General features: G+C 37.7%; 6 protein-coding genes across 10 annotated transcripts; all 6 read left to right on the forward strand.

Moving 5' to 3' along the window:
- The first annotated feature begins 2,219 nt into the window (after positions 1–2,219).
- On the forward strand, positions 2,220–13,813 carry LOC121909497 (GTPase IMAP family member 9-like). Of its 3 annotated transcripts, none has more exons than XM_042430065.1 (6): positions 2,220–3,791; positions 5,697–5,765; positions 7,925–7,987; positions 8,214–8,276; positions 10,839–10,901; positions 12,392–13,813. In XM_042430065.1, the coding sequence occupies exons 2-6, from the start codon at positions 5,705–5,707 to the stop codon at positions 13,300–13,302; spliced, it is 1,161 nt and encodes a 386-aa protein (XP_042285999.1). In that variant the 5' UTR covers positions 2,220–3,791; positions 5,697–5,704; the 3' UTR covers positions 13,303–13,813. The 3 variants fall into 3 exon arrangements, with proteins under 3 accessions (XP_042285999.1, XP_042285998.1, XP_042286001.1); XM_042430064.1 differs by lacking the exon at positions 2,220–3,791 and adding an exon at positions 5,266–5,479; XM_042430067.1 differs by lacking the exon at positions 2,220–3,791 and adding an exon at positions 5,491–5,552.
- A 20,107-nt stretch (positions 13,814–33,920) lies between these two features.
- Positions 33,921–39,643, forward strand: LOC121908357 (GTPase IMAP family member 9-like). The gene is made up of 4 exons (XM_042428291.1): positions 33,921–33,969; positions 36,855–36,921; positions 37,683–37,744; positions 38,643–39,643. The coding sequence occupies exons 2-4, from the start codon at positions 36,863–36,865 to the stop codon at positions 39,641–39,643; spliced, it is 1,122 nt and encodes a 373-aa protein (XP_042284225.1). The 5' UTR covers positions 33,921–33,969; positions 36,855–36,862.
- A 2,336-nt stretch (positions 39,644–41,979) lies between these two features.
- Positions 41,980–48,057, forward strand: LOC121909494 (GTPase IMAP family member 8-like). Of its 2 annotated transcripts, none has more exons than XM_042430060.1 (4): positions 41,980–42,114; positions 43,458–43,556; positions 44,212–44,504; positions 45,515–48,057. In XM_042430060.1, the coding sequence occupies exons 3-4, from the start codon at positions 44,225–44,227 to the stop codon at positions 47,224–47,226; spliced, it is 1,992 nt and encodes a 663-aa protein (XP_042285994.1). In that variant the 5' UTR covers positions 41,980–42,114; positions 43,458–43,556; positions 44,212–44,224; the 3' UTR covers positions 47,227–48,057. The 2 variants fall into 2 exon arrangements, with proteins under 2 accessions (XP_042285994.1, XP_042285995.1); XM_042430061.1 differs by having other exon boundaries at positions 44,215–44,504.
- A 1,071-nt stretch (positions 48,058–49,128) lies between these two features.
- On the forward strand, positions 49,129–51,483 carry LOC121909495 (tripartite motif-containing protein 16-like). The gene has a single exon (XM_042430062.1). The coding sequence runs from the start codon at positions 49,275–49,277 to the stop codon at positions 50,934–50,936; it is 1,662 nt and encodes a 553-aa protein (XP_042285996.1). The 5' UTR covers positions 49,129–49,274; the 3' UTR covers positions 50,937–51,483.
- Positions 51,484–53,521: 2,038 nt separating this feature from the next.
- On the forward strand, positions 53,522–57,612 carry LOC121909501 (GTPase IMAP family member 9-like). The gene is made up of 2 exons (XM_042430070.1): positions 53,522–53,557; positions 55,920–57,612. Exons 1-2 carry the CDS (start codon positions 53,533–53,535, stop codon positions 56,855–56,857), a joined length of 963 nt encoding a protein of 320 aa, XP_042286004.1. The 5' UTR covers positions 53,522–53,532; the 3' UTR covers positions 56,858–57,612.
- Positions 57,613–60,194: 2,582 nt separating this feature from the next.
- znf622 (zinc finger protein 622) lies at positions 60,195–68,536 on the forward strand. Of its 2 annotated transcripts, none has more exons than XM_042429963.1 (7): positions 60,195–60,325; positions 61,197–61,779; positions 62,725–63,012; positions 63,329–63,491; positions 63,666–63,781; positions 65,128–65,268; positions 67,873–68,536. In XM_042429963.1, exons 2-7 carry the CDS (start codon positions 61,203–61,205, stop codon positions 68,004–68,006), a joined length of 1,419 nt encoding a protein of 472 aa, XP_042285897.1. In that variant the 5' UTR covers positions 60,195–60,325; positions 61,197–61,202; the 3' UTR covers positions 68,007–68,536. The 2 variants fall into 2 exon arrangements, with proteins under 2 accessions (XP_042285897.1, XP_042285898.1); XM_042429964.1 differs by having other exon boundaries at positions 62,728–63,012.
- The last annotated feature ends 2,848 nt before the right edge of the window (positions 68,537–71,384 follow it).

Consider the following 71,384-nt stretch of genomic DNA (forward strand, 5'->3'; position numbering starts at 1 on the left):
TCACCTGTGTTTCATTTGCAATCACTCCCTGTGTATTTATAGTCCAGTTTTCAGTTCAGTCTTTGTTGAGTTGTCTGCCTCTGTTCGATGTTCCTGTGTCGCCTGTGTTCTGGTTCGTTCCCATGACTTTTTGCTTTTTCCACCTGCTCCACTCACCCACCCTGACAACTTGGGGGTTGAAGCCTCTCTCGCCTTTTTTCATGGCCTTAGACATTTTTGTAGAGGATCACATCTGCTACAACATCTAGCTGATGATCTGATAAGTTGTCCAGACTTCCATCCATCTCCTCATCTCCACTGTCCTCTTAAACTGATGTTACCAATTCAATCACCTCCTGAACAGTGAATCTTTTTCCAGAATTAACTATATCTCATTTACATCACCTCTTCCCCTGAGCCTGCCTGCAAGACTGACAGTGGCCAACTGCAACAAACCAAATATGTGAATAAAAGTACACCTGCACCTGCATTTCAAAGACCAAAGATGTTTGTAAACTAGCATCTGGCTTTGGGATTTATTCTCTCCCTCCACCATAAACCTCATAGAAATGGATGGAAACTCGTCATTGAGCTACATTTCTCACCATTTCTCCTTAAAAGCACATTGAAAAATCTTTTTCATAATTAATTCTTACTTTATCTGGTCATTAGGTGCATACATTCTTTTGAACATGTAATCATAGGAACCTGTATTTCCACAGTGTTTTTGTGAAACATGATAAAATGAGAACCCCATGTGACTAATGACAACATATAGTATGATACACTAATGGCTGTATCTCAAAAACTACAAGGAGTTATATCAGATGTTTGGTACCATTCGATTCAAAATTACTTCAATTTCAATAATATGTGCTTCAGTCCAGTGTAAATCTATTATTTAGCATGTCAAATGAATGATAAACTTACAGTGTTTGTGTGTTTTTAAAAGAAAATCAACTTTTTTCTACCAATAAGGCATGATAACTATGTGAAATCAAAAATTTTGATTTGACATGTGTAGCCATATGTCTTGACAGTTTCTACAGCAAATTTTGTGTTTCCACCACAAACAGAAAAAAATGTGTGGGGCTTTTCCTTAACATACAAAATATAGTCGTTAGTCATTAATGGGTTAAATAAAGGTTGAATGAATTAATAATTTCTGAAAAAGAATTTACAGGATATTGACCTGAAATATTCAAATGTTCACAGTATAAACAGTATATGTAATGTGCAAATGTAATAATACAAAGAATATAAATAATTGTGTTAATGTAACACTACATGTTAGATGTGATGAGTTCACAGATTATAAAGATTATAAAGATTATAAGATTTTATGTTAATATAAGGTGTGATGGCCCTATAGGTAAACTCAGTCATTACGATGGTAGGTGAAGTACTCAAAACTTTAAATTATTAATACCACACTAAACATAGTCTGTTGAAAAGTCCTGCATTCAAAAATGTACTTAGCTAAAAGTGAATAAGTATTATAACTCTCATTTTAGCTGTTTTATATACTGCTGGATATGGTTTCCATCATGTTGGTTTTTGGTTGTGTTTAGTTTCATTTAACTCTTTAGTTATACACAATAAATTCATTTTAGTTACAGCTCATGTGTGGTCTCCCCTCCTTTATCCAGCCTTGAGCTGGGTTGTGACACCTACATTGACAACATCTTTTAAAAAGTCCTTTGGGAGCCTTTTGTAAGTAATTTTAGGGTTTTAGGGTTTATGAGTTAAAATAGTGACATAATTTTATGTTTCTTAATGGAAAAATGCAATATGTATACTTACAATATGTTATACTTATTCTGATACTTTGCTACTTACACTTATACTTTGGTGATGTTCTGTGATCTTGTGTATGGTGAAAACTACTTTGCAGAGATAACAGGAGCCAGCAGCTCCTGTCTGTTGAGAGAACAATAGTGAACAGTGTGTGTAGAGACTGAAGAGGAAGTCAACTGTACCTATCTGTTGAGATTGACTGTTCAGATCTGTATCTGTTGTTGGTACTGTACCCACTTTCAAGTGTGATATTAAACCCAGACAGACATTCTCTGGTTTGGTGAGTCTTTTATTACAGAAACTGCCACCACAGTTTCATAAATATCATAATAAATCTATGGCTGTTTGGGGCCTTTATTAGTAAGGGTCACCAGGCATTTGTCTACTTCGCCTAATGGTAAAGTCCACCCCTGGGTCTTTGGCCTTGTTGATGAGGCCGGCTGCACCCTATATGTACACATTGGCAATTAAAATAACGTGTGCCATTTCTTGTAAATGCAGATGGGGGAAGTGAACAGGGTGGATTGTTTATCTGAGTGAGCTCTGAACATCCAGGAGAACTGGATATTCAAGCTGTGCTAAAGATAAAATGATAAAATCATGTGTGTGAATCAGACTGTGCCATTTAAGGGTTGAAAAAGGAAAATAATTGGATATAATAATGGGAAAAGAAATTTGTAAAGTTAACCAGTTAAGAGGAGAGTGTCAGCTCAAATACAGTAGGGCAAAATGCTCTAAAACACTAAAAAGTGGAAAATCTCAAGCCATCATATCACAAGTCATGAAGGCAAACGACTGCATCAACCCTTCACCCATTACCACATACTACAAATACTCTGCAATTGATGCTGCCATACTGGGACTATTATATGATGACACATAGCTTCAACTTGTCATTTTGACAAAGGTTATAATTATCCAAAAAACAATTGAATTTGAACATTTACACACTCACTGTTTAGGAATCTATGAACACAGATTTCTGAATCATTTTTTGGTCGACCATGTACTTCAGAATACAGCATTGCAGTATATTAATATTCTTGAGGTAAAAGTAAAAAGGTACACTTTGACCCAATTGTATATACAATTGTATATACTGCTATTTTTATTTTGTTTAGAATTCACAAATGTTAAAATATTGATACTACATACTACAGGTAAAAAAATACTTACAATACCAAAATAGATGGATAATATACTGTAATTTCAATATTTTTAAGTGCACCTGAAGTAATCTTTGCACCATGAGTACTACTCAAGTGGTTTTACAATACATCAGTATTCTACCTCTGAATACAGCAAATGGTAGAATTAACTTGGGTGACCGTTTGTGACTCTGGCTTTTAGATCTGATCTATAAACAAACATATATATATATACACACACCTAGATCTCACTGTGCTAGTTGTCAACAGTATGATGTGGGTATGGTTTAGTAAATTTCCATCTGTGTTCACTGCTGAATGCCTCTTTGTTGAGTGTGATTGAATTCCTTTTAGATTATTTCAGTTTCACAGAGCCGATAGTCTGACTCACAGCCACACAGATAATTCAAGGAAATATAGTTACCGCTGTGCAAAATTTAAACATGGTATTTTAAGTACCAATCACTACTTCCACATTATAATTCCTCCCCTCACTCCACCTTTACCAGTCTAAAAAATATTTGAACCATGTACAACGAAGTTCAAATGCATCATTTTCCATTGTCATTTGTGGGTGTTTGTGATCGCAAAAAACAATTAAAACATTTATGTAACATTTAAACAAGTCTGAAACACACATCATATCATGGTGGTTATAGTGGGACATTATTATTCCTCTTGTTTCATTTATAAAGGAAGAATGACTGTACTTTGGTGTCAACAGTGTTTTATGGGTGTGGTTTGCTGCATGAAGTGATATAAAGCTGCGTAGTGGCAGATAGACTGAAGTTTACCACTGCTCTTGCTCTTGACCTGATCTGCTCTTCTCTCTTTTAAACAAAAATAAGCAGCAACATATTAAACAAGGTAAGTGAATACATAACTGTTTTCATAATATTAATTTGTCTAGTGGACTAAAACTCATTATATTTTGACTGATATCGGAGATGCTATTTTAAATTGAGAATGTATAGAAATCAGTGAAAAAGTTAAAGCTGCAAGCAGCGTTGAACTGGCCCTCACGCCTCCACGCACGTCAGGCTGCAGCGCAATCGAAGGGATTCTGTCAGGGGCATGTAGATGTCTTCAGACCCAAGCTGTTTTCAGACAAGGCAAGAAGGAGATGTCATCACTTCCTTTGTCCACTATTTTGCCTGCTGCTGGGGCTGCTTTGCTGAAATTTCATAGGGGGCGCTATTCAGCCAGTTTGCATCACTAATGGAATATTGTCATGTACACCTGTTCAGGCCGGGACTCTTATCAAACATGCAGAGTTTGGTGCAGACTGGAGCATGTACAATAAAGTTATAGCAACTTCCTCTGTCATGGTGAGTCCCGGCCTGAACAGGTTACATTATGTAATCAAAATTGTTGCAGTGGTAATGACTTGTCAATCACAACGTAGTCACGCCTTAAAGTATACCCTGCTTTATCGTCTATTTTACTCTAAATGCAGCCATAATTTACAAAATGAACATCATGCTGTATTGAAGAAGACTTGATACTAAACTCATTAAGAAAGTGTTTACTGAGGTCAAGTGAGAAGTAGGGTCATTTTCTCCATTAGAGGCCATTAGAGAGAACGCAGGTTTAAGGCACTTCTGCATTAGCTTCACTTTTCAGATTGGGAGCTACCTGCTTGGAATGAACGGGGCCCCGCCTCCGATTCTATACCCAACTCTCTTTATACATCTATGATTCTTGCAGCTTCTATGCACTATCCACAGTCTTACAGAGCCACCTACTGGTGAGGGAGCGTAGTGTCTATGACAGTCCGAAGTATCAGAGTCAATCTCAGTTGCATATGTCTCTGTAAACACAACACACTGACTGCATCACATTTACCGACAACTGTAGCACTGTACTAACTGAACCATAACTGATGTCACTAAACACATGATCCCTACCGCAACCTGGTGTTATTTGACCAATCTATGCCTTTTTTTGAGTCACAATATAAAAAATCCTTCAGTGTTTCTTTGATATACAGAGTTATTTCCATGTAATGGGTCCTTGTTTACCTGCCAGCACAATGCCAGTGCTGGGCGAAACACAGTCTTTATGCAATGTTCTTCAGGCACAAGTCTATTTTTTGTGCGTCTGTGCCTGTTGGGAGATTTCCGGGCACCAAAGGTACGCACTTGTGCCGGCATAAGAGAAGAGGGCCAGCTGAGGTTGTTGCTGTGTTTACAGATACATAAACAACACATATGGACTCTGATACTTTGGACTGTCATTGATAGTACAGTCCCTAACCAGTAGGTGGCTCTGTAAAACTGTGGATAGTGCATAGAAACTGCCGTGAGAACAAGTAGAGCGGGAGCCGGATAGGATGGCGAAGTCATGACCCATCCTACTCTGCCTCTGACTGGCTTACCCTGATATTCTTACCCTAATCCTCACCAATCTCATTCGTTATGCCTAAACCTAACCAACCCAACCAACGAGTACTAGGGTTATGATTTCACCATCCTAGGAAACAAAATGGGCGAGACGGAGAGTCTGGTACGCAAAGGCATGTATGCTAGTGATGTTAGCTGTTGTTGAGAGTTCACGTAAGTTGATCAACAGTTTGTTCATCTCCTGTGATTCACTAACCAACACAATAGTTGTGTTTATGCAAATTAGGTGCACAGTGCAATTTTGGTGCTCATTTTGGAATGAAACTGTGTTTGTGATAAAAAACCTAGGGGGCGACTGGCTCAGAGCGGGTCGTCCACTAATCAGAAGGTTTGGCAGTTTGTCTCTGACATGTTTGTGTTCATGTTTCAGGGTTAACCATGGAGACCCTTCTGCTTTTCATCTTCACCATCTTCATCTTTACGGCTCCACACTCTCAAGGTAAAACTCTGGTTTTCTATCGATTTGAACGGGCACTTTTCATTAAACTTATAACAACTGTCAACTGTAAGCCTGCTTGAGGATCTGAGGCTGCAAATCAGTGACATCTTTTAAAACACTTCTCAAGTCTTACCTGTGTTATTATTATTGGATTTTTGAAATTGTTTTCATCTTATATTATTGATGGGTATTTTATTTAATTTCTCCATTTTGTATAATTGTAATTGTCTGATTTTATTGCAGTCCTGAAGATGCAACCATGTAAAGCACATAATTATTATTGTTATTATCACCATTATTATTATTTTTATTAGTATTGTTATTGTTATCATTGTTGTTAACATTAGTAGTAGTAGTAGTAGTATTTTAAAATTATTATTAAAATTATTTTTCCGCAAGAGGCACAATTTTATGTTTACAGAAAGAGGTTTTGGGTTTTTCCCATTCACTTCAATACATTCACAGTTTGCTTTTGGCCTCTAGTGGCCGTCAGAGGAACTGCAGCTGAAGACGGCAGGTGATAATGTTGGTAAATGTTAATAGGCTATTAATTGTTTGCACAAAATAGGCGGCAGCACACATGAGAACATATCAGCTTTATTTTCATTCTAACATTGTCACCATATTTTGGACTGATGTATATTAATGTTTGGGTTGTCCTGAATTTGTATTTTAGAAATTCAGGTGTTTGACAGAGGTTAACTCTTTTCTGTCTTTCACCTGTTTCACCATTTGATAGGTTTAAAGGGGATAAGAGGAGCCCATGTGATTGGTCATTACTGAAGCTCCACCTGCTGACTCTGTGTACCTCCCACTAATAATGTCTTTCTTTCACCCTGTGCCTGGCTGTGCAAAATCAGGGATATAGAGCCAAAAGACGTTTTTTTGTTCTATGTACTTTAACCTATTGAGTCCATTGCACAGCTGAAGGCTATTGATTCAATCCTTGCATGGGTTATGGATTTTTATTGTTTTCATAAAAAAGAAATGTCATTTATAAAATATAATACTTAATGTTTCATTTTCAGGGCTGTTTTAACATAAAGGTGAACACAGGTTTTTACAAATGTCTTAATACACATTTCACATCTTACAGTACAACAGTCATTATGTTAAAACAGCCAGTTTGCAGTTGTGAACCACAATTTAGCCATATTTAGACATCAAAGATCAAGTCAAAATATTAAAATATTACAAATAATCTACTATGGTTCTTAGAATTCTCCTTAAACAATAACTTTGGGCCATTTTTACAAGACAGAAACCATATAATTAAAAATGAAGATGAGATAAAGAATTAAGAATCTTCAGCAACTAAGGGATGAAACACTCATGTACAGGCCCAGACTGGCAATCGGGGGCACCGGGAGTTTTCCCAGTGGCCTGGCCTGCTAAATGGCTCAGCAGGCCCACCACAAGCCGCAGATGTTTTGTTTTGTTTGTTTTTTTTACTCTGAACGCAATGCTGCCCTGTGCGCTGTGCCAGCCAGGCATGGTACAAGTAGAGAGAGAGAAACATCACTCTGTCGAATAAACAAATGATTACACATTTTAAGGACTAAAAATTTCAAACACAGGAAATTTTAGCTTAGCTATGAATGAACTAAAAGACAAAGCAAAAAGGGCTTTCTATGCCATCAAGAGATTAATAAACACTGAACTACCAATTAGAACTTGGCTCAAAATATTCAAATCAATCATATATATATATATATATATAGGGAAAGAAAGAAAAAAAGAAAGGCAAATAAACATGCTAGCTAGCTAACATTTGCTAGCTAGCTAACGTGGCTAATGTTACCGCTGCATCATCTGCCAAGAACCTGGACGATCAATAATAAAATAATAAAATCTTAGTCAGTGGGTTCATACTTTGAGCTCGTAATTTAAAATTATTCAGACAACACAACATCATCTGTCACATTATTCAGGCTACTGTAATTTGTTGAAACTTAAAAATCTGTTATTTAATGTTTGTGTTGGTTAAAGAGCTATTTTAACCTTTGATAGGTTGCTGTTAGTGTATATCAGTAAACTGAGGAGGGTATTGTGCTCTTGCTCAGTTCTTTGAATGGGTGGAGAGAGTTGTTAACTGTATTATAATGGTACGTTAAAAGATATGGTGTGCTGTGCTATTGGTTTTTTTTTTCTTTTTGAAGGTGAAGAGTGTAACATTGGTGCCACAGTGGTACAGAAGCCCACGACTTCAGAGCAACCTGCAGGTACAAAACATGTTAGAAAAATCAAATGTATACAGTTTAGGGTAATTTTATGGAAACAATAGTTTTAAACAGGCATACTCAAACTTCTGATGGGTGCATATCAGTAAACTGAGTAGGGTATTGTGCTCTTGCTCTGTTCTTTGACTAGGTGGAGAGAGTTGTTAACTGTATTATGATGGTACTGTATTATGATTATGGTGTGCTGTTGCTTTTTTTCTTTTTGAAGGTGGAGAGTGTAGCATTGGTGCCACAGTAGTACAGAAGCCCACTACCTTAGAACAACCCGCAGGTACAAGACATTTTCTATTTTGTTAGTATATTAGTTGTTTTAGTTATTAGTTTATTTAGTTATTTATTATTTAATAAATATTGGTTAAAAGTTAGTCTTTGTGTCATCTCCCTCCATAATGATATGCACCTTTGGTTTTATTTGAGGTTCATGACAGTACATTGTACTAAGCAGTTGTTGGCTCATTAGTTTGTTATTCATATGCACTAAAATTCACCAGAATGCAGATAATCAAGTAAAATGTTCCTAGAGGGAGACCTCCAGACCCTCTGAGACAATATGTTAAATGTTATTTAATGTTTGTTATGGTTAAAGGGCTATTTTAACCTTTGATGGGTAATAATAATAATAATAATAATAATAATAATAATAATAATAATAATACGTTATTTAGTATAGCACTTTTCACAGAAATGAAATTCACAAAGTGCTTCACAAGAATAAGAGTTGAAAATAAGACCATAAAAACATACATATAATAAGAACATATGCCACAAGTTAAAATTTAAAAAAAAAGGTACCACAAGTAGAAACACATGGACAAGTGGTCATTACACATCACACACACCAATCAGACAACTCAAGAAGACACAAAAGCCAATTTAAAAAGATGGGTCTTCAATAGTTTTTTAAAAACTTCTATAGAGACTGCTGACCGTATTTGTACAGGAAGAGAGTTCCATAGGCACGATCACCTTTAGTTTTCAGCTGTGAGCAAGGGACAGCCAGTAGGTCCTGGTTGGATGACTTAAATGACTTACTGGCGACTTAGGGATGGATAAGGTCCATGATGTACTCAGGAGCCTGTCCATGCAGGGCTCTATATGTAATAGCAAGAACCTTAAAATGAATGGAAAAAACATGTACGGGTCAATGATTTAACATGTTGATCAAAATGCATAGCCTGGTCAAATATGACACCAAGATTTCTTAAGTTTGACCTAACAGCTGATGAAAGGGACCCAATACTCTTAGCTACCTTGGGAGCTATACTGTCAGAAGCATTAATGAGAACCTCTGTCTTGTCAGTATTAAGCTGTAGAAAGTTGTTTGACATCCAGTCCTTAATAGCAGTCAGACAGTTGTGCAGCACAGACAGTTTATCGGGGTTATCAGGCTTAAAAGATACATAGAGCTGAATATCGTCAGCGTAACAATGATAGGAAACATCACTAAATTTGCTGATAACCTGACCTAGGGGGAGCATATATAAAGCAAAGAGAATAGGACCCAAAACGGAACTTTGCGGCACACTACAGGAAAGAGAAGCACTTTTGGATGTGTAAAGACCAAGAGACACAGAAAAACTCCTAACTGCGAGTTAGAAGGAGAACCAGTCCAGAGCAGAGGTGGGTAAAATGTCAACAGGGAAGGAGGAGGATCTCATACCACTCACCAGATCGGGGAGTTCTTGCATGGAAATAGGAGAGAAGCTGTCCAAAATTGATGGCCGAAAAGCATGAGTGGAGAGGGGAAGAGATGAGGGGATAATGCTAGCTTTGACATCTCTAATTTTATCAACAAAGAAGGAAAGAAAATTGCTGCAGTCCTTATTTGACCAGACAGGCACATCCGGAGGTGCCGGAGTGACGATGTTGTTAATAGTATCAAACAGGACTTTTGGGTTCGCTTACTGGTGGAGATAAGGTTGGAAAAATAAGAAGCCCTCACATCTTTAATCAAGTTGTTTAGCTCGGTTAAAAGATCTTTGAAGTGAAGAAGGTGAGCATTGAGCTTAGTGGATTTTCACTGTCGCTCTGCCCTCCGACATCTACGCCAGAAGCAACGAATGGTGTCATTTAACCAGGGAGATGAATTTATGGATGGAACAGGTCGCCATTTATAAAGAGCCACTTTGTCCAAGATCGTGGAGCAATGAGAGTTAAAAGATTAGACTAGACAATCTGTGTCTGCTTGAGGAAACAATACTGCTCTTGGGTTAAAAGCTGCAGAAAACTGTCCAACAGTGAGGTGATTTAAGATGCGAGAGCATTTCAAACTTTTACTGGGCAGAGAATCTAGTTTAAAAGACAGGTTGAACAAAACACAACTATGGTCGGTAATAGGCAGCACCTCAGAACAATCAGTAGATAAACCATGTGTAAAAACAAGGTCCAGGGTATGCCCATTAATGTGTGTGGGCCCAGACACATGTTGAATAAAATTGAAAGACTCAGTGACGTTAAGGAAATCAGCAGCAAAGCTACAAGTGACATCATCCACATGAATATTAAAATCACCAACCATAAGAACTTTGTCCAACATTATGATGGAGGATAAAAAATCACTGAATTCAGTTATAAAAGAACTGTTAAAACCAGGGGGTCGGTAAATTAAAATACAATGAAACGGATTAGAAAGACCAACATTGTTTAACTGCAGTTCAAAAGAGGTGAAGATTGCAGTCTTCACCGATCGACTCTGAAAGCATTTATTAGTGTATGTAGGGTATTGTGCTCTTACTTTGTTCTTTGAATGGGTGGAGAGAGTTGTCAACTGTATTATAATGGTACGTTAAAAGATATGGTGTGCTGTGATATTGTTTTTTTTTTCTTTTTGAAGGTGGAGAGTGTAACATTGGTGCCACAGTAGTACAGAAGCCCACTACTTCAGAGCAACCTGCAGGTACAAGACACATTAGAAAAATCAAATGTATACAGTTTAGGGTAATTTTATGGAAAAAATAGTTTTAAACAGGCATACTCAAACTTCTGATGGATGCATGTCAGTAAACTGAGTAGGGTATTGTGCTCTTGCTCTGTCTTTTGACTTGTTAACTGTATTATAATGGTACACAGAATGGCCTCATTCAAAAATGACCGTCTCAGAGAGAGGAGGGGGATCGTTTAATACAGAGCACAAACATGCAAAAGATTACAAATAAAAGGATTACAATGTGAAAGATTATTATTGTGTACATCAACATATTTTAAAAAATACATGTCATAATGCTTGGTCATAATATTTATCAGAATTAACTAATCACAGTAACGACAGATGAAATTGTCTAATTATTTGACCAAATCGTGGCAATACACTGACGTATTTAAACAGACGGACAACAACGGCTCAGACACAGATCGATTTTCCTGCTGCACCAATACATGATGACATGAGGAACACATGAGGAAATAAATAAGGTGAAAACAGTGATTAAACTAACGAAAGAAAGACCTCTGGACAGCTTCTAGCTGCTGCCAGCAGCAGGATCAGAACCTTGGAGAGCTGATCAAGTCCTGATAACTGTGTTGATGATTCTTTACATGATTAAAATTACTGACTAACAATATTTGACAAATATTCTTTAACATTTTTGAGATTACAATAATCAGGTTTCCATACTTTCAGCAAATAAAACCCCACTGATTTAACCTGTTACTCCACTGAACAAAACGATTTTAAGGAAACCAAAGCTATGATTAAAAAAAATAAACCTTTTCAAAAAACAAACGAAAAGAAATTTGCAACAAATTAATGAACTGGATCTTAAACTGGTGGTCTGGGGCTGACCACTGGAGGGTTCAGAAGCAGCAGGGGCCAGTGTGCTTGTAATGGATCATGCGCTTTCACTTTGCGCACGAGCAGATCCGTTTCCTCTCAAGAGAGGCGTTCCTTCTTACTACTTGGCAAATGCACCATTATAATAGCAATCCGCCAAGGTGCAAGCGCACCTGGCTTTTAAAGGGAATTGGAGATGGCACTCTGATTGGTTTATTGCATGTTATGCCAAAAACACACCCATCATTAATTAGGGGACTATGGACAACCCCTTTGAACCATGCGCCTGGTGCTTTGACCATTTTTTCTGCCATTAAACTAGGAAAAGTGGATTTGGACACATCCTAAATGCACTTGCCCCATGCACTTTAGAACGTTAAAATAGGGCCCAAGTGCTACAATTATTGCTCTGCATGTCAGATTAAGTGGATTATTAAATTATTTTGACAGTAATTGTTTACACCCCTACAACAAGCTAAAGTAAAAGATAAACATGTACTGGATTTTCCATCTTAAGCTCAGACCCACAACTGCCCACTGTCAGCGCTGCCCATATTGTAGTTGTACTATGTTGAATACCTAGTGTTAAATATTTCTTCATTTTTTCATTCCAACAGAACCTGTCAGATACGATGATGAAATGCTCAGGATTGTGATGGTGGGGAAGACCGGAGTTGGGAAGAGCGCCACAGGAAACACCATTCTGGGAAAACAGTCCTTTCAATCACATTTATCCCCTAAATCTTTGACAGTAAAGGTTGCTAAGGCCTTTGGTGAGGTGGATGGACAAATGGTTGCTGTTATTGACACTCCGGGCCTGTTTGACACCAGGAACACTGAAGAGAAAACAGTTAAAGATGTTGTCCAGTGCATTTCTTATGCTTCTCCTGGACCTCATATCTTCTTGATCATCATCAAACTGGACAGATACACAGAGGAAGAAAAGCAGACGGTGGAGAAGATTCAGAAAATCTTTGGTGAGGAAGCCAATAAATACAGCATGGTTCTCTTTACCGGTGGTGACCGACTCAAAGGGGAACCTATTGAGGAGTTCTTGAACGACAGCGAAGAACTAAAGGAACTTATTGCCAAATGTAATGGCCAGTACCATGTGTTCAATAATGAGGTGAAGGATCATTCTCAGGTCAGTGAGCTGCTCAAGAAGATCAAAATTATAACAGAGAAAAATGGAGGAAATCATTACACCTCTGAAATGTTCCAGGCCGCGGAGAGAGCGATTGAAGAGGAGAAACAAAGAATCCTTAAAGAGAAAGAAGAGCAAATGCGCAAAGAGCAGGAGGAACTGAGGAAGGAAATAGAGGAAAGGTATGAGCTACAGATGAGGGAGCAGAAAGCTGACACAGAGAGGCAGAATAAGCTTAGGGATGATCGTGAAAGAGAAATGGCTCAGAAAATGAAACAACTGGAAGAAACATACAAGAAGCGAGCCAGACAGACAGCTGAGGGTAATTTTTCAATATTAAACTGGATAAAGAAAAAGCTGGCCTCATTATTTGGGATGACATAAAAACTGATCTGGTTTGAGTACGAACTTCTGACTTACTGATACTGGACTGCAGCAGACTGTTGTGACTGCTTTGAAATATTCAGTCACAGTTTATAATCATGACATTTAGCTCATGAGTGTTTATAACTGTGCAAGATAACCAAAACATATTCAGCAGTGTCACAGACAAGAACAAAGATGTTACTGTACCAAATTGATATGAATATTAATGTCATGATTGTGTATTAAAATCCGATAGTGAATCCTTTTCTGAGGTAATTCAGATGTTGAATCTGTATATGGACAACCGTTATTGTTCAATAAAGGATGTAAAGGATAGTTTCTGATTTTTTCATGTATAGCTTAACACAATACTCACATGCCATATACTGTACACACTGAGTCATATGTTATGAGCCATATAAACAAGCCATATAGCCATATATATATAAATAATACTGTGCAAAAGTTTTAGGCACTTTAGGTGTTTAGATTCTTATATATCATGTGATACCATCAGGGAGGTGTCTGATCGGTCCTAAATTTATTCTGCAGGATGACAACAACCCCAAACATTCAGCCAGAGTCATAAAGAACTATCTTCAGCAACAAGAAGAACAAGGAGTCCTGCAACAGATGGTTTTGCCCCCACAGAGCCCTGATCTCAACATCATGGAGTCAGTCTGGGATTACATGAAGAGGCAGAGGCAGCTGAGACGCCGAAATCCACAGAAGAACTGTGGCAACTTCTCCAAGATGCTTGAAACAACTGTCCTGCCAAGTACCCGGAAAAACTGTCCACAGGTGTACTGAGGAGAAGTGGTGCTGTTTTAAAGGCAAAGTGCTCTTTGTATGAAGTAAATTGATAAATAAAAACTATTATTGGTATTATTTTTGAAAACAGTCTCCTGTATATATATATATATATATATATGTGTGTGTGTGTGTGTGTGTGTGTGTGTGTGTGTGATTTATTTATTTATTGACTGGGACAGAGTGCAGTTTGAAACATTAAAGATGCACTGCACCAGAGTTAGCTTGAAGCTAATTTGCATTTGAAGTCCCCGACAAAAAACATACAACAGCACAACAACAAACAGTAAAAAGCAAAAAAAAAAAAAAAAAAAAAAAAAAAAACACACAGAACACACCATACAAAATACAAAGCTACATACAGCACATCACATACACCCACAATCTCAATTTGAAATTATGTAAACTTAACTCAGCTGTGTGACTCAATGGTCACACAGCTGATTGGTCTTTAGTAGATTTTTTTAATTTGGCCTTGAATGTATTAAGTGAACTATAGCTCTTCATACCATTAGGTGAGTTGTGGCTTTCACAGAGAAAGCTGATTGCCCAAATGCAGTGTGATGAAATGGTATGGCACAATCATGTATGGAGGATATTCTGGAGGATCTAATAGAACTTACTAAGTAAGTGTACACAAAGTTACAAAGTGAAGGAGGGGCCAAACCATGTAAAATTTTATAAACCAGGCACAAATCTGAAGAAAAGAGGTTTATTACAAAGGTTTGCACATACAAGGAAATTTGTCTCTGTGTTGTGGTGCATAACAATCAAAAATTAGAAGGTAAGAGGAAATGCACGTATCTATACTAAGTGAGAAAAGTACAACTACCACAAAATACTGGTGAGTACAATTCTAGTCACCAGAAGTGCCCCAAAATAGATGGATAATATACTGTAATTTCAATATTTCTAAGTATGCCTAAAGTAATCTTTGTACCATAAGTACTACTCAAGTGGTTTTACAGTACTTTAGTATTCTCTCTGAATACAGTAAATGGTAGAATTAACTTGGCTGCCCTTTTGTGACTTAAGCTTCTAGACCTGATCTATAAATGAACTACACACACCTAGAATTCACTGTGCTAGTTGTCAACAGTGTGATGTGGGTGTGAAAGGAATCCTGAAAATGCAGAAGGACTGGATTCTTACGCCATCTAGATTATAAAGATAAAATGAATCACAGAGAATCATTTAAGGGTTGAAATAAAACATTTGAGAACTTACTGGAAAAAGAAATAGAAAAGTTAACCAATGTTAAATGTAATAATTAACTTTGAATTAGTCTTTACGGAGATGTCAGTGTGTGAAAATGCATAATTTTTCCATTGTCATTTTTGGGTGTTTGTGATTGCAAAAAACAATTAAAACTTTTATGTAGCAAATAAACATAGCATTTAAACAAGTCTGTGAAACACACATCATATCCAAGAAAAATATTCATCTTGTTTTATTTATAAAGGAAGACTGACATGGTACTTTGGTGTCAACTGTGTTTTATGGGTGTGGTTTGTTGCATGAAGTTATATAAAGAGGCATCGTGACAGATAGACTGAAGTTTACCTCTTCACTTCAGCAGCAGATATGCTCTTCTCTCTTTAAAACAAAAATAAGAAGCAACATATTAAAACAAGGTAAGTCACTACATAACTTTATTCATAATATTAATTTATCTAGTGGACTAAAACTTATGTTTTGACTGGTAACTGGAATAAATCAATGGTGGCACGATGCTCTTAAATTGAGAATGTATAAAACTAAGTGAAAAAATTATCATCTCTTTCAGTTTTATGCCCAGAGGCTAGATGTATAAATGGCTACGTTTACACGGACCCAAGTATTTTACTAATAATTGGAATAATAGCCTAATTAGAATAAAATGCCTAATGTAACCACCTCACTTATAAAGAGACTGGCCTGATCTAGCCCAATCAGAAGGAATTTTCAATCAGGTTGAGAGGGGTGGTGTAAAGCTTTGATAATTAATTCAGTAGGAGAATATTAGCGCCTAATAACCATGTAAATGCTTAATCCAATCATTTCTCCCCAATTAGAATAAATATATTCTTTCTGCGCATGTTTGCCCTGCGCAAGGGTAACATTAGGTGACATGACGGTAGAGAGAGAGAGAACAAGCGAGCGTATGGCAAGCCGTTTTAACATTTAATTTAACCACACTACCATCTGTATTTACATTTCACTAGTCAGAATGGTAATTAAAGATATCTAAGATAATATTCTCGCTAGTAGAAATTGTATTTCAAGATATCTACAACTTTGATTGTACTAGTCCAAAATAAGGAAATGTGGAAATACCAATATAAAAGATCATATTAAGATGGCCAAACATAAGCGGTGGTTCTCCTGAGAGCTAAACTAAGAAGAAAGACCACAAAGCATAAAGTACCCAGCAATCTTCTTAAAGGTAATTTTCTTTAAAGGCTCTTTCTCAGTTTTTTGTTATTAACAAGAAGCAATTGTGATTTAATGTTTTGACATTTTAATCTTTGTAAACTCCCGACCAGCTTGTGGCATAGTGTTGTGAAGATGTAAGTTATTTTTGTTGTAGCCTATAAAGCTATTTATAGGCCACTATAAACTGCTTAAAGTAACTAACGACATTCTTATTAGTGCAGATGAAGGTGAATATACCATTTTAGTTTTACTTGACTTGGCTGCCTTTGACACCACTGATCATGCCATTAATTGATAGACACCTGAACTGGTTGGTGTCTCTGGTACTGCACTCAAATGTCTTTCCTCATACTTGTCTGACAGACATTTCAATGTTCACATGGACAATTACATGTCTTCCTCCGCTCCTCTCTTATGTGGGTTCCCACAAGCCTCTGGGCCATGTGCTTAACTCCTCTGTGGTATCTCTTATCATTGCTATGCTGATGACATGCAGCTTTACTTCTTGGTTAAACATAATAACCTCAATAACCTTATCACCCTTCACGACTGCCTAGCTTCTGTTACAAAGTGGATGTCTCAAAATTTCCTCGATCTCAATTCTGACGAAACTGAGATCCTTGTGATCGGCCCTGATTGTTTTACTAAGGAGGTCAGTCACTACATTGGCCCCCACGCTAGCAACATCAAGACCACCTCTAAGAAGTTTGGTATCCTTTTTGACCAATATTTGAACTTTGAACCTCATATTACTAAGCTCATTCAGTCTTTCAGAGAAATATTGCAAAAATCAAATCTATACTATCAGCCAATATATGGAACTTCTAGTGCATACCTTATACTTTCCTCGCTTAGACTACTGTAACTCCCTCTGCTTGCATTACTCAGTCTTCTCTAGCCCATCTTCAGTTGGTGCAAAATGCAGCTGCAAGGCCGTTAACAAATACTATTCATCGGTGCTACATCACCCCAAGTCTTGCCTCCCTTCATTGGCTTCCAGTAAAACATAGAATTGACTTTTTTTCTGATTACGTACAAGGCCTTGCATGGCCTGGCCCCTACATACAGTATATGGCAGAGTTGTTGAGCCCCTATTCTAGCTGTCGGCTACTCCGATCATCTGATCTTGGTCTTTTATCTGACCCCCATTCCTGTTTTAAATCCAGAGGTGATCATGCTTTTAGGGTTGTTGCTCCTTAACTTTGGAACAGTCTCCCTCATTCCATCAGATCTGCTGAATCTGTGGTTTGTTTTAAGCAGCTGCTGAAAAATCATTTCTATAGGTTAGCTTTTTTATAATTACTCTCTGTTTTCCTTTAGTTTTGATTATCTTGGTCATGTGCCTATTTCTTGTCTATGTATCAGACATATGTATATGTATGTATGTATGTATGTATATTTGTATTTGTGTGTATTGTATCCTATATGTGAAGCACTTCATAACTGTGTGTTTAAAAAAGTGCAGTTGATATCTATCTACTGAGGGAAGGAATCTCTGTCTGTGTGTCTGTATGTGTATATATATATCTATCTATATGTATATGCCACACACAGGCCTGGGCCTTATTTTCCATAGTGGAGTACTCCACAGTGCAGCTGTGTCAGGACAGCTCCCAACCAGTAGTCTGAGGCATCTGTAGTGATGAAGGTATGTAGCTAAGGGTCATAGATGGCAAGAGCAGGACTTTTCAGAAGTATAGTTTTAAGTTTAGTGATGCTCTTGTCTGCGGCATTGTCCCACTGAGTGTTGCTATTTTGGCAGAAACTTGCCGAACCAGGAAGTTAAGCCCAGGAAGGAGTGTAGTACTGCCATGTCTTTTGGTGCAGACCAGTCAGTGCAGACATGTACCAGAAACTGGAATGTTTGTTTGTCCGAAAGAACTTTTGCCAAAGTTGATCTGAAGGCTGGCATCTTATTATGTCATCCAAGTAGTTCTGTACTCCAGGCAGATCCTTCAGGATTGTCTGCATCATTTTCTTGAAAGCAGATGGTGCTGATGCCAGACCAAAGGGGACTCGTGTGAAGGAGGACAGAGGACGGAAGACGTCATCATGGGTTATGAAAGTAGTTAGATTGTGGCTCTCAGGGTACAGAGGTAGTTGGTGGTAAGATGAACTTAAGTTGATCTGGCTGTAGTGTGTAACACCAGCTAGATCTGCAAACAAGTCCACCATATGAGGGACAGGGTAACGGTCTATGACCACACTCTTATTGGGTTCATGAGGGTCAACACACAGCTGCAGCCCTCCTCTATGTTTTCAAGCCACCACTAGGGGACTCATGCATTCAGATGCATCCACACGTTCTATGATGCCTGCTTGGAGTAAGCGGTTGAGCTCTGCTGACACCGCCTTACGTATGTTCAGTAATAAGCGTCTCAACCTTTGACTTACAGGCTGCACTGTGCTATATACCTGTAGGCTACCTTGTGAATGAAACCTTTCACACATCCAAGCTGATGGGGTGGAGCAGAATTGACATTGTACACTATGGATTTTTGTCTGACAGCAGGGGGTCCATTTGCATTGTCCTCCTTGATGTAGTTCACCTTCCCTCCAATGATGCTGACACTGAGCGCTTTAATCAGGTCCAGGCCTAGTAAAGGTGATTCAGCTTTAACAATATAGAAGGAGCCTGGAACTTTGTCGCCTTGATCTGCTATTACAGCTGCTGCTGGTAGACAGCCAGTAACAGATAACTCACATCTAGCATGAGTGACCAGTTTGAGTTTAGGTTTCTGAGTGAGCAGTTTGCAAAAGTAGCTAAACGGCCTGTAAAGAGAAACTGTGTATACTGAGGGGCTGCATAAAGGGCCAGTATAAGATAAATAAGGACTTTTTTGAGCTGGGAATCATGCAAAGCTACTCCAGTGGAGTAATAAAACTAGAGAGCTGAAATGAGCATAATAGGACCTCTTTAACATCGGTAGTGTACATGGCCTTTCCTCCTCCAGCTCTCTCTCTACTTCTTCTCTACTTATGTACATTCTTACAGCAGTTTCTATGCATTATCCACAGTCTTACAGAGCTACGTACTGGAGAGGGAGGGTAGTGTCTATGATAATCAAAAGTATCAGAGTCCATCTCAGCTGCATGTGTGTCTGTAAAAGCAACACAGTGACTGCATCACTTTTATAGACAACTGTAGCACACTGTACTAGCTGAACCATAACTGATGTCACTAACCATGTGATCCCTACCATTACTTGGTATTATTAGTCCAATTTATCCCTTTTTTAAATCACAATATAAAATGATGCAAAAACTTGTATTTTTTAATGCTTCTTTTACTTACTGGACTATTTCCGCATAATAGGGCCCTGTTTACATGCAGGCACAACTCTAGTGCTGGGAAAACGCGGTGTCTGTACTTGTTTGGAAATTTGTGGGCAGCAAAGGTGCACACTTGCACCAACGTGGGAGGAGAGGTGTAGCTCAGGCTGTTATGTTTACAGACACATAATCAACACATATGGACTGTAATAGACACTACACTCCCTCACTAGAAGGTGGCTCTGTAATATTGTGGATAGTAGATTAGATTAGATTAATACATAGAAACTACTGTAAGAATCATGGAGAGAACAAATAGAATGGGAGCCAGAGATTAGATTAGTACATAGAAACTGCCCTAAGAATCATGGAGAGAACAAACAGAGTGGGAGCAAAAAGATGGTGAAGTCATGACCCGCCCTACTCTGCCTCTGATTGGCTTACCCTGATATTCTTACCCTAACCCTAACCAATCTCACTCCTCATGCCTAAACCTAACCAACCAAACCAACGAAGGTAACGAGTACTAGTCAATCACAGGCAGCGTAGGGTGGGTCATGACTTTGCAATCCTAGGAGAAAAAAAATTTGGCAAGCTGGAGTCTGGTATGGTAAGCCATGTATGCTAGTCCTGTTAGCTGTTGCTGAGAGTTCAGTAAAGTTGCAGATGTGAACAGTTTGTTCATCTCTACTGTGATTCACTCACCAAATTGATGTGTTTCTGCAGATTAGGTGGAGCTGTGCAATTTTGGTGCTCATTTTGGATTATTTTTATTTTGTGATAAAAACCTTGGGGGCAACTGTGGCTCAGAGTGGGTCGTCCACTAATCAGGAGGTTTGGCTATTTGACTCTGACATGTTTGTGTTCATGTTTCAGGGTTAACCATGGAGACCCTTCTGTTTTACATCTATACCATCTTCATCTTTACAGCTCTACATTCAGGGTAAGACTTTGGTTTTCAATTGATTTAAACAGAAACTTTTCATTAAAGTAATATAATAAAAACTCTAAACTGCGAACCTGCTCAAGGATCTGATCTGGATCAGTGACATCTTTTAAATCACTTTCAAGTCTTATCTGTTTTATTATTATTGTTGTTTTAATCTTATATTGTTGTTAAGTATTTTATTCAATTTCTCCATTTTGAATCATTTGTAATTGTCTGATTTTTTAAATCAGAATCAGAAGTTTTAATATTTGTTCAACCATGTAAAGCACATTATTATTGTTGTTGTTATTATTATTATTATCATCACCATCATTATTTTTTATTATTATTATTGATATTGTTGTTATTATTATTATTATGTAAATACAGTAATCAAACAAAATAATGTCATCTAAAAATTGTAATTAGCCATTAAGAGCCGAACCTCTTGTGGAAATTACTTTCACGCTTTTATATTTAAAATTTTGGATTATTCCCATTCACTTCAATATAGTCACAGTATGCTTTCAGCCTCTAGCGGCCGTCAGATGAACTGCAGCTGAAGATGGCAGCAGATAATGTTGGTTAACTTTGATCTTTGGTACTGAAAACCAACCAGGTGATCAGGAACAAAGTCAGTTTAACACTGAAAAGATACAGAGTGGATGTTTGAGGTGATCAAGGCTCAAATTAAACTTCACATCCTTGAAAATCAAATCTAATTTGAGTCATGAATCCTTAAAAATTGAGTCTTTAATCTGCCTTCAGTTTTTCAACGAGACTGTTTTGTTCTTCACATATTGACGTATTAATCAGTAAAACTTCACTGTTTCCTCCCCGCAGGTGTCTGTTGAGGAGTGCAACTGTTGCATCAACTGTGTTCATAATGATCACAACATTTATTTGTAAGTATTGTGATGTGAATGAGCTGTGGGACTCACTAATCAGTGATGTGATAAGCATGGACTCACTGACTGACTGCACTGAATACAGGTGTGACTGACTGTGAGTGCAGGAGAGACAGACAAAAGACTGGGCAGACACCACAATTGGGTTAAGCATATTGCTGCTGCGGCTCAGCACTCTTTTGAGACAGAGGATATTGTAGTAATAATAATAATAATAATAATAATAATAATAAATTAGATTTATATAGCGCCTTTCAAAACACCCAAGGATGCTTTACAGAGAGGGAAAAGGGAAAACTATGCTGAGGTTAAAAATAAGCAGCTGAGAAATTAAGTGGTTAACTGTGGGCCAAAAGCCTGGGCAAACAGGTAGGTTTTGAGGGCTGATTTGAAAGAGTCCAGGGTAGGAGTGTTTCGTATCTTGGAAAGGAGAGAGTTCTAGAGGGTGGGGACTGCCATGCTGAAGGCGCTGTCTCCAAAAATGCGTCGGCTAGTGCAGGGGACGGAGAGCAGCCACAAGTCCAGGCTTCGGGAAGGTGTGTGTTGGTGGAGGAGGTCTGAAAGGTACTGGGGGGCCGGGGAGTGGAGGGATTTGTAGGTGAGGAGGAGGACTTTGTAGGAGATATGGTATTTCACAGGGAGCTAGTGTAGGTAAATGAGAGTGGTGGTGATGTGCTGCCAGGGTTTGGTGTGGGTAAGAACCCTCGCAGCTGAGTTCTAGACATATTGGAGCCTGTCCAGGGTTTTATTGGGTACCCCAAACAGGACTCCATTGCAGTAGTCCAGACGATTTGATATGAAGCCATGGATCATGGTCTCTGCAATGGTGTTGGAGAGAGATGGCCAGAGTCGGGCGATGTTCTTAAGGTGGAAAAAGGCAGCTTTGGTGACAGATTTGATGTGTGACTGGAAGGAGAGGGTAGAGTCCAGGATGACGCCCAGGTTGCAGACTTCAGGGGATGGGGAGATGGAGCAACCATCGACCTCAAGGATGAAATCCCCAACCTTCTGGAGCAGCGCCTTAGGTACCACAACCATGAGCTCTGTTTTCTTGCTGTTTAGTTTGAGTAGATTGGACGACATCCATGATTTTATTTCCTGTAGGCAGTTGATTAGGGACCGGGGGGGAGCTGTGTAGATGGTGTGCTACTGAGATAGAGCTGAGTGTCGTCGGTGTAGCAGTGGAAATGAAGTCCATGATGGCGAATGATCTGACCAAGGGGGAGCATGTAGATGGTGAAGAGGATGGGCCCGAGGACGGAGCCTTGAGGCACGCCTGGTTGACTGGGGCAGGGGGAGAGCGAGAGCCGCTAATGGAGACAAACTGTGCTCTGTTGGTGAGATATGATTGAAACCAGGCGAGAACAGTACTAGTGAGGCCTAAATCAGAAAGACGGTTGAGGAGAATGGAGTGGGAGATCGTGTCAAAAGCAGCTGAGAGGTCGAGGAGGATGAGTAGGCTGATATGGCCGGAGTCAGCAGCGATGAGGAGGTCGTTTGTGATCTTGATGAGGGCGGTCTCTGTGCTGTGATGTTTCCTGTAGGCAGATTGTAGGGTCTCATAGAGCTTATTGTTGGACATGTGCTGATGATGTTGGTTGGCGACCGCTCTTTCCTGGAGCTTACTGAAGAAAGGAGTAATCTAGGAATACAGGTGATAAAGACAGAGTAGGGGGCTAGCTGTTCCTCTGTTAGGAAGGGAGGTCTGCTGTCTCCTGTAGAAAGTCAAGGCTGGGACTGTAGAAGTGTGCAGTAGCCGCCACCCCCCCGGTGTGCTACTTCCTGCCATCTGGTGTGGCACTGACAGCCAGCTGAATTCTGTCCACGCCGTCCAGCAAAGCCGTGTCCCGGGGAACTGGACGGTGTCTAAAGCTCAGACCCCAGGGAAGGGTCACGCCGAGTGTGTGAGTTAAGTATACGTTTCAAAAAATATTGTTGTATGTACTCCTGTAGGTATATATGTGTGTTAGCAGTAGGCATATTTGTGGGTTTAACAGTTTGGGGAGAGACAACAGATGAGGGAGGGGTAACTGCAAGCCCATAGGTGGGACATTCACGTTTCCCTTTAAGCCAGTGATGATTGTGATTTGCAGTCTGATTGCAGTGCATGTTCAGTGTTGCTGTGGTTGAGCATTTGTGGTGTCTCCTGTTCAGAGGGTGCCAGCATGCCGTGTTCAAGAGGCCAATTCCAGGTCAATTCATCACACTTTTGGACCACATTGTCATAGATATTAATGAAATTTGGCATGCTGATTTGGTCATATAAGAAACCCATTTGTTATGAGTGATTATAATCTTGAAAGTTGAATTGTTAAAAAAAATATTTTTTAAAATGGGTAAAACTTTCACCAAAGGTTATAATGTCATCAACACCTCCAGAAAATTTGGTCTTTGGTTTTCGAGTTGTTGCTGAGATGTCATTACCTATCTGAAGTGGCATCACATCACTAATTCCTTACAATGTTGTTGAACAGCCGTTACTGATCAGTGCATGGTCAAGCACATGCAAAATTACAATACACTACTTTCTTGATGGGCTCCCAGGCCACTGGGTAGTGTGCTCAAAGAAATACAACATGGGTGGAATCATGAATCTGAAGATAAATGATAATACAATTCAATTGCAAAAGTACTCTTACCTTACTGTTTGACTGTTTGAATGTTTCATTAATATCAATGACGATGCAGTCCAAAAGTGTGATGAATTGACCCGGTGAGCCTTAAGCTAGAGTTTAGCCCTGTGTGTAAAGGTTCTTAAAAGTCTGGGTTGTCCAGGTATGGCCCGCAAGAAATTTTACCATAGTATGTATTATAGTTTGCCATGGTAAAAATTGTTATGGGGCTGGTTGCCCCTAATTGTTTGTAGCCCTCCTTACCTCATGAAGTTGCTTATATATTTATCAATTTAATGATTTAATAAAGATTGCTTTTTTGTACTACACACCTTTGAATTTGGGATTATTTTAAGGGCTCTGATACTAATAGCAGTGTTTTCCTGCTCAATAAGGACCAAACCTACATTGATTACAGCATCACGTAGAATTAGACAGTTCGATCCCCGACTCCTCCTGTCATGTTGAAGTGTCCTCGGGCACAATACTGAACCCTAAATTGCTAAGCAAAAGAAAAAAGATTGTAAAGCACTTTGGATAAAGGCACTATAAAAATGCAGCCACTTAACCTGTTCAGACCACCTTTTCTCACACACACAGATGGAGGGCAATTTTCGTGGCTTCATTTGGCATAGGCACACACACTCTTTCGTCTCCAATATTACTGTTTTGTCCCTTTCAGTTTTCTACACATTTTTTTCATAAAGGCAAACTCTTTTCTCTCTTCTCACCTGTTTCACTTGTTGCTGCGTTTTAAGGGGATAAGTGAAGCTCATGTGATTGGTTATTACTGAAGCTCTACACACAGGACATTCACCAGGAATTAAGACTTTTTGTTTTTGTTTTTTGTACTTTAACCTATTAAATCCATCGCACAGCTGAGGACTGTTGATTCAATCCTCGCATGGGCTATAGATTTTTATTGTTTTCATGATTTGAGTTTAATAAATCAATCTGTCTCTTTTTTGAGTCACAATATAAAATGTATATAACACTTCATCAATGTTTCATTTTCATGGCTATTTTAAAATAAAGGTGAACACAGGTTTTTACAAATGTCTTTAACACACATTTAACATCTTACAGTACAATAAACCACCAGTCATTATGTTACAATTGCCAGTTTGCAGTTTCCATATTTAGACTCACTTGTAGCAGTTTTATCTACCAAACTTTATGCAGATCATACATAATATACAGTATCTCCACATTTTTCTCTGACATCACGGAAATAAACACTGAAACTCACACATTATACATACAGAATAAGTTGGTTGTGTTTATGAGTCATTTGGTACTAGAACCATAATGATTCAGACAACATCAAAGATCAAGTCAAAAAAATGAAGATAATACAAATAATCCAGTATGGTTCTTAAGAAAGAAAGAATTAAGAATCTTCAGCAACTAAGAGACGAAACACTCATCTACCTTAAAACTGTGTAATAGTCATTAGTCCACACTAATTGAACACATTTTATGAATACACATAGCATTGATTGTTTATTCTGGTTTTTTCCAGCCTTCATGCCTACACCTCCCACAGCCTACAACAATAATGAGCTGATCAGGATTGTGATGGTGGGGAAGACTAGAGTGACTAAACGCTGTGAAAAGGTTTATGGTGAGGTGGATGGACAAAAGGTTGCTGTTATCGACACTCCGGGCCTGTTTGACACCAGGAACATTGAAGAGGAAACCGTTAAAAATATTGCTCAGAGCATTACTTATGCTTCACCTGGACCTCATATCTTCCTGGTCGTCATCAGACTGGGCAGATTCACAGAGGAAGAAAAAAAGACGATGGAGAAGATTCAGAAAATCTTTGGTGAGGAAGCCTACAAATACAGCATGATTCTCTTCACCCATGGTGACCTGCTCAAAGGGAAACCTATTGAGGAGTTCTTGAAAGACAGCAAAGATCTGCAGGAACTTGTGGCCAAATGTAACAATCAGTACCACGTGTTGAATAATGAGGTGAAGGATCATTCTCAGGTCAGAAAGCTGCTTGATAAGATAAGAAATATAAATGTGCAGAATGGAGGAAGCTACTACACCACCGAAATGTTCCAAAAGGCAGAGAGAGCGATAGAAGAGAAGAAACAACGAATCCTGAAAGAGAGAGAAGAGCAGAACCGCAAAGAGCAGGAGAAACTGATGAAGGAAATAGAGGAGAAGTATGAGAGACTGATGAGAGAGGAGAAGGCTAACAAGGAGAAGGAGAAACAGTTGATGGATGCTCGTGAAAGAGAAAAGGAGATGGAAATAAGAAAACTGGAAGAAATACAGGAGGAACGGGCTAGACGAGAAGCTGAGGAAAGCCTCATTATTCCAACTGTTATTTGACATTATTAAGGTATTAGCGCAGAATTATTTTCAAAAATCTTTTTGATTTTACAATGGTGCACTCCAGCAGACTGAACTTCAAGCTAAGAGCAGGAGGAACTGAAGAAGGAAATAGCTGAGAGAAGTCAAAGGTGACAAGGAGAGGGATAACTTAAAGGAACATGAAAAAGGAACCAAAAAGAAAATTACAAAACTGTAGAAAAAAGCTCAAACTTCAGGCCAGAAAGGAAGCCGGGGACAATGATTCAGTCAAACAGCTGCTAATTAAAAAAAATTTCAGTTGTTGCTTCACTTTGCTTCTCACTTTTGAAACAGAGATAGTAGATAACAAAATAAACAGATGAGCAGTAAGAACACCAAGACAAATAATCAGCCTCTGCCCAAGCAAGCCAACCCACTCCCCAGCTAGTGTAAAATTAATTGAATTATATAACTAATAAGTAATGTGGCAATTTAAATTAAAACCAGTTGACTAAGTGTGCTGTCCTGATTCCATTCTTTGTTCAATAACTAATAAGTAAACAATTTGTCTTTTATGAAAAAAAATAATGAAGATCTGTTCCAAGTATGACAACAAAAGTTTGACACCCAGAGATTGTTTGAAACTATGAGAGATGAAGACAACAGTTGAAGATATTGCTCAGTGCATTTTTTTATGCTTCTCCTGGACCCCATACCTTCCTGGTAGTACAGCTAGTAATATGTGTTCATTAATGACTTAAAGGATCATTCTCAGGTCAAACAGCTGCTCAAGAAGATCAGAATGGAGCTACTACACCACTAAAATGTTCCAAAAGGCAGAGAGAGAGATAGAATAAAAGAAACAACGAATCCTGAAAGAGACAGAAGAGCAAATCCTCATAGAGCATGAGGAACTGATGAAGGAAAGAGAGGAAAATATTAACTGTTGAGGAAACAGAAGGCTGACAGAAAGATGGAGAATAAGTTGATAAGTTAGAGGAAACACAAGAAAAAAACTGAAAGAACAAGCTAGAAGCCGAGAAGAGAAATTCAATAATCCAGCTGTTAATTCAAATGATTTATGTCAGTTTATCTCTAGTTTTGCAAATCATCTATCAGTTAATAAAAAAATGATCCAAACACAAGAACTCACCCACCTCCACACAGCGAGAGCAAATTAATGTGAAAGTGACATCTGCTGTTGTCATAGAATTACTCAACAACTGTTTATCCATAAAATAAAGATGTATTCAAAGCAAAACAAGTAAAAGACTGTTGCTGATCCTAGCGTCTCACACAGGATAGAAAAAGTTCTCTCTTGTCGTCATTTGGTCCTGCAGGACTTTTATACCGAGAAAAAAGGAGGGAAAATACAAAAAAGTGAGAGAATTTAATATGTTCAATATGTGCACAAATACAGGCAGCAAATGTGATGAAGAACACAGAGAAGGTTTGGATCACTAGCTACTCTGATTGTTTTTACACTTTTATAGCCAGCAGGTGGTCAGATGAGTCTCATGTATGATGAAGGGTGGGTAGGATAGGAATAACAATTGTTCAGTAGTGCCACAGATGGTACAGAAGATGTCGATTAATTCTTCATTAAAAAAAAAAAATATTGCTGTTTTGTTTCTGAGGGTGAGTCTGTTCATTGTTATGGTTCAAAATGGATTTAAAGCGTTTGTGCAGTGTAAAGTATTTGAGTCATCAGAGAGCACTCATTGTGGACTAAATGTAGTTCAAAGTAGGGCTGCAACTAAAGATTCTTTACATTATTGATTAATCTGTCAATTATTTTTTCAAATAAACAATTAGTTTTTTGGTCTATAAAATGTCACTGTCTCCCAAAGATCAAGATTCAACCTACAATGTCTTGTTTTGTCCACAACCCAAAGATATTCAGTTTACTGTCATAGACGACTGAAGAAACCAGTAAATATTTACATTTGAGAAGCTGGAACCAAATCTGTCGTGTCAGGATATGCTTCAGCATGAATAGATGTTCTTTGTTTCTCTTTCTCACAGGAACATAAGCGTAATACTTTGGTTTCTATGGTTACATATTTAATATGGTTGTTTCACCCAAACAAGAATTCATTTGAAGCCACAGCTACCTGTGCTGCACTTCAGTGGTGTCCAACAGTGTGACCAGTAGTGTATCTACTTGTGACCACATGTTGCATCTGTTTTTGACTTATCTGTTGAATAAAAACAGTGATTTTACTTTTTCAGATGTTTAATTAGAATAATTTTAGAGGCCTAGAGAAGTAGAACTGGAAAAAACGTGTTGAACTGTAATTGAACAAAATATAAAAATGTTTTTCTTTTTTCCTGTCCTTCTAATAATTTTTCCGCACATTTTTCTTCTAGAGCTTGTCAGTCACTCCTCCCAATAAAGACATTTGTTTGCAGTAAAACAATTTGTTTGTTTGAATTGCTGAAAAAGAGCTTAACAATAATAAAGAGTGTGGCTCAACACATTTCATCTTAATTCATTAGTTTCTTTGTACTGACAGTGTCTAACTGTGTATAGCGTGGAAAAACAAGGGCTAAACACAGTATCTCTCTCAAACTGCTCCTCTTCCTGGAATGAATCATAGCTTGATAACTCCTCCCTCTTCTTCCTGCTCTCAAACACAACAAGCTCCAGTCTGTCCACATATTTCCTTGTTCCCTCCCCTTCAGATCTACAGTTTGAAGATGGGTGAAACCAACATGTGGTGAAGCACAACCTATTTGTTCTCATATATATATAAAGACTTGTACAGTATATTTGTATTGCGTCTGTAATATATTCAGATTTTTTTCTGCCACTCTAATCCTCTGCAATTAGAGGGCAATGCTCATTTAGTTATTATAGTTATTTCACAACTTGCTACATAACATAAACTGGTTGGTGTTGAATACATACTGAGTGACTAAATGTCAACATGAGTATCGTCACAAAAAGAAACTGAGCCAACGAGGACATCTGGTGGTTTATGATTGTATAAAAGGCTTAACGGGGATTTTAAGTATTAAATTCAATATAATCTCATTAATGTCCACAGTGTAATTTTATAATTTCCTTTACAGCACTTAAAGTACTCGCTGAGCTAATATATCAAAGTATGAGGCTTTTTCTTAACATCCTTTTTTTAGTTGTTATCACAAGACGTTGCCAGTTTTTTGATTTTCCACAAAAACACCTCTAGAACAATAGTTTAGGAATTTCAGATGTTCATAACTTTTGATACACACATAGTCTGGACTCTTATAATATAGATTCAGAAAGAAAAATGATAATCTGTTGCTTTTCTGTTGGTCCAGTATTGACATTGTGCAGACCTTAGAAACATTTTATATAGTATTCTAGTATTACATATAGGATTTTCAATATGAATAAAATGTTTTAAATCTCAATTTTTCACCCAACTCAACATCTCTGACACGTTGTCTCCCCTCCCTTTCTCCCTCTCTCTCTCTCTCTCTCTCTCTCTCTCTCTCTCTCTCTTTCACACACACACACACACACACTACTACTACCAGCAATTCAGTTTATTATATTATATAAACATCTTGAAATCTGAACAAAAGGTAGTTTATATTCAACTGAATTTCAAAATATCTCACTCACAAAATTCAAAAGCACTGCATTTAAAATGTAATGCATAAAATATTTCACAATTCAGTAGTTCACAAACATTATTTTACAAACAACAATCCAAAAGTTGTAATTATGAGGAATATATAACTTCAAAACTTTAAATTATACAATACTATAGCAGTTTAATGTATCATCCATAACAGTGCTCAGTAATTCTTTGCTTGGTGACAGTTCCTTATCTGGGGGTTGAAGCCTCTCTCACCTTTCTTCATCGCCTTAGACATTTTTTTAGAGGATCACATCTGCTACAACATCTAGCTGATGATCTGACAAGTTGTCCAGACTTCCATCCATCTCCTCACCTCCACTGTCCTCTTAAATGTCCTCTCAGTGTCAACTGATGTTACCAATCTAATCACCTCCTGAACAGTGAATCTTTTTCCAGAATCAGTCATGTCTCATTTACATCACCTCGTCCCCTGAGCCTGCCAGCAAGACTGACAGTGGCCAACTGCAACAAACCAAATATGTGAATAAAAGTACACTTGAACCTGCATTTCAAAGACCAAAGATGTTTGTAAATTAGCATCTGGCTTTGCGCTTTATTCTCTCCCTCCATCATACCCATAAACCCCATAGAAATGCATTGAAACTCGTCACAGAGCTACATTTCTCATCATTTCCCCCTAAAAGCACATTGAAAAATCTTTTTAATAATTAATTCTTACTTTATCTGGTCATTAGATGCATACATTCTTTTGAACATGTTATCATAGGAACCTTTCCACAAGTGTCTTTGTGAAAACTGATCAAATGAGACCCCCATGTGACTAATAGCAAAATATAGTATGATACAGAAATGGCTGAATCTCAGAAACTAGAAGGAGTTATATCGAATGTTTATAACAATTAGATAAATGACTTCGATTTCAATAATATATAATTTGATCCAGTGTAAATACCAAATGAATGATAAACTTACAGCGTTTGTGTGTTTTTAAAAGAAAATCAACTTAGTCTAACAATTAAGGCATGATAACCATGTGATATCAAAAATTTTGTTTTGTCATGTATAGCCGAATGTCTTGACAGTTTCTACAGCAAATTTTGTGTTTCCACCTCAAACAGAAAAAAAATTTGAAGGGCTTTTCCATAACATACTAAATATAGTCGTTAGTCATTAATGGGTTAAATAAAGGTTGAATGAATGAATAATTTTACAGGAAACAGAACAATAATGTGTTGATTTATTTAAAAGACCTGCTGGAAGTCAAATTCAGAAGTGTTTTAAAAGCTTCTGTTGACTGTCTGTTGACTGGGTTTGCGGAGCTCATGTTTATTTTTCATCATATTGTAAACAGAGTATAAAATCCAGTTGGAAACGTCGGCCGCACCTTATATGTACACATTGGCAATTAAAAGGACGTGTTATTTCTTGTAAATGCAGATGGGAGAAGTGAACAGGGTGTACTGTTCATCTGAATGAGCTCTGAACATCCGGGAGGATATTCAAGCTGTGCTCGTCACAGTTTATAATCATGACATTTAGCTCATGGGTGTTAATAACTACATAAGATCACCAAAACATATTCATCAGTGTCACAGACAAGAACAAAGATGTTACTGTGCTGAATTGATATGAATATGAATATAATGATTGTGTATTTAATCTGATATTAACTGAGTTTTCCTTTTCTGAAGTAATTCAGATGTTGAATCTGTATATGGACAACTGTTATATATTCAGTAAAGGATTTAAAGGACAGTTTCACATTTTTTTCATGTCTATCTTAATACAGTACTTTTATGCCATATACTGTATCATATGTTATGAGCCATATAAACAAGTCATATATATATTATTGTTGGCTGTAATTATTCCCACTGAATCAGAATCAGAAACAGGTTTATTGCCAAATAACTTTACACATACAAGGAAATTTGTCTTGGTGTTGTGGTGCGTAATAATAAAAAATGAGAAGGTAAGAGAAAAAACAAGTATCTATACAAATTAAATAAAATACAACTATCACAAAAGACAGGTGAAATAAATATATAAATAAAATTTTACAATAAAGAATGAGTAAAACTATATGTGAAAAGAGCTGTTGAGTTTAAAAAATAATTTACAAGATATTGACCATAAATATTCAAATGTTCACAGTATAAACAGTATATGTAATGTGCAAATGTAATAATACAAAGAATACAAATAACTGCATTAATGTAACACTCCATGTGTTCATGAGTTCACAGATGTGCATTAAAAGATGATAAGATTTTATGTTAATATAAGGTGTGATGTCCATAGGTGGGAGAGAGTCTAGATTTAGTGATTTGGGGACCCTATAAGTAAACTCAGTCATGGGGCTCCTTTATGCCTTTCTCTGATTGGATTTAGGCAGAAGTGTATTGTAACACAATTCATCTACATTAACATCTGTTCAAGGTGGAGCACATTGTTGCTGCTTTATATAATATAATATAATATAATATAATATAATATAATATAATATAATATAATATAATATAATATAATATAATATAATATAATATAAATGCATCACATTTTATGTGTTGATCATAAATTTTGTCTGTAAAATCTTAATCTGTAAAGTCACCAGCAACCAGCTGTCAGATAAATGTAGTAGTACAGTCTTTCCTCTGAAATAGAAGGAACTGAATCATCCTAGTAGAAGTGGAGTGGAAGTATACATTTGCATTAAATGGAAATATTAAAGTAAAGTACATATAACTGCAAGCATTATACTTGAGTAAATATACTTGGTTACTTTTGGAGGTTGATGATTTGCATAACTGTAATCATTGATTAGGTTTTAATTTAGGCATATTTTAAAAAGTCTTTTGAGGGACTTTTGTAAGTAATTTCAGAGTATAATGAGTTAGAACAGTGACATTATTTTTCATGTTTCTGTCATAAAAAAATATTATGTATATTCAAATACAATATGTTATACTTTACTACTTACACTTACACTTTGGTGATGTTCTGTGATCTTGTGTATGGTGAAACGACTTTGCAGCGATAATCTGCTAAGATTATAATAATGATCTGTATCTGTTGTTCGTATTGTACCCACTTTCAAATGTGATATTAAACCCAGGAAGACATTCTCTGGTTTGTGAGTCTTTTATTACAGAAACTGCCACCACAGTTTCATATCTAAAAATCATAGCTGTTTGGGGCCCCTATTAGTTGGGGATACTGCACTGCCGTTTTGAGCTGAACTTTTGTAGGACGCCCTGTTTTATTTACTTCCTGTCACTCATGTTGAAAGCGCATCATGGAAGAGGAACAACTGATTCATTCAGTTGAAATGAAAGGTTATCTCTATGATACCTCCTCATTTCACTACAAAAACCTAAATAAGGTAGCAGCTAGCTGGAGCCACCTGTGAGACCAGGGTTTGATTCCCAACTAAAGCATGTGGTATAGTTTTTTTTTTCAGTTCCATTAAAATAATTCATTTAGATAACAAATTTCAGTGTGCTGAATATATTATGTGAATGTCTAAATATAATCTATATTTAACCAGTGTGCTAGAGTAACAGCTAATGATGACCAATTACAGTTTGAAAATGTAATATTAACCAATGCTGAGGATCCAATTTGACTAAAATATTAATTTCACTAATATATGCTGTAGCAGAATGGAAATGTATTCCTGTCTAGTCTAAGCAGGTCTGTAGTGAATTGCTTTTGCGATCACTAGCCAATCATTGTCTCCGGGCACTCTGTAAAGTCAGGTAGCTGTTTTCTGAGCGCTTCCCTGACGCTGAATGCACGCCCGTCTCCTGTTCACCTGACTTCCGCAACTGCTGCAGGTACGTGAGTAGGTTCTGTGTTTGGTCCTTAGATTATTATTAGTTGCTTGTATTACTCATTTATGATTTTGGAAATCCCTCCGTGGTGACTCACCTCCCTCAGAAGTGACCTTCTCGTAGATCGCTGTTGGTAGGTCCACTCCTCCCTTGCTCTGTAATTGTATTATGCTGCGTGTAGTAAATGGGTGTTTTACTGTGTGTAGCAGCAGAATAGGAACAATAGACGCTCCCTCCTCCCCTGAGTCCACAGATGCTGCCTGATTAGTATGCAGCCTACTACGGCACCAAGTTTTTTTTTTTTTTTTTTTGTGGTAGTTGTCATTCTTGTTTTTTAATTTGGACATTTTGTCATGTATCACAGGGACTGTGGGTTTGGGTCAGCGTTTAGCAGCTTCACTCGGGAGCTGCTGATCAAACTCTGACTCACGCTGCTGCTTTGCCTGTAGCTGGTGTTAATGATCATCGCCTTTGTCCATACTAAGTTTCCATCATTTGTCCTTTTTTAGCCTGAGCCGTTTTAATTATGTGAGTGTGCGTTGTGTTGTACGTGGGGTGTTGTTGTTGTTGTTGTTGTTGTTGTTGTTTGTTTGTTTAGCCCCAATTTGTAAATCACAGGTTTGACCATCTTCCGTGAGTGATCTTGTTTTGCTTAGTTTAGTTCATTCATTTGACATTTGTCTGCAAGTACAGGACTGAATATTGTTTATTGTGGTGTAGTTTGTGTTTATTTTGCTCTTAAGTTGCCGGTTAGGTGTTCCACCATCTGACCAACTGATCATTTTGGAGACTGTTTAGTTTATTTGTTTGTTCTTTCCCCTTTTCCTTGTTTTGTTACACCACTGGCAGGAGGCCCTTTCTTTCTACAGCTGTTGATAACCAGTGTTAAGCATTTCAACATCAGGTTAACTATAATATGTTTGTTTGTTTGGTTGAATAACTTCACTAATTGTATATATTCCCTTTTTTATTATTCAGAAGCTAAGCTGGTGCTTGTAGGTGGTGGTACCTCCTTTCCTGCGTGTTGTGTTCATCTGAGCATCCCTGGATTTGACCCTTCACCTTTTTGTGTGTGTTGATGGTGTGTGCATGTGTGATTCTCTTCTGGATGCCTCTCCTTCTCCCCCTCCACTGATAAGCCTCGGCTCTGAATAATTCCCCTACCCCTTTTTAATATGTGTGGATGGTATGCTTAATGGCTCTTTTATTCATTTTGACCATTGTTAAATAAAAAAATATTGATGGATGGAACCACGTCTCCTGCTTCTTAGTATAACGAACCAGATTGCCTCTTGGGTCATTGGTACTGGTCTGAGGCACTTGTTTATTGATAAAGAAGTAATATATGTCATATAGCCACACTATGGTTCACGTCATGCACACAGCAGCAGCTGCTGCACAGACAGTGTAACCACACACACACACTATGCAGTCACACACACAGCGCAAAGACACAACAGCCACACACATCGTCGTTGGTATGGAAGTTCATTAGCGTGAATGAAGAAGACACAAAGCTCGCAATTTGTAATACCTTTAAGTCCAAAAAAAATTGTAATTAATTTTTATAAAGGAAATCAGAATTTCTAAAAATCTAATAAAATTGCAATCGGCGCATCATTAATATTAATATGAAATCACAGCTGTCATTTTTGTTTAATGTAGACCTTTTTTATTTGTATGTCGGCTCTTTGACTGTGCCAGAGTGGAGCACTGGAGCCCATCTTGGAACTTGACTTAGACCCCGATGATTCGGACTCAGGCTCAGGTAATGGGGACTCAAACTGGACTTGACCTGGACTCTTCTTTGGTGACTCGGACTTGAATACTGGGGATTTGAGACTCAACGCGGACTCGAGACTGAGTGACTGGACTACAACACTGGTCTAAGGTAACATTTGTCCTCAGGTAAAACTCCCAGGGTGGCGTAGTTGGATTCCTCTGATTACACTGGTCAATACCCTACATTGCATCCTCTTGCCACAATACTGTATACCTGGATATGCTTTGCTCTCTGAAAAGACTCTGTCTCTGTGTTGGGGGTCTGTCTGAGGCATTTGCCTCCTCCTCCTTTCTTTTCTGTCGCAGATCAGAGGTTGGTCAGTGGTGTTTAATGTGTTAATTGACATCTGTAAAATGGCTCCACACGATGCTCCTCTTTTGTCGAGTCATCACTGCATTCATTTGCTGTATTGATGCCGGTAGTCAGGGTCTGCATTGCGCTGAGTATGTGTATTGTTTGAATACACACATGACACCACAACAGCAGTGGAGAAGCAAAGAGTGCATGCACTAAGATGTGTTCACTGTTCACAACAAGGGAACGTTGCACAGACAGTTCTGGGTACAAATGGGTACAACGCCATTTCATCAAAGAGTAAAAGAGTGAAAAAGATGCTAGAATCAAGCTTCAAAAACAAAACGTATCTGTAGTAGCGATATTTTGGGATTGATCCGCCCACCCCTATCAAGGAAAGAACAAGAAGAGTGAAGAGAGAGCCAGAAGGGACTTTTTTTTTTCATAAGATGGCAAAGCCATGACCGGCCCTACTCCCCTGACATTCTTACCCTAAACCTAACCAATCTCACGTATCATGGCTAAAACTAACCAACCCAACCAACTTAGGCAATGATTACTAGCCAATCAGAGGCAGAGTAGGGTGGGTTGTGAGAATTGGCGCGCCAGAGAGCTGGTATGCAAAGCCATGTAAGCCTCAAATGTTAGCTGTTGCTGAGTTCAGTAAAGTTGCTCAACAGTTCGTTCATCTCCTGTGATTCATTCACCAACATCATAGTTGTGTTTATGCAGATTCGGTGCACAGTGCAATTTCGGCCATCCACTAATTAGAGGGTAGTTTGTCTCTGACATGTTTGTGTTCATGTTTCAGGGTTAACCATGGAGACCCTTTTGATTTTCATCTTCACCACCTTCATCTTTATGGCACTACACTCAAGGTAAAACTCTGGTTTGCTATTGATTTTTAAAGAGGCATTTTTCATTAAGCTAGTATAATAACAACTGTCAACCGTGAGCCTGCTGGAGGATCTGATCTGAATCAATGACATCTTTTAAATCACTTTCAAGTATTATCTGTTTTATTGTTACTGTTTTAATCTTATATTGTTAAGTATTTTATTCAATTTCTCCATTTTGTATCATTTGTCTGATTTTTTTTTTTTTTTTTTAATTTTATTGCAGTCCTGAAGATTTAATCCTCGTTTAGCCATGTAAAGCTAGTTGTTGTTGTTGTTGTTGTTATTATTTTTACGTAAATGCAGTAATAAAACACAAAATGTCATCTAAAAAGTGTAATTAGCCATTAAGAGCCTCTTGTGGAAATTACTTTTACAGAAAGAGGTGTGGGGTTTTTCCCATTCACTTCAATACAGTCAGTTTGTCTCCAGGCTCTAGTTGCCGTCAGTGGAACTGCAGCCGCGGACGGCAGCTGAAAATGTTGGTTAACTTTGATCTTTGGTGCTGAAAACCAACCAGGTGATCAAGAACAAAGTCAGTTTCACACTGAAAAGATACAGAGTGGATGTGTTAGGTGATCAAGCTTGAATTAAAATTTCATCCTCAAAATTCAAATCTAATTTGCGTCATGAATCCTTAAAAGTTGGGTCTTTAATCTGCCTTCAGTTTTTCAACAAGGCTGTTTTTTCTCTTCACATCTTGAAGGATTAATCAGTAAAACTTCACTATTTCCTCCCTGCAGATGTTCATTGTGGAGCGCGACTGTTGCATCAAGTGTGTTCATGATGATCTCAACATATATGTGTAAGTATTGTGATGTGAATGAGCTGTGGGACTCACTAATCAGTGATGTGATCAGCATGGACTCATTGTCTCATTGAGACTCATTGTCGGCATATTTTGGAATGATATCTATGAATATCTGGGGTGTCCTGAATTTGCATTTTGAAAATTCAGGTGCTTCACAGAGGTGAACTATTTTCTCTCTGTCACTCAGCCTCTCTCACCCGTTTCACCTGCTGCTGCTGTAAAGGGCATAAGAGGAGCTCATGTGATTAGTCATTACTGAAGCTCTCCCCAACTCCACCTGCTGACTCTGTTTACCTCCCACTAATAATGTCTCTCTTTGACTTTGTGCATGGCTGTGCAAAAACAGGAAAATAGGTCCCAAATATCTTTAGGCTTTTTGTTTTTTGTACTTTAACCTATTGAATCCATTGCTCAGCTGAAGTCTGCTGAGATGATTTTTTAGCATTTTCATGATTTGAGTTGAGTAATCAAATCTTTATGTCTTTAATAGACATTTAACATCTTACAGTACAATAAACTGACAGTCATTATGTTAAAATAGCCAGTTTGCAGTCATGAACCACAATTCAGCCATATTTAGACATCAAAGGTCAAGTCAAAAATATTAAAATATTACAAATAACCCAGTATGGTTCTTAGAATTCTCCTTAAACAATAACTTTGGGCCATTTTTACAAGATATTGTAACCTTACTCAAAGAAACCAAATACATAAAAATAAATATGAAAGAAAGCATTAAGAATGTTCAACTAGGAGATGAAACGCGTACCTTAAAACTGTGTATTATAGACACACTTTGAGGCTTTCCAACCATAGTTATCCAACCCTAATGTGGACTAACTGAACACATTTCATGAATACACATAGCATTAATCGTTTGTCCTTTTTTCAGTCTTCGAGTCTACACCTCCCACAAACTACAGCAGTAATGAGCGGATCAGGATTGTGATGGTGGGGAAGACTGGAGTTGGGAAGAGCGCCACAGGAAACACCATTCTGGGAAAACAGTGCTTTAAATCTGAGTTCTCCCCTAAATCTTTGACTACACACTCTGAAAAGGCTTCTGGTGAGGTGGATGGACAAAAGGTTGCTGTAATTGACACTCCAGGCCTGTTTGACACCAGGAACACTGAGGAGGAAACCGTTAAAGATATTGCCAAGTGCATCTCCTATGCTTCACCTGGACCTCATATCTTCCTGGTCATCATCAAACTGGACAGATTCACAGAGGAAGAAAAGCAGACTATACAAATAATTCAAACAATCTTTGGTGAGGAAGCCTACAAATACAGCATGGTTCTCTTTACCCATGGTGACCTGCTCAAAGGGAAACCTATTGAGGAGTTCTTGAAGGACAGCAAAGATCTGCAGGAACTTGTGGCCAAATGTAACAACCAGTACCACGTGTTCAATAATGAGGTGAAGGATCGTTCTCAGGTCAGAAAGCTTCTTGATAAGATAAGAAATATAAATGTGCAGAATGGAGGAAGCTACTACACCACCGAAATGTTCCAAAAGGCAGAGAGAGCGATAGAAGAGGAGAAACAACGAATCCTGAAAGAGAGAGAAGAGCAGAACCGCAAAGAGCAGGAGAAACTGAGGAAGGAACTAGAGGAAGAATATCAGCAAAAGCTCAGACAAGTGAAGGGTGACACTGAGAGAGAGACTACATTAAAGGAAGAATATGAAAAAAACAGTAAAGAGAAAATGTTAAAACTGTGGGAAAAGCAAGAAGAGCAGGCCAGAGAGGAAGCTGAGGAGAGCGACTGGGTCACCAAACTGCTAATGTCATTTTTTCAGTGGTTGCGTAGTTTCTTCAATCCACTTCCAGGCTGGAAGTGGATTGAAGTCAAAAATGCAAAAGCTGGAAATGCAAAAGTAATTCAATTATAGGACTAATAAATAACCAATTTGTCTTTACATGAAAAAATGAATGAAGATCTGTTCTGAGTAACAAATACAACAAATAAAAGTTTGACACTTAGAGGCTGTTTGACACTATGAGAGATGAAGAGACAACAGTTAAAGATATTGCTCAGTGCATTTCTTATGCTTCTCCTGGACCCCATACCTTCCTGGTAGTACAGCCAGTAATATGTGTTCATTAATGACTTTAAGGATCATTATCAGGTCAAACAGCTGCTCAAGAAGATCAGAATGGAGCCACTACACCACTAAAATGTTCCAAAGAGAGAGAGCAATCAAAGAGAAGAAACAACAACAATAAACATGAGAAAAAAACTGAAGGAACACCAAGAATTTCAAGCTAGAAGCCGAGAAGAGAAATTCAATAATCCAGCTGTTAATTCAAATGATTTATGTCTGTTTATCTCTAGTTTTGCAAATCATCTATCAGTTAATAAAAAAAAGATCCAAACACAAGAACTCACCCACCTCCACACAGCGAGAGCAAATTAAGGTGAAAGTGACATCTGCTGTTGTCGTAGAATTACTCAACAACTGTTTATCCATAAAATAAAGATGTATTCAAAGCAAAACAAGTAAAAGACTGTTGCTGATCCTAACGTCCCACACAGGATAGAAAAAGTTCTCTCTCGCTGTCATTTGGTCCTGCAGGACTTTTATACCCAGAAAAAAGGAGGGAAAATACAAAAAAGTGAGAGAATTTAATATGTTCAATATGTGCACAAATACAGACACCAAATGTGATGAAGAACACAGAGAAGGTTTGGATCAGCAGCTACTCTGATTGCTTTTACACTTTTATAGCCAGCAGGTGGTCAGATGAGTCTCATGTATGATGAAGGGTCGGAAAGGAAACTGGAATAAAAGATTCAAAGATTCCAAAACATTTGAATCAAGAAAACAACAAAGACTTTCTGATCCTGGACTGAAAAAGCTTTAATTCACTGCTGTGACTTCTTGTAAATCTTCACATTCACTTTTTTCATTTTCTTGTTTGGTCTGATTTATAAATATAGAAGTCTGGTGTTAATCAATATTTTGTTGTTGAGCGTATTTTGTAACAATAGCAGATAATTCATGGTTAATAATTATTGTTGTATTACTTTATCACTGTTATATTACTTTTATTACTTATTACTGGTCAAGAACATGCTGATAAATTCTTCTATAAAAAAATAAATAATTATTTTGCTTCTGTATGTTTGAGGTTGAGTCTATTTATTGATCAAAATGGATTTAAAGCTGTTGTGCAGTGTAAAGTATTTGAGGTATCAGAGATCACTGATGGTAGAAAACAGCATAAATTATAGTTAATTTATCAGATTTCATTTTTTACACACATATGCATATGATGATCCAGTTCTATTTATGTCTAATAGTTGTAATCAGTGATCATATGACTAGTAAATATCTATCACTGTATATACTGTGGGGTTCAAACTCATGTGTCACATGATGTTTTATTGTACATCTTGTTGGAAACTCAAAGACAACATTTCAGTTGAGGCAGTGTGTGTTATTGATGATATGATATATTTCCCAAGATATCTTTATCCAAAACTGCAAGAAGGAATAAATTGTGTTTATGAAAGTTGGAGAAACATCAAACTTAAAATGTACAAAAGTGATTTTAAAAGAATGAAGATTTTTCATATTTCTGGGCCTGCATGAGTGTGCATCAGACAGAAAACAAACAAAAAAACAAGCTAAAAAAGGAGGAAAAGATTTAAAAAAAAAAAAAAAAAATCAAAAACCAAGAAATAAAGAAAAAAGAACACATAAAACAGGAGTAAATAACAGTGGATGGACTCGTAATTTAAAGAAAATGATTACATAAATTACATTTATATTTCATTAATTTTTCTGTTTCATTTTGTTCATTTCATAGGTCTAAGACATTAATAAACTCATAACTTGCTGTTTATGTTCTCCATACAAAGTGGTAATTTAAAATTTGTATTTTGGGGTATTTTTACAGTAAAGAGATGTGGAGGATAGTTGACCCAGAAATAAAATGTACAAGATATTTGACTCAGAAATAAAATTCAATGGGGAAAATTAAACAAGACAGTATTTAAACCATGTACAAAGAAGATGAAGTATGGAAGTATATGTTGATGTATCTGAATTTTTTTGCTACAAGTGGAACTCGTTGTGTTTTTTATAATCTAGTGCAAGTAGCATTTATAGTCAGTTGACATGGGACGTGGTTTACAAGGACATGGTTAACCATCTACAGTTACCAGAAGGAATCCTGTAGATGGAGGAAGAATGACGTTGTACTTTGGTGTCAACAGTGTTTTCTGGGTGTGGTTTGTTGCATGAAGTTACACAACGAGGCAGAATGGTAGATAGATTCTGAAATTTGCTTTCACTTCCGCAACAAATCTACTCTTCTCTCTCTGAAACAAAAATGAGCAGCAACACATTAAAACAAGGTAAGTCGATATATAACTGTATTAATCATATTAATTTATCTAGTGGACTAAAACTTGTTATGTTTTGACTGATATCAGAGTCAATGGTGACCGAAGACTCTTAAATTCAGAATGTATAGAAATCAGTGGAAAAATTAGTTCAGTTGTATGTCCAGAGGCTAGATGTATAAATGTGTATAAAAACATCAATTTGGCACATCCTAAACATAAAGTGGTGTTCGTAAAAACGGAATGTAGACTAAATAACGAAGGGCAAATGTGGACTTTCAGATATGCAGGGGAGGAGTATAACTACGGAGTTTAAATGTATAAATTATCCTATAATTGCTTGCTCCAAATAGGCGACAGAACACATCAGCTTTATTTTCATTCTAACATTGTTTTGGATTGATATATAAAAATATTTGTGGTGTCCTGGATTTGGGTTTTGAGACTTCAGGCAGCCGTGGGTGTCACGGGTGTTGTGACACCTTTACTTTCACAGAAACAGAATTCCACCCCCCCACGAGTTTCCAATACATGATAAACCTATTGGTCAAGTTAGATTAATTGAACAGCCATCCAGCCGATCACAGCCATTTCACCAACCCACCAGGCCAGGGAAGAGTAAAAAGTTGTAGTAAAGTTACGTTGGTACATTCAGCAACGGTGCTTCTGTTACTCGCTGCTGGTTGATTAGAGAATAACAGATCAGAGGAGTGATACAACTATTAACTAGTTTAGTAATGTAAAGTTTTATTTTGTAACCTTGTCTTGTTATGTGATGTATCAGCTCAGCTAATATCATTGAATATAAATGAAATAGGCTATCCTAAATGTAAGCCAGGTGGCAAATTTGGTTTGTAAAGTCACTTCTATTGTCGTTTTTGAATAGTCATAGACAAAGGTGAGCATTCATATTTAAGATGTGTAACATCTGTCTGTCTTATGGTAATGTGTTGCCTGCCTTATGTTAAAGTCTTAACGACCAAATTAATGTTTATTAGCATGCTAATCGATAATCGTGAGTTAATCTAATTGCTAATTAGCCACCATGCTTTGGCATACAAGTTACCTCTGTGTCCAGAATGTAAACTCACATAGTTCATGCTATTTGAAGCTAAATGTCAAAGGAATATGTTGCTTTAGACGTCATAGTTTTACTCCTTATGTTAGGGAGTAATGCGTGTGTTGCATTTAATATAAGTTACAGTGAGTTATAGTTTGTATTGTATATGAAAGCTATTTATTATTGAGCTTAAAAAGGGTTCAGGCGGTTGTAGCTGTATCCTGTGAGAGCTAGTTGCTCTCTCTCTGCACTCACTAGCCTCAAATGACCTGCTTATGTGATATTCTCCTGTTAGTTTGGAGGAGGACTTCAGATGAAGAGGGACCACTTGTTTCCTGTGGCTGTTGGAGAGGAACTGACGCCTGCTGATACAAAACCTCCTGGACAGCTTTTGGTATTTAATTTCCCAATTAAAGACAATTAAAAGTCCCTTTTGGATTCCTACTAAAAGAGAAACTTAAAAAATAATAATAAGGTTGTACTAGTCCATGGACTTAAAAATGACTACTGATTTGGTTCTTTACTGATACTGATTTGTTACCAGGGTTCAATTTGTTTTGCATCAATAACTATCCATTTCATTTTAATGGAAGTGTAAGTTTCCTTTAATTTCATGTCTATAAGGTATGTAAGGAAGTAGGATAAAGATACTCTGTGATTATGATTAAGTATAATAAGGATAGCCATGCTCCAGTATAGCAATTCATACAAATAACTGGATGTAAGTAGTAAACTGCTATGAGACCTGAAATAAATTCTGCTGAGTTGTTACATTCCTATGGTCTCAGTAACTATTTTATGGTAAGCTGTGGTTACAACTACAGTAGTAGAAAAAAAGTTGTTTAAATGCATTTCATTCAGTTTGATTCGCTGCTCCACCCCTGATTTTAGGTGCTTCACACAGGTGAACTAAGGCCTGGTAATCGGGAGCACCACAGTTTTGTGACCTGTTTTTTTCAAACAGTAGATGATTTACATTTCAAAGTAAAGTGTCATGAGATGAGACCTGAATACATGTCCTTCCTGTTTAAAATTTCTCTTATTTTCAGCAGGGGGCCCATAATGACGAAACATAAAGAGGAGCTCTTTAAAATTCTGGCAAAATTAAAAGAAGATGAATTTAAGGATTTCAAGTGGTTCCTGGAGCAGGATGGCAACCTGGAGGGCTTTTCAGGCATCCCAGTGGCTCAACTGGAGAATGCAGCAAAGACACGCACAGTTGATCTAATGGTACAGAAATATCAGGAGCCTGGAGCTCTGCTGCTGACCAAGAAGGTTTTAGAAAAGATCAACAGGAATGATCTGGTGCAGCATTTACAAAACACCTGCTCAGGACCAAAAGGTAAGTTAGGGGAAGGAATCTGAAAAGCAGTGTCACATACATTTCATAAATGATTACATGAGTTATGAGTTACAGTGTTCTATAATAGTAATGTGTTAGCAAAAATATGTAGAAATAATGTTGTTGGTTGCTGCAACCTGTCATCTGTTAGTCTCACTCTCCATCTTAGCCTTATTGGGAAATAAGACCCCTTAAAACGCACTTGTTGCTGGGGTTAAGAGGAGCTCATGTGGTTGGTCATGATTGAAGCTCTCCTTGACTCGACCTGCTGATTCTGTTTACCTCCGGCTAATAATGTCTCTCTTCCACTTTGCACCTGGCTGTGTATGAGAAGTGCCGACACTGTTCAGGAAAAATTGCAAAAAATAGTTGGTCACACTCACATGGGGCATGCGCCAGAAATTAAGACTTGGATCTGCACCTGCGCACAGTTTCAGGAAAATATGGTCCAATGACTTTAGTCTTTTTTGTTTTTTGTACTTTAACCTATTAAATGAATTGCACAGCTGAGGACTGTTGATTTAATCCTTGCAGCAGTTATAGATTTTCATTGTTTTCATAATTTGAGTTTAATAATCCAATCTGTCGCTTTTTTGAGTCATGATATAACACTTAATCAATGTTTCATTTTCAGGTCTATTTTAACATAAAGGTGAACACAGGTTCTTACAAATGTCTTTAACATTTAACATCTTACAATACAATAAATCAACAGTCATCATGTTAAAAAGCCAGTTTGCAGTTATGAATCACAATTCAGCCATATTTAGACTGATTTTGTAGCAGTAACTTTTATCTACCAAACCTTTTGCAGATCACACATAATATACAGTATGTCCACATGAATCCACTGTGTTTTACACCTAGAGGAAGGATACCAATGTACTATAAAACTGTGTGCTGTAGGCACAACTTAAGCCTTTCCAACCATAGTTATCCATCCCTAATGTGGACTAATTGAACATATTTTATGAATACACATAGAATTTATTGTTTGTCCTTCTTTTCAGCCTTTGGGTCTACACCTCCAACAAATTGCAACAATAATGAACTGATCAGGATTGTGATGGTGGGGAAGACTGGAGTTGGGAAGAGCGCCACAGGAAACACCATTCTGGGAAAACAGTGCTTTAAATCACATTTATCTCCTGCATCTTTGACAGAACACTGTAAAAAGGCTTCTGGTGAGGTGGATGGACAAAAGGTTGCTGTTATTGATACTCCGGGCCTGTTTGACACCATACAGACTGAAGAGGGAACAAATAGATATATTGCCGAGAGTATTTCTTATGCTTCACCTGGACCTCATATCTTCCTGGTTGTCATCAAACTGGGCAGATTCACAGAGGAGGAAAAACATACAATAGAGAAGATTCAGGAAATCTTTGGTGAGGAAGCCAACAAATACAGCATGATTCTCTTTACCCATGGTGATCTGCTCAAAGGGAAAGCTGTTGAGGAGTTCTTGAGGGAAAGTGAAGATCTGCAGGAACTTGTGGCTAAATGTAACAATCAGTACCACGTGTTCAATAATGAGGTGGAGGATCGTTCTCAGGTCAAGGAGCTGCTCAATAAGATAAGAAATATAAATGTGCAGAATGGAGGAAGCTACTACACCACCGAAATGTTCCAAAAGGCAGAGAGAGCGATAGAAGAGGAGAAACTACGAATCCTGAAAGAGGAAGAAGAGCAGAACCGCAAAGAGCAGGAGAAACTGAAGAGGGAACTAGAGGAAGAATATCAGCAAAAGCTCAGACAAGTTTTTTCAGTCGTCAGGTCTACACCTCGCACCACCTACAACAATAATGAGCTGATCAGGATTGTGTTGGTGGGGAAGACTGGGGCTGGGAAGAGCGCCACAGGAAACAGCATTCTGGGTCAAAAGTGCTTTGAATCAGAATTCTCTGCTGAATCTTTGACAGAATGCTGTGAAAAGGTTTATGGTGAGGTGGATGGACAAAAGGTTGCTGTTATTGACACTCCGGGTCTGTTTGACACCAGGAACAATAAAGAGAAGACAGTTGAAGATCTTGCCCAGAGCATTTCTTATGCTTCACCTGGACCTCATATCTTCCTGGTTGTCATCAAACTGGGCATATACACAGACGAAGAAAAGCAGACGGTGCAGAAGATCCGGAAAATCTTTGGTAAGGAAGCCGACAAATACAGCATGGTTCTCTTTACCCATGGTGACCTGCTCAAAGGGAAAACTATTGAGGAGTTCTTGAAGGACAGCAAAGATCTGAGGGAACTTGTGACCAAATATAACGGCTGGTACCACGTGTTCAATAATGAGGTGAAAGATCATTCTCAGGTCAGCAAGCTGCTAGATAAGATAAGAAACATAAATGTGCAGAATGGAGGAAGCTACTACACCAACAAAATGTTCCAAAAGGCAGAGAGAGCGATAGAAGAGGAGAAACAACGAATTCTTAAAGAGAGAGAAGAGCAAAACTGCAAAGAGCAGGAGACACTGAGGAAGGAAATAGAGGAAAAGTTTCAGCAACAGCTCAGAGAGGTGAAGGGTGACATTGAGAAGCAGAATAAATTAATGGAAGAACGTGAAATAGAAATCAAAAAGAAAATGAAAAAACTGAAGGAAAAGCAAGAACTTCAAGCTAGAAAGATAGCAGAGGACAGCAGCGGGATCATCCAAATGCTAGTTTCAAGTTTTCCACTGCTCCTTTCATTTTCCTTGCCATTTTTCTTTTGGAAAAGATAACAATACAAACACGAGTAGCATGAACACCAAAGCAAAAAATCTGTTTCTCCCGTGCATGCCAACCCACATTCAGTGTAAAATTAAATGAATTATATAACTAATAACTAAACAATTTGTCTTTATATGAATAAATAATGAAGATCCGTTCCAAGTATGACAATTAAAAGTTTGACACCTAGAGGCTATTTGAAACTAGGATAGATGAAGACAACAATTAAAGATATTGCTCAGTGCATTTCTTATGCTTCTCCTGGACCCCATACCTTCCTGGTAGTACAGCCAGTAATATGTGTTCATTAATGACTTTAAGGATCATTCTCAGGTCAAACAGCTGTTCAAGAAGATCAGAATGGAGCCACCACACCACTAAAATGTTCCAAAGAGCAGAGAGAGCAATCAAAGAGAAGAAACAACAACAATAAACATGAGAAAAAAACTGAAGGAACACCAAGAATTTCAAGCTAAAGGCCAAGAAGAGAAATTGAATAATCCAACAAAGACTTTCTGATCCTGGACTGAAAAAGCTTTAATTCACTGCTGTGACTTCTTGTAAATCTTCACATTCACTTTTTTCATTTTCTTGTTTGGTCTGATTTATAAGTTCAGAAGTTGGATGTTAATCAATATTCTATTGTTGGGCGTATTTTGTAACAATAGCAGATAATTCATGGTTGATAATTATTGTTTTATTACTGGATGTATTTCTGCAATATTAGACCATATGTGTTATTAATCACACAAGATGATCAATAATTGTTCAGCAGTGCCACAGATGGTCAAGAAGATGTCGATAAATTCTTCCTTAAAAAAATAAATGACTATTTTGTTTCTGAATGTTTGAGGTTGAGTCTATTTATTGCTCAAAATGGATTTAAAGCTCTTGTGCAGTGTAAAGTATTTGAGGTATCAGAGATCACTGATGGTAGAAAAGTGGAAAAGTGGTGGTTGAGAACCACTGACCTAAATGTAGTTCAAAGTAGGGCTGCAACTAATGATTCTTTTCATTATTGATTAATCTGTCAATCATTTTTGATTAGTTGTTTGGTCTATAAAATGTCACTGTTTCCCAAAGATCAAGGTTCAACCTACAATGTCTTGTTTTGTCCACAACCCAAAGATATTCAGTTTATTGTCATGGAGGGCTCAAGAAACCAGAAAATATTCATATTTGAGAGGCTGGAACCAAATCTGACATGTCAGGATATGCTTCAGCATGAACAGATGTTCTTTGTTTCTCTTTCTCACAGGATCATAAGCATAGTACTTTGGTTTCTATGGTTACATATTTAATATGGCTGTTTCACCCAAACAAGAATTCATTTGAAACCACAGCTACCTGTGCTGCACTTCAGTGGTGTCCAACAGTGTGACCAGTAGTGTATCTACTTGCGACCACATGTTCCATCTGTTTTTGACTTGTTAACTGTTGAATAAAAACAGTGATTTTACATATTCAGATCGTTCAATTGGAATAATTTTAGAGGCCTGGAGAAGTAAAACTGGAAAAAACGAGTTGAACTGTAGTCGAACAAAATATAAAACTTTGTGTAGAAGAAATGTTTTTCTTTTTTCCTATCCTTCTAATAATTTTTTAATCACTCACATTTTTCTTCTAGAGCTTATCAAAGTAAAGACATTTGTTTGCAGCAAAACAATTTGTCTGCTGATAAAGAGCTTAACAGTAACAGAAGTGTGGCTCAACACATTTCACCTAAATTCATTAGTCTCTTTGTACTGATAGTGTCTAACTGTGTATAGTGTAGAAAAACAAGGGTTAAACACACAGTATCTCTCTCAAACTGAATGAATCATAGCTTGATAACTCCTCCCTCTTCTTCCTGCTCTCAAACACAACAAGCTCCAGTCTGTCCACGTATTTCCTTGTTCCCTCCCCTTCAGATCTACAGTTTGAAGATGGGTGTAACCAACATGTAAAAGAGCTGCAGCCTCCATTCACTGCAGAAACACATGCTGTTTAGATCAGAGCTCAAACTAGTTTCACTTCTCAGAAAGTGAAACTCAGACAGTCGTTGCCACTGAGAGGTGAAATGGCGCAGCAAGGAGCTCAGCTGGACGGAGCAAAATTCTGCTGTTCGATCTGTTTGGATCTACTGAAGGATCCGGTGACTATTCCCTGTGGACACAGCTACTGCATGAGCTGTATTAAAGGTTTCTGGGATGAAGAGGATGAGAAGAAAATCTACAGCTGCCCTCAGTGCAGACAGACCTTCACACCGAGGCCTGTCCTGGTGAAAAACACCATGTTAGCAGATATAGTGGAGGAGCTGAAGAAGATTGGACTCCAAGCTGCTCCTGCTGATCACTGCTATGTTGGACCTGAAGATGTGGCCTGTGATGTCTGCACTGGGAGGAAGCTGAAAGCTCTCAAGTCCTGTCTGGTGTGTCTCGCCTCTTATTGTGAGAAACACCTTCAGCCTCATTATGATGCAGCTCCATTAAAGAAACACAAGCTGGTCGACCCCTCCAAGAAGCTCCAGGAGAACATCTGCTCTCGTCATGATGAGGTCATGAAGATGTTCTGCCGGACTGATCAGCAGAGTATCTGTTATCTCTGTTCTGTGGATGAACATAAAGGCCACGACACAGTCTCAGCTGCAGCAGAAAGGACTGAGAGGCAGAGAGAGCTCGAGGTGAATCGACAAAACATCCAGCAGAGAATCCAGGACAGAGAGAAAGATGTGAAGCTGCTTCAACAGGAGGTGGAGGCCGTCAGTCGCTCTGCTGATAAAGCAGTGGAGGACAGTGAGAAGATCTTCACTGAGCTGATCCGTCTCATCCAGAAAAGAAGCTCTGATGTGAAGCAGCAGATCAGATCCCAGCAGGAAACTGAAGTGAGTCGAGTCAAAGAGCTTCAGGAGAAGCTGGAGCAGGAGATCACTGAGCTGAAGAGGAAAGACGCTGAACTGAAGCAGCTCTCACACACAGAGGATCACAACCAGTTTCTACACAACTACCCCTCACTCAGTGAACCTACAGACTCGTCCAGCATCAATACCCGTCCTCTGAGATACTTTGAGGATGTGACAGCAGCTGTGTCAGAGCTCAGAGATCAACTACAGGACATCCTGAGGGAGAAATGGACAAACATCTCACTGACAGTGACTAAAGTGGACGTTTTACTGTCAGAAGCAGAACCCAAGACCAGAGCTGAGTTCTTAAAATATTCACGTGGAATCACACTGGATCCAAACACAGCAAATACACATCTGTTATTATCTGAGGGGAACAGAAAAGCAACATTAAAGACAGAAAAACAGTCTTATTCTAGTCACCCAGACAGATTCTTTGAAAGATTTCAGGTCCTGAGTAGAGAGAGTCTGACTGGACGTTGTTACTGGGAGGTGGAGAGGAGCGGGAGAGGAGTTCATGTAGCAGTCACATACAAGAACAACAGCAGAGCAGGAAACTCAAATGAATTTGGACACAATGACAAATCTTGGGCTTTAGATTGTGACACTAACAGTTATACATTTAGGTTCAACAATGTCTCAACTCCCGTCTCAGGTCCTGGTTCCTCCAGAGTAGGAGTGTACCTGGATCACAGTGCAGGTATTCTGTCCTTCTACAGCGTCTCTGAAACCATGACTCTCCTCCATAGAGTCCAGACCACATTCACTCAGCCTCTCTATGCTGGACTACGTCTTTACTACTCTTTCGGGGACACTGCTGAGTTCTGCAAACTCAAATAGACAGAAGTCATTTAAGGGACAGTCGGTTAAATTCTGTGTTAATTCTTAAAATGATTTTGTCTCTGTCATTGTTGCTGAGAGCTTGTTGCTGCAGTGTTTCTGCACAGAGATCAGCTGTCAATCAAACATTATGGTCAACTTTGACATCTTCTCATCTGTTGTTATGTAAATATTTGAGTTTCTTTAGTTGCTGCTCTTTCTTGTGTCTGTTTCACCATGGAGGCTTTCACTGATCATGATGATTTTGTTTTATACAAAATACATCTATATGCTCTTGTTTCTCTTCCACTTCATCAGTCTGAACAGAGAAAGAACCAGAACTTCCTTTATCAATAGATATTTTACTCTCACGACTTTGTAAATCTGTAAAGAAATGTATGTTTACATTTACATTGATGCATTTAGTAATACTTCTGTCCAATGTCACACACAAATCAGGTATTATAAAGTATTATAAAACTTGAATTATTGTGATAATAATCAATAAGGAGATCATTTATTATGTTGTTGTACATAGCTGACATTCTGGGTTAAACTAACTGATTGTGTGGATTAAGTGAATCTGAACATGAAATCATTGAACAAGAGTCATTTAACAGACTTTACTGATTGGATGTGTGAACAATCTGAAGCTTTATATCATCAATAAAGTTGTTTTATTTCAAGATTGAACAAAGTATTTTCTTCTGTCTTCATCTCAGGATCTCATTCAAAGCTTCTGGAGAAAATGTGAAACTAATATGAGAGTTTATTTGAGGCAGTTTTCCTCCTGAAACACCTTCATGCTACATTTACAAGCTGGCAACACCAGACGAATGTATAACACATGATCACGTTGCATCATACATTCATTTTATACCCACAGTAACTGAGTTTAATTCAATTCTGTAAATAGATTTTAAATTGTTCATTTAATTTTAGTCCTACTTTGTTTATTTCATTATTATTATTATAACCTTACTCTTGTTATATTTTTATTCTTCCATGTTGTGTTGGCTGTCAAACTGGAAATGTAAAAGAGCATTATTTTCTTTATTGCAGAGAATTTATTTAATCATAAACGAATTCTGTGACATGAAATAAAGGATAAGATAAAAAGAGATAAAAGATGGACATTTATTCATTAAACATGTAAACTGTTGTGTGGCCTGTATGGTACTTACCTGTGTTGTTTCTTTGATGCAAAAGTATTTCTTGTTTCTTGTGTTTGACTACATGGGCCTTAATGGAGACTAGGTCTTATTTCATCAAAGTTGATAATATGTTTAATCTGTTCACATCACTTTTAAAATGTTAAGAAACATGAATTGTGATTAAGTTGCAATCATTATTGTCATAATCAGTAGAGTGAGAATTTATCATTATCTTCCACAGAGCTGACACACTGGTTTAACAGAGTGGTTGAAAAGAATCTGTAGATGAAAACATTGAATGTTTTCTCTGAGTTTTGATGTATGTTTATAAAATGAATAAAATCAATTTCTTCTGTCTTTCAAAGTACAGATTAAAAAAGTGGTCAGTGTGTTTATTTCAGAAATTCTATCAAAACCTCTGGAGATAACATGAAACAACAACTGCAACAAATTAAATAACTTTAGGAGCAGATTTAGAGACAAAACCTACGTGAAAACTAATGTGAAGCAACACTCTATGGGAAGAGTGAATAACAATCCTGTTGTTAACTGAAGTGGTTAAATGTGTGATACTGATTACACTTATATTAATTTTTTATTATTATTGTTATTATAATTATTTTACAACTTGCTACACAACATAAACTGGTTGGTGTTGAATACATTCTGTACTTATAACAAGTGACTAATATTCACCACCACCATTTTGTTTCAGATGTCAACATGTGCTTTGGATTTTGGAAACTCTTTAAAAAATTTTATAATGATATGTCTGAAAACTTGGATGGAAAGACTAAACATTGAACTGAACAAACAGGCAGTTAAGTGAGGAGAAAATCCACTCTTCAACGTGGGAGTAGATAAGTATTGTCACAAAAAGAAAAGAGCCAACGAGGACACCTGGTGGGCAAATACAGACATGATAAACTGGTGACAAACAGCTGAATATACTTCCTATATTTTCAATATCCAGATTATGATTATATAAATGGGTTAACAGGGATTGTCAGTATCAAATTCAGTATTAAATTTCTTCTCAAGTCTGTATGCTAACAGTGTACTCATGTGCTTTTATAGCAGAAGCAGCATTTAATCCAGTTTTGGAAGTACTCAGATCCTTCACTTAATTAAAAGTACCAATATAATGTAAAAATACTCCATTACAAGTGAAAGTCCTACATTTAAAATTAAGTAAAAGTACAGAAGTACTGTCAGCTACATTTAAGTATTGAAAGTAAAACTGCTTGTTCTGCAGAAATCAGGCTCCTGCATTATATGTTAAATATGTTTGTACAGTATAGTGTAATTTTTCTTGGGGGGGGGGGATATTTGAGATATTTTTCATTGGGTTTTTTTAAGGGTGCTGCTGTTCCTTAATGTTAACAGTGTTTTATGGGTGTGGTTTGTTGTAAGAAGCTACACAGACTTATTTCCCCTTATTGCAGCAGCACCTCTTCTCAAACATGGGGAACGTACTTACAAAATGTGGTGAGTCAATATACAACTGTACTTATAATATTAATACTCTATTAAACTGAAATGTTGGAGTATGTTGATTAATTTGAGTCATGGGTTAATGTATGTGTCAGATCTGAGATGTATTTTATTAATAGGATTAACAAGGGGGTGGGGGTTGCTTTATACATTGATGATATTTATAAAAGTACATTTGTGAGTAGTACGTCACTAGTTGTAGACAATGTTATGGCTAGAAACTGTAGAAATTAAGACTGAGAAATCAAAAATATAATTATACGCTAGGGTCTTGCATTGATACTGTAATAAACCTAGATTTTTATCCAAGTATAGCTTAGAATGTTTCTGTAATTAAACATCAAAAATGAAGAGGTAGTACCAGGACTATAAAACGGATTAACCCTTATTATTACAAATTCATGCAACCAGGTTCACTCAGGATGACTAGAGAAAGTTCAAGTCCTATCTTACTTCTCAGATGCTGCCCTTGAAGGCCGATAATGACTGTAGGGGCATCAAGCCAATATTTATCACACCACAGCCGACTCCCAAGGCCACTACACCCCCTTAGGGCACCGCATACAGGAAAATGCACTGCAAACACTCATCAAACTGCCACACATCCAGTATTTCAAGGGTGCATGCAGGCTGAATATAAAGAATAAACAGTCCCTTAAACAATCCCACTCCCCAGCAACACTGTGGCTAAAACGTACTATATTGACAAAACAAATGAGACACAATAATTAACACTAACAAAAACAAAATAATGAACATAGTTGACATAAAAACAAAACACAGGCAACAGGGTACCCCAAAAGAAATGCAAAAAGAACAATCACTAGACATCTGAAGATGAGACAAAGGCCAATTTGAAAAGATGGGTTTTCAGTTACTTTTTAAAAGCTTCTTCAGAGACCGCAGACTGTATGTAAGGCAGAGAGTTCCATAGTGTTGGAGCCTCCACGTCAAAGGCACGATCACCTTTTGTTTTCAGAGCGAGGGACAGCCAACAGGCCCTGGTCAGAAGACCTAAGTGACCTAATGGCGATATAGGGATGGAGAAGGTTACAGATGAATTCAGGTTCCTGTACAAGCAGGGCTCTATACATGAAAACATGTATTTGTTTTTTTGTTGTTTATTTTATGAATATTTGTTTCATACTAATATTTTTTAAAATATTTGTTTTCTGGCAGAAATAAAACATGTCACATACAAGCGCGCAGGTCAGTTTCATCGCTATCTCAGTTTCTCTCCTCTGCTCCGCTGTTACATCTAGAGGGGAGTCACATCCACGTGCTACATGACGCATATTTCCTTATTTGGACATCACTCCCGGCGTTGGGGGTGTTCCTCAGAGATAAAGCTGAGCTACTGACACAAGCGATGTGCTCCAAAGGGACTCTCCATAACCTGTTGTTCCCCTTCTCCTTTCCACAAAGTTAGGTTGTAAAAAATAGGCAATAAATGAAAAGTGCAAAGCAATAATGACCTTTGAAGTTCTTCCCTACATGTAACATGGTTTGCTGTCTCTGTGTTATGGGTGTATAACAGCTAGAGATCTGTCATGATTTTTAAACCTCTTTCCACTTTTATTTGAATACAAATACAAATACAAATGATTTCGCTGCCTCAACAAACATAGATACAAAGACAAATACTGGGCTCTCTGCACTTCCCTTATTATTGCTGTTCTAATCGTACAGTTTATCTTGCTTGTTGCTGCTTTAATGTTGCTGGACTGTAAACCCCTAGCTTATAGTATTCCATACTGTGTTGTTTGTCTACAATAACTGTAAATAAGACTATACAAGTTAAAATGCTGCTTTATGGACTGTCAGATTTTCTAAATTGAGACTTTTTATATTTACAAAGTGTATACAAAGATGAGATGGGAGCGAGGAAAGCCGCAGGATGAAGACGGTACAACTGATTTAAGAGTTGACATTACAATTTATTATATAAATGAAAATAAAGTATATCCACCTACAAAATACAAGATTAATGGTTAATAATTGACAATTTAATTAATTAATAAGTAATTAGCCTCTTTTATTTATTTCACGGTGTATTATATCAGGATAACATTTGACTGTTAATCAACCTCTGGGGGGGGCTTATCAACAAATATGATCAGTTGCTCTTGTGCTGAGCTTGGCAGAAACTCAAACAAAGGCTATCGAGTCAGACCCATATATGGTATGAAAAGTCATCACTGGTCCTCGTCTGATCAGTCAGAAACAGATTTGAAGATTATTTTGAGATAGAGACAGACAGGCCCCTCTTTACATCCATCATGGCAATATCACAGGACCATGATGGAATAGCTGAGGTAAGGTAAGGCTTCCCAAAGTATTCATTTTTGTTTTTCAGTCTTGCAGTTGCAGCTTCCTACAGCCTACCACAATAACGAGCTGCTCAGGATTGTGATGGTGGGGAAGACTGGAGTTGGGAAGAGCGCCACAGGAAACATCATACTAGGACGAGAGTGCTCCCCTCAGTCTTTGACTACACTCTGTGAAAAGGTTTATGGTGAGGTGGATGGACAAAAGATTGCTGTTATCGACACACCAGGCCTGTTTGACACCAGGAACACTGAAGAGGAAACAGTTAAAGATATTGCCCAGAGCATTTCTTATGCTTGTCCTGGACCTCATATCTTCCTGGTTGTCATCAAACTGGGCAGAATCACTGAAGAAGAAAAGCAGACGATACAAATGATTCAGACAATCCTTGGTGAGGAAGCCGACAAATACAGCATGGTTCTCTTTACCCATGGTGACCTGCTCAAAGGGAAAACTATTGAGGAGTTCTTGAGGGACAGCAAAGATCTGCAGGAACTTGTGGCCAAATGTAACAACCAGTACCACGTGTTCAACAATGAGGTGAAAGATCAATCACAGGTCAGCGAGCTGCTCAAGAAGATCAGAAATGTGAGTGTGAAGAATGGAGGAAGCTACTACACCACCAAAATGTTCCAAAAGGCAGAGAGAGCGATAGAAGAGGAGAAACAACGAATCCTGAAAGAAAAAGAAGAGGAAAACCTCAAAGAGCAGGAAGAACTGATGAAGAAACTAGAGGAAAAGTTTCAGCAACAGCTGAAGGAAGTGAAGGGTGACATGGAGAGGGAGACAAAGTTCAGGGAAGCACAAGAAAGAGAAATGGAAGAGAAAATTAAAGAACTGAGGGGACTCCAAGAATTTCAAGCTAGACAGAAAGCCGAGAAGAAAAATTCAATAATCCACATGATAATTCAAATGATTAAGGCCGGTTCATCTATACTTTGGCAAATCACACACCTAATTAATTGATTATCCAAACACAAGAACCCACCCACCTTCACACAGTGAGATCCAATTCATTTGAAATGTGAAAGTGACATCTGCTGTTGTCGTGGAATTACTCAACAACTGTTTATCCATAAAATAAAGATGTATTCAAAGCAAAACAAGTAAAAGACTGTTGCTGACCGTAACGTCCCACACAGGATAGAAAAAGTTCTCTCTTGTCGTCATTTGGTCCTGCAGGACTTTTATACCCAGAAAAAAGGAGGAAAAATACAAAATAGTGAGAGAATTTAATATGTTCAATATGTGCACAAATACAGACACCAAATGTGATGAAGAACACAGAGATGGTTTGGATCAGCAGCTACTCTGATTGCTTTTATACTTTTATAGCCAGCAGGTGGTCAGATGAGTCTCATGTATGATGAAGGGTCGGAAAGGAAACTGGAATAAAAGATTCAAAGATTCCAAAACATTTGAATCAAGAAAACAACAAAGACTTTCTGATCCTGGACTGAAAAAGCTTTAATTCACTGCTGTGACTTCTTGTAAATCTTCACATTCACATTTTTCATTTTCTTGTTTGGTCTGATTTATAAGTATAGAAGATGTGTGTTAATTTTATTGTTGGGCGTATTTTGTAACAATAGCAGATAATTCATGGTTGATAGTTATTGTTTTATTACTTGGTGTATTTCTGCAATATTAGACCATATGTTTTATTTATCACACAAGATGATCAATAATTGTTCAGTTGTGCCACAGATGGTCAAGAAGATGTCGATAAATTCTTCATTAAAAAAATAAATAACTATTTTGCTTCTGAATGTTTGAGGTTGAGTCTATTTATTGCTCAAAATGGATTCAAAGCTCTTGTGCAGTGTAAAGTATTTGAGGTATCAGAGATCACTGATGGTAGAAAACAGTGTTGGTTATAGTTAAGTAATCAGATTTCATTATTTCCACACATATGCATATGATGATCCAGTTCTACTTATGTGTAATAGCTGAAATCAGTGATAATTTTATTGTGCATCTTGTTGGAGACTCAAAGACAACATTTCAGTCAATGATTAAATGATGATATGATACGTTTCCCAAGATCTCATTATACAAAACTGCAAGAAGGAATAAATTGCATTGTGTTTGTGTAAGTTGGAGAAACGTCAAGCTTAGAATGGACAAAAGTGCTCTTAAAAGAAGGAAGATTTTCATCTTTCTGGTACAGATCCAGAGAGATGAGCATGCAACAAACGAAAAACAGACAACATAAAACAAACCAATAAGGGAGAAAAAGATGGAAAAAAGAAAAAAAAAACAGAAATCAAAGGATAAGAAAGGAAAAAAAAAAAAAAAAAACAAATAAAAAGTGAGTAAATAATAAGAGTTAGTGGATTCATTATAACAACAAAAGTTGCATTATAACATAGACATTGATATTATTTTTTCTGTTTTATTTTGTTCAGTTCATAGGCCTGAGATATTATTACAGATTTTTTTCCCAAATGTTTTTGTTGTTAGTTTCAGTTTGTAGGTCTTTTTTTTCTCCTCATTTCATACACTTTAATCAGTTTTTCTGTTCTCCTGTGGAAGGTGCATCCTCACTCAGCTAATATCCAGTTACATATTTCTTTGCTATAACCAAAAGAATATTTCATAAGTATGAATGTCTACAATCTTTGGGGATTGCTCTCAATATTGCTGTCTTATTGGACCAGAATATTATTTAAGATTTAATTTAAGACACGACCAACAAACATGCAAGCAGTTTGCAGATTTTTCTCCACACTTCCTTCATCAGACTCCTGTTAATTCCAGGTTTATTTTTACCATCCTGTCAAGCTGTAAAATGTATCTGTTGATAATTATCCATCGCTGGAATTAATTGGAAAATTCTATCTCAAATTTAAGCATAGTTTTTTAGGTTCACAGTTTTTCAAGTTTGTCTTAAGACGATACTCATCTAGCACTGTGTAAATTGAAAGATTTGTCAATCACTGTAATCATTCCTCCTGTTCATACTGACCATGAGGAGATCACCTCTTTATGTGTGTCCTTGAAGAGAGGGGGAAGCAAAATCTACAGTCCCTGTTCTGTGTAAAAAAGCATACAAAAGTTCAGCATAAGCTAATATGAGGTTTCAGTTAGTTAGAGTTAGAATTATAAATGTGCTATGTATCTCTAAGTGGACAGTCTTTTTGCTAAGATACTCCTGCAGCGAATAATGAAAATATGTACTTTTTTTGAAGCCTGATTTTAGCTTCAGCTGTATGTGTTTGCTATACAGTTTGTCCTTTTTCCTCTCCTGTCTCTTGCTCCACCCAGGTCTTGAGGTCCTGATCAGTCCTCAGTGAGGTGCACCTGGCCCAGGAAAGGAAGTGGTTCCTGCTGCAGGTTTGTGGACTGCTGGTCTTGCTGCTTCTCAGCCTGGGATTTTATTTAGCGTTGCTGTTTTTTGACGTTTGTCGTTTGTAGTCTTTATTTAGTGTCTTGGTTGTTTTGCATGTCTTTATGTTAATAAATCCAGCGGTTTGGGCATATTTGAAAGGTGTCGTTAGAGTTTTACTTTGGGTCAATGGTTGAGTGTTGTTCACCCTATAACAACACTGTATAATGGGTATTATATTAAACAGACTTGGGGGGAAAAAGTAAACATATCTATGAAAAAGTGACAAAGTGATGGAAAGATATTACAATTTTTAGGCAAATATGTTGCCTTTGCATGAGAGAAGTCACAAGGGCCTTTCCTCCATGTTGTCCTCCTCTTATAATACTTCATCTTCATCTTGGAATAACACCAACGCACTCCTTCTACTCAAATCAGTCAAATAGGGGCTCAGGTACTTTTTATAGTCCTATGAAAGCTTCTATCCATTATAGGGAGGATTATGTTGGGCAACCACTATCTTGACTGTGTGGGAATAGACGGGTTTGATTTGTTACTTTGTGTAGGCTTGTTTGCAGATGCAAATGCTGAGACAGTGTCAAGGAACCTCATGATAGTACTGTATGTACACCATGTATGATGATGCACAGTTTTAGTCTTTCACTGTTTCAAGATTCCCCCGTAACACCTCAAAGGTCTACAGGAGCCCAGCTGGGTGGAAACCCTGGCAGATGTAACAATAAGGTGGGAACACGGCCAGAATAACAACGTTTTACTGCTAATATTTATGTAATTTTACTCAAGTAGGATTTTCATTCAGAGTTTTTGCTTGTAATGGGGTATTTTACACTGCTGTATTAGTAATTTTACTTCAGTAAAAGTGTGATATTTTTAGAGTTTGTCTATTGCAGTGTACATTTCTTTTTCTGCGTAGCGCCCTCCGGAGATGTAGGTGGCGGTAATGAAGCAACTTTCAGAGCCAAACACGTCAAGAAGAAGAAGTTCAACGGTCATCAGGAAGCTACCCTCGTGTTAGACAACACCACACTTTTTATATAATAACCTGAAAACACTTTTTTTTTCAGAGGAGTCAGCTGGCTGAATAAGTAAGTTAACATCGGACGTTAGTGGCCGGTTGTTGTCATCATGATTATTATGAATATTGGGTTTTAGTATTTGTTTACACTGAAATGCGTGGAGACTGGTTAGCTATTTCTAGCTAACGTTAGCATAGTTAGTTTTTATTCAGTTAACGTCAACTAATGTTGCTTTTATGAAGTTATAGTTAGCAACGTTACGTTAATCGCGTTGAAAGCGACTTTAACCGACAGCTAGCTTATATGTGGCTAAACAACCAACCAACCAGATCTGATCTTACACAAGTTTAATGTTCATGTTGTGTAACTTAAACTAGAAACAGTTAAAAGATTAACTAACAGTGCTGGAAGAAGTCTACAGATCATCAGCAAAAGTAGCAATACAACAATGTAAAAATACTCCATTACAAGTAAAAGTCCTGCATGAAAAATCCTGCTTAAGTAAAAGTACATAAGTATTATGAGCTTGATGTAGTTAAAGTATTGCAGTAAAAGTAGTGGTACTGTTGTAGCTGCTGGAGGTGCAGCTAGTTTGAACTAGAGCAGCAATGATAAGTCAATTGATAGATTAATCAATTAGTTGCCAACTATCAAATTCATCACAAACTATTATTGATAACCGATTAATCGTTTGGAGTCATTTTCTAAGAAAAAATGTGCAAATTCTCTGGCTCTAGCTTCTCAAATGTGAATATTTTCTATCTTCTTTAGTTGTTTATGACAGCAAACTGAATATCTTTGGGTTGTGGACTGCTGGTCGGGACATTTTATAGACCAAAGGAACTAATCACATCGAGAAAATAATTGTCAGCTCAATTGATAATGAAAATAATCATTAGTTGCAGCCCTAATCCTAATTTGACTCCTCTCCTATCCTCAGGTCACCATGTCCTCCTACACCTGCATCAGCTGCCGAGTGGCTTTCACAGATGGCGAGGTCCAGCGAGCGCACTACAAAACCGACTGGCACCGCTACAACCTGAAGCGCAAGGTGGCCGACATGCCACCCGTCACCGCCGAAAACTTCCAGGAGCGCGTCTTGGCGCAGCGGGCCGCCGCCGAACAGCAGCTGAACGACGCGACGGTCGCCGAGGGCTGCGCCGTCTGCAACAAGAAGTTCTCCAGCGCCAACGCCTACCAGAACCACCTGCAGTCCCACAAACACCAACAGGCAGAGAAGCAGGCTTTGCTCGCCGCCCAGAGGAAAGTGGAGAAGATGAACGAGAAGAACCTGGAGAAGGGACTCGGTGACGAGAAGCCAGACCACGACGCCAGGAACGAGGCCCTGCAGCGGGCCCTGAAAGAGCAGCAGAGGTCGAGCCCGGCCAAGCAAGGGACGGCCCAGACTTCACAAGGAGCGAAGAGGCCTGGGACGGAGAAACCGGAGAAACCTCCCAGGATGATGTGGCTGGAGGAGCAAGCTAAGAGGAGAGAGAGAGAAGAAGGAGCCACAGCTGAGGAAGGTACGGAGGTGAAATGAAACCACAATGAACATCACTGAATATATTTCTTATCCTTGTGACCTTTTTTTAAAATTACAAATGGACTTTCTCTAATAATTCTAATACTAAGCACTTGCAGCAAACATCATCCTGTATATTTATCTTACAATCAATGCACAGTCTGCATTGGATATATTTTTATCGCGGCTCTTGTAGACGTTTCTAGATGCCTTTTGACATGTTTGCCATGTCAAAGAGGACTATTAAATTAATATCACAATATGGAACAAAAATAATCTAATTTATATGGATCTGCAGGCGATATTTGTTAATACAGTCAATTCACTGTTGGTTTTTCATGGGATTTATTGATTAAAAAGAAAACTATAGAAAATAACAAAACTCTTCACCTTTGTAAAACTCAAACTCCAGCAAGTCTCCAGTAGTTTTTAACTACAATTTTTACTCAGAATTGTTCATTTTTACAGCATAAACTTATAAAACAATCAGATAGTATAGAAGATAATATGCTACAAAATATGATATACGATAATATTTAATTATAGCGCAGTTCTACTCTTCAGGATCCCCTCCGGACATGTTTTAAGACATAAAAATGCTTAGAATAATAATCCTGCTAGTGTCAAACTAGTTGTGATGACTCAAGTCCTTCTGGTAGGTAAACATGTTAAACTGAGATTTAAGGTGAGCAGAGAAACTTTCCTCTTTCAGCAGATGAATGTGAAAACAAACTCTGTGCATACATCATTTCTGCACAGAGAAGAGAACAAACATCCAACTTAAGGAACAATAAGAGTGGAGGTGTACTTAGATGGCTTTATTTTTAAAAGTAGCTACACTTGAAATCTTCAAATTAGGTTTAAAAAAGCTCCCTCGGTCGTGAGATAAACGTACAGGCTGTGGTGTAGCTTTATTTTTCAACATCTTCCTGTGCAAACCTTCTAGAAGACTGGGAGGACGTTGAGGAGGAGGAGGATGTTGACGAGATGGAGGACGACGACGACGAAGAAGATGCAGAGGAGACGATGGATCAGGAGGAAGGAGACTCGGCGGCTCTGTCGGACCCCTCGCCCGCCGCTCTGCCGGGCTCCATCCCCGTCACAGACTGCTTGTTCTGCTCCCACCACTCCAAGTCACTCATGAAGAACGTCGCCCACATGACCAAAGTCCACAGCTTCTTCATCCCCGACGTGGAGTTCCTCGTCGACCTCAAAGGCCTCGTCCGTTACCTGGGTGAGTTTGGAGGGAGGCGACGTTATGTTCAAGCAAATGACAGTCGGTGAATGTGAAGGTTCATTTGTCTCTCGATCGAATATACTGTCATGTATATAATATCCAAAGTTGTGTCATGTTCTGAGCCTCCAGTAGTTTTTCTGTGAGTAAAACAAAATTTGTCACAACCTTGTGGCTTTTCCCAGTGTAGACGAGAAGTATTTAGAGGGTTAAACAGCTGATATTTTGTAGAAACAAGGCTCTCCGCACATCTTACATAAATGGAGGATTTATCAACTTTCAAACACGCTATAATGTTGTTTTTCTTGTTTCTCAGGAGAGAAAATCGGCGCTGGGAACGTGTGTTTATGGTGTAACGAGAAGGGACGTTCGTTTTACTCGACAGAAGCGGTACAGAGTCACATGACAGACAAAAGCCACTGTAAACTCTTCACAGACGGCGACGCTGCCCTGGAGTTCGCAGACTTCTACGACTTCAGGTAACGTGTCGTTTCATTGTAACTCTGCCTTTATGTTAAATAAATAATCAATGGATCGTTTTTTTTTCTTTTTACGCTTTTTGATGAATTACAACAGTATCCAAAAGCAACAGGAAGGCCTTTATGCTGCATCTTTCTCATTCTGATGGGTTTTTTTTTTTTTGTGGCCAACAGGAGCAGCTACCCCGACAAGAAGGAGGCAGAGGATGCTGACATGGAGGATGAAGAGCTGCCCGACGACAAGAACCTGGAGTACGACGACGAAACGCTGGAGCTGACTCTCCCTTCAGGTGAAAATTAGTTTTTAAAATCAACAAAGGTGAAAGTACAGAATAAACGGCTTTTATGCAGATCTGAATGAAGAAAGTATATAAAATGAACAACTATTTTGATATTATATTGCAAATGGAACAGGATTAAATTAATAAATGACTTTTACCTTTCTTTTTAATATATATATATATGTTTTTAAGTATTTTATGCCTTTATTGGACAGAGACAGTTGAGAGATGACAGGAAACGAGAGGAGCAGGAGACAGGAAATGACACGCAATAAACCGCTGACGTTGCAGTTATGCGGCGTGCGTCTTGACCTGTTGGCTACCTGGATGCTCCACCTTTGACCTTTCTGCCTTATTAGGATTCAGGATGTTAAACACAAATCTCAAAAAGTGCAATTTTTGGTTTTCAAGTATGTTCTTTAGCTTAATGCTGAAATAATCATCAGACGATTTTTTATAGTAAATTAATCATTCAAGCAGAAATATCAGACAGTCTCTAGTTCCAGCTTCTCAAACATGAGATTTTCTTTCTTTTCTCCATTTTATATTGTTATAAACTGAAAGATCTTTGGGTTTAAGACTGTTGGTCCAAAAACAAACAAGCAGTTACAGAACTTCACACTGGGCTCTGGGAACTTGTGTCGGGCATTTAAAACATTTTGTGATATTTTATAGACTGAACAATTGATCAGTTTACAGTAAAAATCATCAACAGATGAACAGAAGACAGTTTTGTAGAAGTGAAAAACTGTGTCTCATATAAAAAGGTGGAGTGATCCTCCTTAATGAAAAGAAGAGAATTACTTAAATTATTAAAGAATTACTAGTAACTTTGCTCTCTGATCACATCAAATCACAGTAAATATGATGTCTTTAAATGCATCATCTATGTAAAATCGTGATAATTTCCTAAAAAACTTAAAACTTAAATTATTCATTTGAAGATTTTAAAACATAATGCTCAGAAATTCTGAATGTCACTTCGTGTTTTCTTTAATGTTGGACTAAATTGTCCAATTTCCGTGTTAATTGTGTGTTTAAATAGTTTTTCTAATGTGTTAATACTTAGTTATATTTTCTTGTACACAGATATTAGATTTCCTGTATAAATCAAGTATTGTCTTAAGAACTGCTGGAGGGTTGATCAACTTTACCAGAAACGTCCAGTCATGAAGCCTAAAAGCTTTTCTAGACGTGTGTGTGCGTGTGTGTGTGTGTGTGTGTGTGTGTGTGTGTGTGTGTGTGTGTGTGTGTGTGTGTGTGTGTGTGTGTGTGTGTGTGTGTGTGTGTGTGTGTGTGTGTGTGTGTGTAACGTGTTCACGCTGTAACAGGATCTTTACTGTGTGTTTCATCAGGCGCAAAGATCGGCCATCGCTCCCTCATGAGATACTACAAGCAGCGGTTTGGAAATCAGAGAGCAGTGGCTCTGACCCACAATCAGAACGCCGTCGGCAGAGTCCTCCGGCAGTACAAAGCTCTCGGCTGGGGAGACGCAGGTAAGATTCAACCACGAGAGCAGAATATTAGATCAGTTTCATATTTAAACGTCTGACGAGAGAAACAAGTCGGACTCTCCTGAACATTACTACACAATCTATTTCTTTCCTGATAGTTTTCTCATTTATTTATTTTCATCTTTATTAATTTGCCCGTCATTCAATTTATATTCTTCCCTGTTTTTGACTTGTTCGAAACAGTGACACATAAATAAAGGTAGCGTTAGGTAAGCTGTGTCAAGTCCTCGTTCACACAGTAGCAGTGTCCAGTGTCCACACAGGAAGTGTGTCTGCTGCGGCGTCACATGGAGAAAATAGGCAAGACCTCGCAGTAGCCGGGCTGTGTGGCGGCTCTAACCTGTTAACATAGGCGCCAAAATGAAAAGCAAGAGGTTCCGCGACGCGTACGCGCTGCTCACGCATCCGGTGTGTCCCAGGCGTAACAGCGCACAACTGAAGTTTGTGTAAATGCACCAGCAGGAATTTGGTACATTATAATAAGACCAACATTAGAAATATTATAACCAGTTGTTCTGAAAAACTGGATTATAAAGTGAATTAATTGTAAAAATGAATTAATGAAAAACACATGTAATCAATTGTTGGATTGGTGTGTTATAAAATAGATGTTTCTAATTTTCAAGTAGAGGAATAAATCTGATAAATAATAATTCTTAGAGATTTAAATCTTGTTGGTGTTAACTTGAAAATAAGAATCAACTTTATTGATCAAGGATGTTAACAGATAATTGACTCCACTCGATGATGTAGGGAGGGTTGTTTATGGTGTTTATGGCTGAGATATTAATAGTAAACAAATCTACTGTGAAAGAGTGTAAAAGCTGCTCGTTGACGGTTTGACACATGTCCCTTTGTTTTGCTACAGAGATGATCAATAATATAATATACTCCATCTTCATTTACAATAATAAAGTTCATTTGCCTTTTTCAAAACCAAAGTTACAAAGGACCTTTACATAAACATAATATATAAATCTAAACAGTGCAGCATATAAAACATGTCAAAGATTTCACCTTTAAAAAACATGAAAATGATTCATAGGATTAAAGAGTTTTAAGAAGTGATTTAAATGTAAATGTAAAGTCTGTATTCATTTTGAGGAGAATAAGGATTACTTCAGTTTTCACTGTTCTTTTTATTAGAAGATGATACAGAAGAATTTAATAATGAATAAAATATGAGCCAGCGTTCATGTAAAATATACTAACCAGGATATTTTTGGCATGAAAAGGTTTAGAAAACCCTCTTAACTTTGTATTTTCCCAACGATTCACCTCCATAAAACGACGGCAGCAGAAACTTTTCTGATTAGAAACTCAAGTACATTTGGTGCAGAAGTGAAGTCCCTCAGTTCATCCGATTCTGACGCTGCAGTATTGCCTTGCCCCGGATTTGATTTATTGTGTTTACTTAAAAGAATTTGGGGAGTGAAGACTCTCTTATCACTTCCCAGGAGGTCTGATTCTTACTGTCAGCTTTTGGTCCAGAGAGCTCCATCATTTTTTCATTTCTACGTTGTTTTCCCTGCTGTGTTCGGAGGATTTTAGTGCAAACTATGATTCAGTTCTGTATTTTGGAGATGACATGTTCTTGGCAGTTTGGGGTTGTTTATTGATAATGCTGAAATTCCTTTTAGCTTCCTCTTTCACACTTTAAAACACATAAAAGCTGGTCATGCTTTGAAGATTTCTGTATGAAATGTTACGGCTAATAAGGAACCAGCGGAGGAGTAATATGGTCTGACCGTCTTTGACATCCTTAAAAGCCTTTCTACAGCATTCAGGTCAGGGGGTCTAGTCAGGGAACGAGAACAAAATGTCTTCTGAGGTCGTCATAGAAACTGTTATTGCTGTGAGAAAACCCCAACGTCCCCTCATGTGGAGACAAGAAGTCGTCGTCAGAGTTTCTTCAGGTCAGAGACATTTAAATGTGACTTTACAAGCTGATTTATTTGTGAAACGTCTTGACAAATAAATAAACGAACCTGAATCTCTTATATGATAATATCATGATAATTTTATAAAATAAATCAACATCCTCATGCAGTGTTATAACATGGAGCTTATGATGTGATGTGATTCAACTTCTTAAAGTCATAGTTAATGTTTTCTAATCATACTGATGTAAAACAACCAGTACATCCTCCAAAATGAACACTGGATTCAATTAATACTCTTCTGATACCATGACAACAAAAAAATTATAAGCTGAACAAAGACATAGTCACAGGTGTCACATTCAAAACCTGAAGCTGAAACTTTTTCATTACTAATTTAACTGTTTTAATATTTTTTTAAAAATTGTGAACCTTCCTTTGAATAATTTGCAGATCCTGACGTGGCCGTTGTTTCTATCTCTCATGATAAAATGCTACTTTTCCCACCTTCCTCCAATATAAACACACATTTCTCACCATCACACTGAACCCAGTCCAGCATGTGTTGCAGAATGGGCTCCCCCTTGTGTTCGCTTTTATTATTGCAATGATGACTGTAAGAAAAACTGCTCCTAAACCACATTATGACACACTGTATGACACATGCATGTTGTCCCTCCCCCCTCTCTCTCTCTCTCTCTCTCAGGCAACAGCTCCTTCCATCAGAAACAGAAAGACATGCAGTACGTACAGATGATGAAGTCAAAATGGATGCTGAAGATGGGAATGAGCCACAACGCCACCAAGCAGAAGCACTTCAGGGTCCAAGTTATGTTCTAAACTCTCGACCGGAGGGAACGTGGTGCGACATGGACTGGTGGATTCTGACATTTGTTTGACGTCAACAAGACTTCAAACACAGAATCGATTGCTGCTGTTGGTTCATTTCACAGTAGCAGAAAGTAAAATACTTGCATATCACTTCATAACAGTCATTCTTCCATGTGTTTAAAGTAAATGCAGCCAATTTTACATCCTAGAAGAGCAGTTTACGTGACATTTTTCCCAAATGGAAAACAGAATTTTCCAACTGAATGAATGTGTGGAAAGCCTTAAGACCAGTATGAGTCTTCACTGCAAAAGCAGTGGTGGAGATCAAAGGCATGAATCATCTTTTTTTATAAAATTATTGTGAAACTACATGGATTGTGTAAAAACTACAGTATATCAATATTAAAGAGATGGTCTCACTATTCAATTCCAAACCATAACCAACCTTTTTTTTTTGTTTTTTTAAACTGATGGGATTACATCTTCATGATTTAACCTGCTGCTAATACTTTGAAGAGAATAAATGTGTTCCATATTTATCTGATGCTTGATGGTTTTCTTTAAGTTATGAATACATATTCTTCAGTCTGCTTTTTTCTTCATTTCCAGATTGGAAAAAACCCTCAATCAGCAAACTATAAAATCAGTGATCGTGACAGTAAATAAATTGACTGTTTGCTTATTGTTGTATGACATGAAGATGAAAAGAAGGAAACAGGTTAAAGATCATTTTGGAAACTAAAATATTGAATATTAAACTATCTTAACAGCTATTTGATGAACTACTATGAAACCTTGTGCACACATTCATCCAAGTCAAAACCTTCAGTTACTCAGTGGAGTATTTCTAAGTCTATGAAGTGGATCGGCACAAGTTTTTGTACATTCGTAGTTCATATTCATATATTCGTAGTTCTTAGAGCAGTGGTTACCAGTCAGGGATACTGGTACTCCAGGAGGTACTTCTGCACATGCCAGGGAGTAAAGTAGCTTGACTAATTTGACATTATAGAAATTATGATCTGATTTAAAAGTAAAATATCCACATATAGCTGTGACACCTAAAGTATGTTGTGATTGAGAGTACGTGAAAACTAGAAATAAATAGGGAAATAGAAATAGATAAATGGTTGAAACAGCTAAAAGTAATGGATCACTTATTCAAGTAGATAGTAACAAGTAAACTGTTAAAATAACAAAGTAATGAATACGTTATTGAAATAGAGAGTTGAAGCAGTTGAACTGGCTAAAATTGATCAATTATTAAAGTAGATCATTAAAAGTAGTAAACAGTTATAATAGCTAAAAGTAATGGATTCATGTTTAAAATAGATATTATAGAAATAGTTTGTTCAAATATCGGATGAGGTTGAAACGTCCAGCCGCTGCTTCTCCAAGTGATGGTAAAGCGAAAACGAGCTTGAACGAACCAACCGAAACATTGACAGTTCAATAGGATGAAGACGTTTATGTAACAATATCAACTTTTATATAATTAATCCTGTTAAATAACATCCAATTTAAAATCAATTCAGAGGAACACTTTTGGAACGTGATGGCACATGGTGTTAATGAAGGGGTATAAAAGTTAATCTGACAGCTGTGGGAGTTTGTCAGGCAAAAAAGTGAACCGATGTCCTTTACGATGAATGTTGTTGACTTTGGTCAACACAGATTTTGTCCAATACTTTTTTTTATGAGCAAATATCTGCAAAACTAATCTCATTACCATCGGCCTCATCTGTACCTGGCGTTAAATGCTAATTAGCAAATGTTAGCATGCTAACACACTAAAGTAAGATGGTAAACATCGTAAACATTATACCTCTGTATCATTAGCATGTTAGCATTGTCATTGGTGGAAGTTAATTAAGTACATTTACTCAAGTACTGTACTTAAGTACAGTTGTGAGGTACTTGATGCCACTTTTTACACATTTCAGAGGGAAATATTGTACTTTCTACTCCACTACATTTATCTGATTTATCTATTGTTAAAGATGAAACCAGTGGTTTCCAACCTTTTTGGCTTTTGCCGTCTTACAAAAAGCAGTGTGCAGTCGGGGTCACATTTCACATGTCTATGAGTTGTTAACAGCTCCACCAAATAGTGATTTTTCCCTCTAAACTTCTCACATGCTTTCATTTCAATAAATGATCAAATGATCCAATATTTCACCAAAAATCAGAGATTAGAGAAAAAGTCGAAAACAGATTTTCTGATACACAAAAACAGATTTGTGTATCATAACTTTTTGTGTTTATCATCCCTGTTGTTGTTTTCCAGGTACGTCAGATTTATCAATGACTCTGGGCTTTGTGTAGATGATGTCATCGAAAGCTGATCAGGCTTCAGCAGGATGCTGACCCACCACACCGCCCCTTTAATGAGCTCAGTTACTCCATTTGTTTGTGGTCCTCCACTTTATCTTTGGCAGGCACTCCACTTCCTTTTGCAGGCTGGGAGAGTGTTTGCGGCACAATGGTTTAGGGCACTCTGCCCATACAGTACGCCACTGTTTGACAGAGTCAACAGGAAAAACAGAGAGGGGGAGGGGCCCTGCAGACAAGCGGACGGCGAGAAGGAGACTAATTGATCAGGACGACTTGGGGAGAGAAACGGGGCAGAAGGCTGAGAGGCATTAGCACTGTTGAAGTCAGGGAGGAGGTGATTCTTGTAACTAGAACAACAGTTGGACTGATGCGTGTATCTGAAAGCCGATACTGATCATTTTGGATACATTTATTTGATTTGTTCACCTTCAGTTTTTATATTGTTGCCTTCAATTCTGCTCCACTTCACATCCTTCTAGATATTTTGAATGTTGAATCAGATGAACTGAATTAATGTAAAGACTAGCTTTTCACACTGCATGACCGTCAGACAGCAGAAGCTTCCTTTAATCAAATAGAGTAAAGCTGCTAATTGGAGACTTTTCAGTTTCAGCTGCTAGAAACTTGCCATGTTGGGTCAGTTTGAGTAATTAGAGTTCAGAGCTAGCGGAGATGTTTTCCCCTTGAGATGGTCTAAAACTTTCTGGGAAGGTTTATTTTTAGCCACACTAGCAGAGTGGTTGAGTCAGTCAGTCTACCACTTTGGTCCAGACTGAAATATCTCAAAAAAAACAACTGAACAGATCGTCATGAAATTTAATAAAGACATTCATGGTCACCTCAGGATGAAGCCTAATGATTTTGATGATGCTGAATTTTCACCTATCCAGTGAAACATCTGTCTGATGGATTGGCACAAATTAATAGAATATGATACAACTTTATCATCCACCAAACTGGAAAATTGCCTTTGGCTCAGCAAAGCACAAAGCAAGACAAGAACAAGCAACATTAAGAATGAATGTGGCAACAAGACACCATCTAAACAAAAAA

Source organism: Thunnus maccoyii, chromosome 12 (genome assembly GCF_910596095.1).
Source record: "Thunnus maccoyii chromosome 12, fThuMac1.1, whole genome shotgun sequence".
In the NCBI taxonomy this organism is placed as follows: Eukaryota; Metazoa; Chordata; class Actinopteri; order Scombriformes; family Scombridae; genus Thunnus; species Thunnus maccoyii.

Excerpts from the sequence above, each read along its gene's own strand:
- LOC121908357 (XM_042428291.1), top strand. The coding sequence starts at position 36,863 with ATGGAGACCCTTTTGATTTTCATCTTCACCACCTTCATCTTTATGGCA. Across the intron at positions 36,922-37,682 it reads TTTATGGCACTACACTCAAG|ATGTTCATTGTGGAGCGCGA; the intron begins GTAAAACTCTGG and ends TCCTCCCTGCAG. Across the intron at positions 37,745-38,642 it reads GATGATCTCAACATATATGT|TCTTCGAGTCTACACCTCCC; the intron begins GTAAGTATTGTG and ends TCCTTTTTTCAG.
- LOC121909501 (XM_042430070.1), top strand. The coding sequence starts at position 53,533 with ATGGGGAACGTACTTACAAAATGTG. Across the intron at positions 53,558-55,919 it reads GAACGTACTTACAAAATGTG|TCTTGCAGTTGCAGCTTCCT; the intron begins GTGAGTCAATAT and ends TTTGTTTTTCAG.
- LOC121909497 (XM_042430064.1), top strand. The coding sequence starts at position 5,446 with ATGCTAGTGATGTTAGCTGTTGTTGAGAGTTCAC. Across the intron at positions 5,480-5,696 it reads AGCTGTTGTTGAGAGTTCAC|GGTTAACCATGGAGACCCTT; the intron begins GTAAGTTGATCA and ends TTCATGTTTCAG. Across the intron at positions 10,902-12,391 it reads TACTTCAGAGCAACCTGCAG|AACCTGTCAGATACGATGAT; the intron begins GTACAAGACACA and ends TCATTCCAACAG.
- znf622 (XM_042429963.1), top strand. The coding sequence starts at position 61,203 with ATGTCCTCCTACACCTGCATCAGCTGCCGAGTGGCTTTCACAGATGGC. Across the intron at positions 63,492-63,665 it reads GCAGACTTCTACGACTTCAG|GAGCAGCTACCCCGACAAGA; the intron begins GTAACGTGTCGT and ends TGTGGCCAACAG. Across the intron at positions 65,269-67,872 it reads TCTCGGCTGGGGAGACGCAG|GCAACAGCTCCTTCCATCAG; the intron begins GTAAGATTCAAC and ends TCTCTCTCTCAG.
- LOC121909494 (XM_042430060.1), top strand. The coding sequence starts at position 44,225 with ATGACGAAACATAAAGAGGAGCTCTTTAAAATTCTGGCAAAATTAAAA. Across the intron at positions 44,505-45,514 it reads CACCTGCTCAGGACCAAAAG|CCTTTGGGTCTACACCTCCA; the intron begins GTAAGTTAGGGG and ends CCTTCTTTTCAG.
- LOC121909495 (XM_042430062.1), top strand. The coding sequence starts at position 49,275 with ATGGCGCAGCAAGGAGCTCAGCTGGACGGAGCAAAATTCTGCTGTTCG.